A 72,089-nucleotide genomic window follows, 5' to 3' on the forward strand; every position below is an offset into this window, starting at 1 on the left:
TGCCAATCATGGAAATCCAATTACACATACATTTTACATAGGAGCACTTGCACTTTAGCACTAGATAGCAGTGGTAAAGTGTCCATAGCAAAAAAGCAGCAAAAACAAGAGTCCAGCACACATCAACAACCTGGGAAACAGAGGCAAAAAGTTAGGGGAGACTACGCCAAGGATGCCAAGTCTAACAGTTGGGGGCATATTTATACTCTGTTTGCACCAAATTAGCGTCATTTGTTTTTACTGTAATTCGATGCAAAACTAACTCCATATTTATACTTTGGTGCTAGATCCGTCTAGCACCAAATTTATGGAGTTAAAGTCATTTTCTGGAAGTGGAGGCCTACCTTGCGCAGAGTATAAATATGCCCCTTGATGTCTCACAAATACTGATTAATAATGGCTTACATCAGGGATGTGTTTTGGCACCCACTCTGTTTTCTCCATGTATATCAGAGTTACCTCATATTTGGCAGATATGTGCACATTCTCTCCTAATATGGGAGTTTGTCACATCCTCTGCTTGCAATATGCTGATGACTTGGTAATTATGGATGTGGCTGCAATTGGATTATAACAAATCTGGAAGTTTTGGCCGAAAACTGCAAAAAGAAAAGATTGGCAATTAATATAGATAAAACCAAGACGCTGGTGTTCTACCAAAAGGTTATACATCAGTGGTTCATTAATAAAGCTAGGGAAGAGGAAGGCACCTCTTAAAGGTATCTCCGACTCCTTTTCTGTTCTAATTTAGAGTGGAAATCTCATTTGAACGTTGTTAAAAGAAGAGCACTCACTTGCATTCTGGGGTTACAGACGTACGGTTCAAGCAATTAGGATAGAACTGAAGCATGTTTCTTGGTATTATATCTCTATGAAAAAAAAAATTAAGATATTGGAACAGTCTCCTAAAGGACGGTGAGGGCAAAATTTCTCATTTTTGTAAAAAGGAGCTTCTAAATTGTGACTTGTAATGGGCTGCGAGTGTTGGAAAGCTTTAAAAGACGTTTTTTACTTAACTCTCTTCACACTCTCCCACTATAGGATCGCGCTTAAAAAATTATCTGGTGGATGTAATATGAACGTGGAGAATGTATCTAGAGAAGAAGATTATAGGTATTTAGGTTTGAAAATCCACTACCTATACAGTTATCCATTAATTGGAATCATGGTGTAATGAGGATGTGTGGCGGTACACTAGAAGCTTCCCAATATCCAGGCTTGCGAAATACTATATTGAAGTACAGACTGGGTATCGCGCTTTATTATATGGTGTGAAATTACCCAATGTGATTTTTAGAGTTGGTGGATTTTGCAACTGTGGTTTAAATATGCACATGCTATTGGATTGTAGGTTCTATGGTGGAGAAAGTCGTAGATTTTTAAAGCTTATTTTAATGAAATATGACAGTAACACACATCATGTTTAAGGTGTTTATGTGCTATGCATACTTTGAATATTTATATTTTAGTATTGTTTTTAACTTACATTGTTCTTAAACTTGTGCGTTTTTTCGTTTTAATGCTATGACATAGTCCTTTGGTTATTTTGATTTATGGAATAGTTTAATGGACTATGCTCCTAGTGTATTTTTATTTTACTTCTACTAATTCAAGAGTCCTCTGACTTTTGATATAATTGACTGAACAGTAAGGTAAAGTCGTTAATGTTAAAAGGTGGACCCTTAGGCAGGGCTCCTCTTGACTTGTGTCCTTGTATGACAGATGTGCTTTCTAAAGGGTGGGGCTATTGAATATCATTACCACAGTGAAGCCCTTCTTCTAGTGTGGGGAGGTACAGTCTCATTGTATCTGTGTTCGCTGCTATTGCAGTTCCATTGTCTGTATTAGAATCCCCTCCTTGCTGTTCTTCGTCCCCAAACTGCCCATTTAATCACGTTATCCTGGTATGCAGATTCATATCCTCTTCATCTAATATGGTGGGGGTTCAATTAAGGGTCTCCTCCTCATCATCATTCAGTGCATATGGTGGGGATGCTGATGATGCTATTTGACACATTAGGCTTATGGGTCATTTTATAGACACATGACGCCCATGTGTCGTTTTTATTGATGCAGGATGGTAATGTGGTGATTCCATCACGTACAGGTGTCAAAAGCCTGTGGACGGCCAATCGAGTTTCTGGGGCTAGGCGTCATTTTGTTGATAGGACTTGTGTGGTTCATGCGTATGTATGGAAAATAACGACGCATGACGGTTCTGAGTCAATTTCTCACAAAGGTGCATTAATAGGTGTGTGAACGTTGAATTCCCACTAAGGGCCCATGTGTCATTTTCTTTACGTTGGTGGATGTTTTTGAGGCATTTGCATCATATTATTTGCCTTATTTCTTGTATGCATTTTTTTTGCATTGTCCTTGAGTGCACCCTGATTAATCAAACATATGTCGTGGGCTTTGCTGCAATGTGTTATATGGGGTATGGCTACATGTGGAAATCCATGCAGTAATGTGGTAAGGGTTAGATTGGTCTGTTCCACCAATAAGTGTGCTTCGGAGTTGACTGCATGCAATCACTCTGACTTTGTGCATATATGAATGTGTACCCACAGTGTGTCCACATATATTTTGGCACATGTGTGCTCTATGTGAGCATATGTGTGTAGGTATCTGAATATGTGAGTGTACTACATAGTAATCTCTGTGACAACAGTGTTTAGACATCCCAATAACTGATGATATGAGATGGCCTGACTCCAACACATGCTCATGCATGTGTTACCCATTACAATTTGGCTCAGAATATGCAGTGTACTTGGACTGCTTTGACATCATATTTCCCCTGACAAGTTATGTAGCATTGTGTGTTGACTCTGTGGTTTGTAGTTGGATGTTCTGCCTTGGCACTCAGGTACAGGTGTGCAATGTGGTTGCCCATGCATCTAAGTTGCAGGTGATGTCATGTATACATTTGTTAGTGAAATATGTTATATGCAATGTGATTGTAGAAACAAGTCTAAGTGTATTTTAGAAACACATTACGAGATTGGTGTCTGAAGGGGATGTTCAAGGTCACATTACAATCTTCCAGCATGGACAGATTTTGGCGTTTAACTATTGCATATACAGTCACATCACTGGCACCTATATATTTTGTATGTCTGAACACATGTGAAGATAATTTGTAAAGGTCACAGGTTTTTGCTTCCTATGGCATTATTGCACTGCTCGTTGTTTTTTGTCCTGAATCCTGACACGTTACTATGCCAGGGCCATTATGGTGGTAAATGTGTGCTGAGATATGTTGTATATGTGTGCCAGCCTCCAAATGGACACTAAGATTTGTCTAGTTCATGTTTGTTATTACTGTCACATACTCTGCTATACTACAGGGTACCAGTGTTGCAGTGTGGAATAGATTGCAGGCCTACTCTTCATCATCACTGTATGGGTATTTACGGCAACAGAAACACATGTTTGAATGGGAAGCTGCAGGTTTCTGGTGCTCCACTTTGTTGTCCCCCCTGTACAGATACATCAGGCACCTGACTATGTCATATGTTGAAGTAGTCAGGACAGTGGTCTGTGCTTAATAATGCTGGGATCTGGGCCATTATGATTGGAACTCAGAAGCCTATGCAGACTCACCAGTGGTCCTACACATGCACAAATGTGTTCTTACAAACCAGGATGTAATACTTTGCTTGGTGGCACTTGATGTCAGGCCTTCCCCTCTCAGGTACAGTGCTCAGCTGCTTTCACATGTAGGACATGTCTCATTCATAGGACTCTTTATCTGTTTCCATGTGCAGCATGTTTAGTGGTTGTATAACTGTAGTGATTTCAACGATCAACTAATGGCATGGTACAGATTGTGTTGTACGTGACAGGCTCATGTTATGATACCAGATTAAGGCAAAATACCATGTTTTGGCAGTGCCCAAGAGGTCTGGGTCACGTACGTACCTGGCCAGGCTCAAAATACATATGTGAAGGATAGACCTGCAGGCATTGATGTGTTGCACTGTTTGTTTGGAGTATGTCTGTTCATTTCCCTATTTTTTCAGGCATTACTGTTACATTATGTATTGTGTCCTCCATTAATCCCAGATATTTGGCAGCTACTGCTTTGTACATTTCTTCTACAACAAAATTGAGTGGTGATGTTGGGACAAAATCCAAAACATGACTGGGGTAATGTTGGGATATAGCTTCCTCCTACCAATGGCAACTTGTTAGATCCCGTACCATTGGTGGTAATAGTGAGATGTACTGAGTGCCATGCACATGTATCATAACTTATGGCACAACACTTGTGTAGTCTCCAGGTGACATGGCGTGTTCTATTTGGAACTATTAGTGGGTGTTAGATTTGGGGTCTATGGTTGGCAGTCAGGTTACCCCCTGTCCAAGCAAGGACCCTCACTCTAGTCAGGGTAAAGGAGAATCACCCTCAGTTAACCCCGCTCACCACCGTGGTAGCTTGACACAAGAAGGCAGGCTTAACTTCAGAGTCTAGGTGTAAAAACTGTAAACTTTGCACTTGTATAGCGCACTACTCACCCGTTAGGGTCTCAAGGCGCTGTACTCATACCGCTATGGAACCCATCCTGGCTTTTTCCTGTGAGGTGCCCACTCCTGGGCACCCCCTGGGTGAAGCCAGGCATCCAAGCGCTGTTGGGGCCCTTGTGGAGATTAAGAAAGCTATTGCCCAGAGTTGCAGAGTGGGACCCATTAGTTAGATTAGGCACCGAGGCAAGAATTATCTGGTCCAAGGGAATTGAGCCCAAGACCTGCCGAAGCGGGACTTGAACCCTGGTCTTGAGCCAGATCTCTGCTTCAGGGTCTGCCGCTCTAACCATTGTGCCACACTTCTCCACTAGAGAATGTGTTCCCACACACAGTAACTCAGTGAAAACACTATAAAAAGATGCAACACAGGTTTAGAAAAATAGGTAATATTTATTTAACCAAAACAAGACCAAAACGACAAAAATCCACCATACACAAGTCAAGTTATGAATAAAAAAGCAAGAGTCTTAAATCCTTAGAAAACAGTGCTAACGCTGTTAGCGTTAAAAAGTACCTGGGTTGCGTCAAAATAACACCGCACGGGCGAGTGTGAATCAGAAAAGGCCAGCGATGTGTCGATTTCTCACTCGCAAGCAAGACCGTGCGTCATTCCTCCTCCGGTCGGGTCGGCATGAGTAATTTTTCCTCTCCACAGGAGAGCGATGCGTCGATCTGAACAGGTTTTGCGTTGTTTTTCTGTGAAAATCCTGCCACACAGTATCAGAAAAACCATGCTATGTGGGTTGCGACATTATCAAACTCCGTCAGCGGGTGTTGCATGACGTTTCTCCAGCCACGTGCGTCGATCTTCCAGCCGCGATGCAGGTGGAGCATTGATTTCAGCCGCGAGGCCGGCAGCGCGACGTTTCTCAGCCATTTTTCAGAAGGTGCTTCGAAAATTTCCCCGCACGGCGGTCTGTGCATGGATTTTCAGTCTCGGCCCCAGGAACAAGATAGGGCACCACTTGGCAGGGCAGGAGTCTCAGCAGAGAGTCTAGGTGCGGGCAGTGGAAGTCTTTGATGGCCTTGAGACTTCAACAACAGGAGGCAAGCTCAGGACAAGCCCTTGGAGATTTCTTCACAAGCAGGAAAGCACAACAAAGTCCAGTCTTTGTTCGCTTGCACAGGCAGAAGCCGCAACTGCAGGATAGCTCCACAAAGCACAGTCACAGGCAGGGCAGCACTTCTCGTCAGCTCTTCTGCTCTTCTGCAGGCAGAGGTTCCTCTTGATTTTCAGACGTGATCTAATTTTCAGAGGTTTGGATGCCCTTCTTATACCCAGTTCTGCCTTTGAAGCAGGCCTACTTCAAAAAAAAGTCTCAATTGTTTGTGAAATCCTGCCTTTCCCAGGCCAGGCCCAGACACACACCAGGGGGTTGGAGACTGCATTGTGTGAGGGCAGGCACAGCCCTTTCAGGTATAAGTGACCACTCCTCCCCTCCCTCCTAGCACAGATGGCTCATCAGGAGATGCAGGCTACACCCAAGCTCCCTTTGTGTCACTGTCTAGAGAGCAAAACGTCCAAACTAACCCAGACAGGAAATCCACAAACAGGCAGAGTCACAGAATGGTTTAAGCAAGAAAATGCCTACTTTCTAAAACTGGCATTTTTAAACACACAATCTCAAAACCAACTTTAATAAAAGATGTATTTTTAAATTGTGAGTTCAGAGACCCCAAACTCCACATGTCCATCTGCTCCCAAAGGGAATCTACATTTTAATCATATTTAAAGGTAGCCCCCGTGTCAACCTATGAGAGAGCTAGGCCTTGCAACCGTGAAAAACACATTTGGCAGTATTTCACTCTCAGGACATATAAAACACATTAGTATATGTCCTACGCTAAACATACACTGCACACTGCCCATGGTGCTACCTAGGGCCTACCTTAGTGGTGTCTTACATTTAAGAAAAGGGAAGGTTTTGGCCTGTCAAATTGGCAGTTTAAAACTGCACACACAGACACTGCAGTGGCAGGTCTGAGCCATGTTCACAGGGCTACTAGTGTGGGTGGCACAACCAGTGCTGCAGGCCCACTAGAAGCAATTGATTTACAGGCCCTGGGCACCTCTAGTGCACTGTACTAGGGACTTACCAGTCAATCAAATTTGCCAATCATGGAAATCCAATTACACATACATTTTACATAGGAGCACTTGCACTTTAGCACTAGATAGCAGTGGTAAAGTGTCCATAGCAAAAAAGCAGCAAAAACAAGAGTCCAGCACACATCAACAACCTGGGAAACAGAGGCAAAAAGTTAGGGGAGACTACGCCAAGGATGCCAAGTCTAACAGTTGGGGGCATATTTATACTCTGTTTGCACCAAATTAGCGTCATTTGTTTTTACTGTAATTCGATGCAAAACTAACTCCATATTTATACTTTGGTGCTAGATCCGTCTAGCACCAAATTTATGGAGTTAAAGTCATTTTCTGGAAGTGGAGGCCTACCTTGCGCAGAGTATAAATATGCCCCTTGATGTCTCACAAATACTGATTAATAATGGCTTACATCAGGGATGTGTTTTGGCACCCACTCTGTTTTCTCCATGTATATCAGAGTTACCTCATATTTGGCAGATATGTGCACATTCTCTCCTAATATGGGAGTTTGTCACATCCTCTGCTTGCAATATGCTGATGACTTGGTAATTATGGATGTGGCTGCAATTGGATTATAACAAATCTGGAAGTTTTGGCCGAAAACTGCAAAAAGAAAAGATTGGCAATTAATATAGATAAAACCAAGACGCTGGTGTTCTACCAAAAGGTTATACATCAGTGGTTCATTAATAAAGCTAGGGAAGAGGAAGGCACCTCTTAAAGGTATCTCCGACTCCTTTTCTGTTCTAATTTAGAGTGGAAATCTCATTTGAACGTTGTTAAAAGAAGAGCACTCACTTGCATTCTGGGGTTACAGACGTACGGTTCAAGCAATTAGGATAGAACTGAAGCATGTTTCTTGGTATTATATCTCTATGAAAAAAAAAATTAAGATATTGGAACAGTCTCCTAAAGGACGGTGAGGGCAAAATTTCTCATTTTTGTAAAAAGGAGCTTCTAAATTGTGACTTGTAATGGGCTGCGAGTGTTGGAAAGCTTTAAAAGACGTTTTTTACTTAACTCTCTTCACACTCTCCCACTATAGGATCGCGCTTAAAAAATTATCTGGTGGATGTAATATGAACGTGGAGAATGTATCTAGAGAAGAAGATTATAGGTATTTAGGTTTGAAAATCCACTACCTATACAGTTATCCATTAATTGGAATCATGGTGTAATGAGGATGTGTGGCGGTACACTAGAAGCTTCCCAATATCCAGGCTTGCGAAATACTATATTGAAGTACAGACTGGGTATCGCGCTTTATTATATGGTGTGAAATTACCCAATGTGATTTTTAGAGTTGGTGGATTTTGCAACTGTGGTCTAAATATGCACATGCTATTGGATTGTAGGTTCTATGGTGGAGAAAGTCGTAGATTTTTAAAGCTTATTTTAATGAAATATGACAGTAACACACATCATGTTTAAGGTGTTTATGTGCTATGCATACTTTGAATATTTATATTTTAGTATTGTTTTTAACTTACATTGTTCTTAAACTTGTGCGTTTTTTCGTTTTAATGCTATGACATAGTCCTTTGGTTATTTTGATTTATGGAATAGTTTAATGGACTATGCTCCTAGTGTATTTTTATTTTACTTCTACTAATTCAAGAGTCCTCTGACTTTTGATATAATTGACTGAACAGTAAGGTAAAGTCGTTAATGTTAAAAGGTGGACCCTTAGGCAGGGCTCCTCTTGACTTGTGTCCTTGTATGACAGATGTGCTTTCTAAAGGGTGGGGCTATTGAATATCATTACCACAGTGAAGCCCTTCTTCTAGTGTGGGGAGGTACAGTCTCATTGTATCTGTGTTCGCTGCTATTGCAGTTCCATTGTCTGTATTAGAATCCCCTCCTTGCTGTTCTTCGTCCCCAAACTGCCCATTTAATCACGTTATCCTGGTATGCAGATTCATATCCTCTTCATCTAATATGGTGGGGGTTCAATTAAGGGTCTCCTCCTCATCATCATTCAGTGCATATGGTGGGGATGCTGATGATGCTATGGTTTTAAAAGATTTTGGACCATTTGGCGAAATGTACCAATATGCAGGTCATGCCACTGGCACTTTTGGTCTTCGATTTAAGGTTAATCACCAATTGAGTGTTATGAGCATAATTAAATATGTTGATCCAAACTTAATGAATCAATTTGGTTATATATGGTTTATGCTGGTGGGGAGACTGTACAGAGACATTTTTACTAGCTATGGACTGCTGCTGCTATCTTCTCTGTGCTGGCCCACAAACAGGCTGCCAAGTGTCTCAAACACACACTATTGCACCGTACTACAATGATGTGTGTGTGTAATTCCAGCATAGGTTTAGTACTAGGAGGCTACGCTTGTAGTAGAAAATCCTATGCATGGACAAATATTTTTAATGATGTAAGGGTGAATAGAGTAATGTGAATAATAGTATCATGGATGAGGTCATCTGTAATTTCATCATTGATCTCATCAATTATGCCATTTGAGATGTCATCTGTAAAGTCATCCATGATGTCATTTAACATTTCATGAGTAATGTAATAATTGGGGTCCTAAGCAGTGCTTGATAGGGGGCCCCAGTTGCAGTTTACTAAACTATAACTGGTGAATTTCAGTTTTTTTAAAACTGTATTAATGTAAATTCTTATCTCATTTCAAACCCTAACTACAAATTCACTTTAACCTTTGATTTTTTTCAGTTAATCTCCTGTTTTTAATGTATATTAATATCCAATCACCATAGCTTACTATAATGTCTCTGTTTGAACCTTGCCCTTTCTGCAGGATCATCTCAAAACGTTTTGCCTTCTTCCTTCCCCTTTTGCTGAATTTGTTTGTGTTGGCTTTATGACTCTGGGCACTTTACCACTGCTAACCAGTGTTATGTGCATATGTTCTCTGCTTAAACATGGAAACATTGGCTTACTCACAACTGGCATATTTCATTTACTTACAAGTCCCTAGAGAAGTGCACTACAAGTGTCCAGGGACTGTACATTAAGGGCCATATTTATACTCCGTTTGCGCCGAAATCGCGTCGTTTTTTTTGACGCAATTTCGACGCAAAACTAACGCCAACTAACGCCATATTTATACTATGGCGTTAGAGGCGAATAGCGCCAAAGTTCCCGGAATGTGCGTCATTTTTTAGCGTGAACCCCTTCCTTGCGTTAATGATATGCAAGGGAGGCGTTCCCGTCTAAAAAATGACTCCCAGGCCTTTACGTGGTATTTATACTCCCGGGCAAAAGTGACGCCCGGGAGTTGGCGTGGCTAAAAACGGCGCATTTGCGCCACTTTTTAACGCCTGCTCAGGGCAGGCGTTAAGGGGGATGTGGGCTCAAAATGAGCCCACAGGTGCCCTCCCATGCCCCCAGGGACCTCCCCTGCCACCCTTGCCCACCCCAGGAGGACCCCCAAGGATGGAGGGACCCACCCCAGGGACATTCAGGTAAGTTCAGGTAAGTATAAATTTTTATTTTTTATATTTTTTTTTGGTGGCATAGGGGGGCCTTATTTGTGCCCCCCTACATGCCACTATGCCCAATGACCATGCCCAGGGGACAGAAGTCCCCTGGGCATGGCCATTGGGCAAGGGGGCATGACTCCTATCTTTACAATGATAGGAGTCATGTTGATGGGGGATGGGCGTCGAAAATAAATGGCGCAAGTCGGGTTAAGACGATTTTTTCGACGTAACCTGACTTGCCCCATTTTAAGACGCCCATGCGCCATTTTCCCCCTACGCCGGCGCTGTCTGGTCTACGTGGTTTTTTCCCACGCAAACCAGGCAGCGCCGGTCTGATTGCGCCGTCTAACGCCATTCCATAAATACGGCGCCCGCATGGCGCTTCAGAATGGCGTTAGACGGCGCAAAACTTTTTGACGCTAAACTGCGTTAGCGCAGTTTAGCGTCAAAAAGTATAAATATGGGCCTAAATGCTTGTGGTGGGTCTACAGCACTGATTCTGCAACCCACTTCAGTAGCTCTAGAAATGACTTAGGCCTGCCATTTGCAGAGCCTATGTGTGCACTTTTAAACTGCCATGTAGACCAGGAAGGTTAACCCCTTTGCCAGGACTAAACCTTCTTTTTTACTACATATAAGTCACCCCTAAGGTAGGCTGTGGACAAGCCAAAGGGCAGGGTGCAGTGTATTTAAAAAGTAGGACATGTAATTTTTGAGTTTTACATGTCCTAATATTAAACAACTATTTTATTCATTTTTTACTACTGGAATGCCTATTGTTCCTATAGAATAACATTGGGATTCACTTATTACATTTTATAAATGTAATTGCCCACTGGAAAGAAATGGGACCCCCCAAAGTTTGATGTCTCTGGAATCACAATTTAAAATCACAACTTATTGTGAAGTCGGATTTTAAGTTGTAATTCTGAAAATGCCACTTTTAGAAAGTAAACATTTTCTTACTTTAACCATTAAGGGCCAGATGTAGCAAAGACTTTGCGACTCGCAAACGGCAAAAACCGCCATTTGCGAGTCGCAAATGCGTCTCTGCTATGTTGAAATGTCAATGTCAATTTGACTCCTAGAAGACCCAGTGTGTCCAATATTTCTGATTCAACTTCTATTAGTACTCCGGCCACAAGTGATAGCGAGTTAGAGTGCACAGCAAGCACGTCCATTTTAGGACAAAGCACCACAGGGGCTAATAACAAAAGAATTTTACAGGAGCTGATGAGGATGAAACGAGGCAAGTTTGTTCAACCCAAATACACAAGAAAACAAGGAGGGGAAGCAGAGGTTCAAGAGGCAGGTTCAAAAGACCGAGATGGGGTCGTGACGAGGTCCCGAGACAAGAGGTTGTAGGTTCAGATGAATCCTCATCCATTAGTGTCATCAACCTTTCTGAATTGGAGCTAACTTCAGGAGCCAAGAGCCTCCTGTCTAAGGGACTTAATTTTTGCCCTAAATCATTTGGGGATCGGTGTAGATCCAAGATTGATCTATTCAAATTTGTTCGCAAACTTAAGTTAGTTAAGTATTTTCATCTGAATCCAATAGAGAGCCATACACCAGATCTGGCCATATCTCCCTTGAGTATTTTATCTATTGAAGAGGTACATGACACAGCACTGATCTTGTCTTTAGCCGACAAAGATCAGGATCCAGGGACTTTATCAGGTGTACTAAAACATTTGGATATTGAATCCTACCAAAGTACCCCTAGTGGTTTAAAGAAAAAATCCTGCTGGGTACCAAGGTCCTGGAGTTTAAATTGCTTCTATAAGTTTTTTGAGCTGGTCTGTCAGGACTATGACAAATACCTTGCAAAAAACAATCATAGACATTTCATAAACAATTTGAATTCGGAGGAACTGAATGCACTTAAGGCACTCAAAAAAGAAAATGGGATTATCATCAGACAATCAGACAAAGGAGGAAACGTGTTTCTCATGAATAAGAGCGACTATGACACTGAGATTCTATCAAAATTGCAGGATAGAACGTGTTATGAGGTGATCCAAGGCAATCTAATTCCCAACCTTTCATATATGATCAATAACAAGGATGAGTATCTCTATCTAAAAGTGGATCAACCTAGGTATCCTTGCCTTTATACTTTACCCAAGGTACACAAAGGTCTACCCTTTCCACCTGGCAGACCAATCGTATCAGGTATTCTAGGTCCCACTGAGAGACTTTCAGAATTTGTAGATTACTTCCTGCAACCGTTGGTTTACAATCTACCCTCGTTTATAAAGGACACCACACACATTTTGAGTCTATTGAATGATGTTGAGTGGGAAAATAGTATGCTACTAGTGACATTGGATGTGGTTTCCCTGTATACATGTATTAACCATGAGCTAGGACAAGAAGCCGTCAGGTTTTTTCTTAACAAAAGATCAGCCAGTGCTGGGCACATACGGCCATGCTAATTGAAATGATTAACATTATTCTCACCAACAACTACTTCCTGTTTAATAATGCCTGGTTCCTACAAAAGCAAGGTGTGGCCATGGGTTCCAAATTTTCCCCCTCCTATGCAAATCTTTTCACGGGATGGTTTGAGTATAAATGGGTTTGGGGTCCTCTATCTGCTCAATGGCAAACACATATCTTGTTCTGGGGGCGCTATATAGATGACTGTTTTTTAATTTGGACTGGTGGAAAACAAAAACTGGTGGAATTCTGTAGTTTCTTGAACTCGAATAATATGAATGTCAAATTCACATATCAATTCAGTGCAGATAGCATTGAATTTTTGGATGTGGAGATTTTTGTCATGGATGGGAAGATCCAGAGTAGACTTTTTCGTAAGACCACGGCTTGCAATTCCATTTTACATGCAAGTAGCTCACATCCTAGACATCAAATAGCCTCCATTCCCTTTGCAGAACTAGTGAGAGCTAGACGCAATTGTAGCCGGGATGAAGATTTCCGACAACAGGTTGACGATATGGGAAGGAGATTTGTCACACGTGGTTATTCGAATAAGTCGGTGAGGAAAGCACAATCTAGAGCCTTACATCTTAGTAGGAGTGATACTTTAAAAACCAAGGAATGTAAAGAGACTGTGGACGTTTTGAATAAGACTAGATTCGTAACCGATTTCAACAAGGCATCGTTGATTCTTGAGAAATTCATGAAGAAACCCTGGAACATGCTGCTACAGGATGAGTCTTTGAAAGACTTATTACCTGCGAGGATCTCAACGACTTATCGGCGAGGTAGAAACCTAAAGAGTATCTTATGTCCTAGTTTTTCTACCAGCCCTACCACTAAAACTTGGCTTTCTTCAAAATTGATTGGCTTTTTCAAATGTGGGTGTTGTGGGGTCTGCCGTTGGGCGTGTCACAATATTAGCGAATTCTCTGAGGGAGGTAGGCATTTCAATATTAGCACCTTGATCAATTGTAATACCACTTATGTTGTTTACATTATACGTTGCAGATGTCTTAAGATCTATGTAGGAAGCACAATACGTCAACTTAAGGTCAGAATTGGTGAACATGTCTGAGCGTTGAAAAACAATGATGTGAGATATCCCGTAGCAGCACATATGGTGGATTGTACTTCACAAACCACATATAGGAGTTTTGAATTCTTCGGTATAGAACATATCCCTAAAGATCCGAGGGGAGGCAACAGAAAACTAGCATTGCGCAGAAAAGAAGCTCTCTGGATCATGAGATTAAGGGCTGTAGAATCAGGCCTTAATTCTGATAGAGAATTGGAGTTCTTTCTAGGGGACTAACATCTCTAGCTCTTCCTAACCAATACCTTTTTGACAGTGTTGTTGCATTACTTAATACAGTATTTTGATATTTTATATTTCTATTGTGTACCTTCATGAACTTTTTGAACATAATTATGAACTTTGGGGGATGCGACATTTGTACGCTCATTAGTAGCTTTGTGATTGTGTGGTTGTACTGTCTTTTGCTGTACTCTGGTGTTATGCAAATTTAGTTTGCACCAAGTAATGATTGTCATTATATAATTATGAACCAAAATTCTCCAATCGGTTATCATAATACACATAATTTCTATGTGTGGTTTTTGAGTCGCCAAATTGCAACCTGTGTCTATTAAGATATTAGATTTCTCCCACTCCCATTCACAAGGAATTTGGAATTTAGCTTTCTGTTATTGACTGCCTATGTATTAGGACATGTAGTCCTTTTTTTTGTTTTGCATTTAAGGTGCAGTTAAATTTTAAAAAAATATTAGTTGGAGAAAAGGACATTGTGTCTTTCTTTCCGGTACACACTTAGATCTCGCTAAGGGATTTGGGAAGCATATTCTTTTTCCATTAACTTCGAAGCTTGTTTGGAGAGTAGCTTTGTTATAAGAATTAGTCCTTTTTCTATTTCGCCTGAAGAGACTCTGACGGCCATCCCGGAAGTATATTTACTTCTGGACACAACCGCGGGTTACAGAGGAGACGCGTACTCGCGTCGGGTCGGCTTCATGCACAGCTAACGCTGATACGGCATTTCAGGAGTTGGAGGTGAGTTTGGAGCGCTAGATGTGTTCAATGTCTTAGAAGGCTGCACATATATACGAGCCTGAAATAGGACGATATTTGTTGCACATTCGATACTCAGAGCGTACCTTTTTTCTGGAACTTTATTCACAGCTTGATATAGAGGATGGTCATAGCGATCTACAGCTTGATACTCGACGTAAGGTATTACACTTGGGTTTTCACTGAAATTTCTCTTTGGAGATGATGAGATCGGAATTACTTAGCTCACTTGATGAGAAACAAAGTTTATTAGGCCATTTGGTCTTCATCTTTTTCTTTTTTGTCTTTAATTTGTTAGATCACTGATCTAGATACCGTTTCATTAAATGAAGGTTGGCCAATATGAACTTTTTGAGACTGGTTTAAACGAAAGGTATTAATTGAGACCTCCTGTCTGTGTTACTAAAGGGAACACTTGGCATTAATGTTTGGAGTGATTTATATTTTTTTATAATTTAAGGTTTCTTTGTCATCACTATTGGTGCTATTTGTTGTAAGTGAGCATAACACCATCTTTTGTTATTTATTTATGGAATACTGTGGCAGAACTCTAGCAGTATGCTGCATGCCATATGTCAGTTACTGGTGCATTTATTATCATGGTATAGTTTTTAGTAGGTTCTCAGTCACTGGGTGTATCTGGGTTCCCCTTTCACATTTTTGAATCAATTAAGTTGGAGCATTTTGGTTCTTATTCCTTGCTATGTGCTTACATTTGTTGCCCTGAAGAAGTCGTTCGGGAAATCGAAGAAGTTTTCCCTTGACGAAACACGTGTTGGCTGAAATGTTGTCATCAGACTGCACTTATTATACCAAAATTTAATGGTTGAAATGTTGTCATAAGGCTGCAGTGATTACACAAAAATTTAATTGCAGCACTACGGAAGGATTTTCAGTTATTTGTACTTTCAATTGTTTGTTTGATTTGATTTGGTTGTAATTACACAATTAGGCCACATTTGTATCACTACGGTCAAATATCTGTATAACATGACAAATCTAACTTTAATTACATTTTGATTGTGTTCTTTTTGACAGTGGTTTACAAATATTTTTCTGTGATGAGAGAGATGCCACACATTGTTGTCTTCTATCTGCTTGGTTCTTAACCTTAGAGGGGTTGGGTGTTTCCCTTGTGCAGGCACCTTTCATTGCTGAATATTAACTTGCTTGATAGAGGATCCTGAGCACCTACCAAACCCTGAGTTAACACACCACTCTTGAGATATGTTGAAATGCATTTTGCGAGTCGGAACCGACTCGCAAAATGCATTTCCGAGTCGCAAATAGGAAGGGGTGTTCCCTTCCTATTTGCGAGTCGCAATGGGATGCATTTTCATTTGCGACCGCGATTGCGGTCGCAAATGAAAGCGCAGTTACCATCCACTTGAAGTGGATGGTAACCCAGGCGCAAACGGGAAGGGGTCCCCATGGGACCCCTTCCGCTTTATGTCTGGCACAAAAAATAATTTTTCTGGGGAGGCAGTGGTCCAATGGACCACTACCTGCCCTGAAAAATACCGAAACTAAGGGTTTCGTTTTTTTTTTCCAAGTGCAGCTCGTTTTCCTTTAAAAAAACTGCTTTATTTAAAAGCAGTCACGGACATGGTGGTCTGCTGTTCCCAGCAGGCCACCATCCCCGTGAGTGCCCTGAATCGCTATGGGGTCGCAAATTGCGACCCACCTCATTAATATTAATGAGGTGGGTCTTTGCGACCCCATAGCGACTCGCAGAAGGTGTCTGAGACACCTATCTGCATTCCAAATTGCGAGTTGCAATTTGCGAGTCGCTGGGACTCGCAAATTGCAAGTCGCAATTTGGAAGATTGCTACATCTGGCCCTAAGTGCCTTCAGCCTGTCTCCGAATACACGTCTGGGTGGGTGACAGCTGGGCTCTTGCTTATTCCCTCTAAACAGCCACACACAAAGAGAGCTCAGGTTTGACTGATGGGCTATCCACATCATGATGGCTCATCCTAAGCAGGATGGAAGGGAGGGGCTGACACAACTGAATGAGCTGCGGTCTGATCCCGCATAAAATATTGCACTCCTGTGGTGAGTGCTAAAACAAATTTCATTTATTGTCACTTACCTTTCTGGTTACCCCCATAATTCCTATATAATGGTAGGAATCTTAGAACTTTGATGTGAAACTCATGTAGAATGTTGGCACAGAGTCAGTCAGAGCTGACTGTGTGGCAAGAATGGAGATGACCTTACTCTGAATAAACATCAGCTTTTCCCATCAACAATGGTGATGAGGATGGGATAGCTGTGCAGGGGGCAGCCATAAATCTTCACCCCCGTGAAATTCTTCTTGGCTATATTACTGGAAGGTGAATTACAATTGACAGCTATGAATTTGCTAGGTATCTTCATAGTTTTGTAGTGGAGCAGTGTATAAACAGCCTGCTACCTAACTCACACTGGATTCTGTGAGACTGTAGGTTACATTTTGGCTGTTTAATGATCAAACCTTGAAATGAAATGACCTTGAAAATCATATGAATTGATTATCAATTACGTTGCATGAAACAGATATGGTGTAAGGTATGACCATAATGTTGTTCATGCTGACAAAGGAAGCTCTCTGATTTCCACAGCATCGTAAAGTGTGAGAAGGAGAAAGAACTGTGCATGGAAATGGCATTGATGGTGTGACTGTAGTGTTGTTCATGCTAGTGAGGGAAGCGGACTGAGTTTACACAGCATCATAAAGTTTGAGAACAAGATGGGACTGTGTAACCTGCTGAATTGGTTTACTTGATGAAGGCTTATTTCATCTGCACTTAGGGGGTCATTCTGACCCTGGCGGTCACCGACCGCCAGGGCCAACGACCGCGGAAGCACCGCCAACAGGCTGGCGGTGCTTCCTGGGCCATTCTGACCGCGGCAGTAAAGCCGCGGTCAGAAAAGGGGAACCGGCGGTTTCCCGCCGGTTTTCCCCTGGCCCAGGGAATCCCCCATGGCGGCGCTGCTTGCAGCGCCGATATGGGGATTCCGACCCCCTTCCCGCCATCCCGTTCCTGGCGGTTTTTACCGCCAGGAACAGGATGGCGGGAACGGGTGTCGTGGGGCCCCTGGGGGCCCCTGCACTGCCCATGCCACTGGCATGGGCAGTGCAGGGGCCCCCTAACAGGGCCCCATAATGATTTTCAGTGTCTGCTTTGCAGACACTGAAAATCGCGACGGGTGCCACTGCACCCGTCGCACCCCAGCAACTCCGCCGGCTCCATTCGGAGCCGGCTTCATCGTTGCTGGGTCTTTCCCGCTGGGCGGGCGGGAGGCCTTTTGGCGGTCGCCCGCCCGCCCAGCGGGAAAGTCAGAATGACCGCCGCGGTCATTTGACCGCGGTGCGGTCTTTGGCGGTCTCCGCCCAGCGGGCGGGGGGTCGGAATGACCCCCTTAATCATTCTATCAGTGGTCGATGATGCGAACATCAACATAAGAGGCAGCATAAGTGCAAAACACAGTGTTTCCTTGTAAATGGGCAGGGCCACGGTGCTGACGAGTCTGAGGGGGAGTGCTCAGCACTACCCCTCAGAGCACATGTGTGCTTGGCTGGCCATCACTGGCCGGCCAAACACACATGCGCCGTAGGGTCTCTCCAGCCCAGCAACACAGTCGCCGGGCTGGAGAGAGCCTGCTCAGGCTCCCAGACTGTCTGGGAGCGCCCTGACTGGGCGCTCCCAGCAAATCCTGACGCTGGTCTGAGCAGCGTCAGGATTGGCTGCAGGGCAGGCTAGGAGCCTGTGCCTGCAGGATGCTGAGGAGACAGAAGAGCAGCAGCTGAGCACAGCATTCAGGTAAGTATTTTTTTTATTTTTATTTTATTAATATTCCCCCCCACCAGCACGTGTGCTTCCCCGCCCCCTTTAACACCCACGAGCCACGACTGTGACGCACACTTTTCATCAGAAATCAGCGTGTCAATAAATTCTTAATTCTGCATCACATAAAATGGTGACAAGCACACCTTTGTTGAAATTCAACGTGTCTTAAGTTATCTGTGACACGCACGCACAACAGATTGCGTTGACACGCACATCTTGGTTGAAATATAGATTGCCATCACCTAAACCGATGGCCTGCACACCTGTGTTGAAGTTCATTGTGTTTCATTCTTGTCTGCAACACACACTCATTTCAAGGCATTGTGGCACATATACATTTATTCATAAAACTTCTGACAGCTCTTAGTGAAAAGATGTGTAACTTCTGCAACACGCACGCAACTCAGGGAAATAACCATCACTATTGAAATGGCACTTAAAATAGCTCTGTGCTACACAATTAACACGTTTTCAGACCTATACTCAAAACTATTTTAGTATTTTAAAGAAAATAAGCTTTGTTGTACTCGCAGCTTCCAGCTCTTTCAGTCATAATCCTGATTATGCCTGTTTGTAAATGAGCTATGCATTATTTGAAAAGTGAGGTGGCTGGTTAATGCTTGCAGCTGCCATGTTATAGTACCCATGACACTAATTACAACAAATGTTACTTTTCTTGTATAAAGTATGTTATAGACTGATAGTAACCCTTAATAGTAACCCTTAATACCTTTCCAAACTCACCTAAGATATTTAATTAAAATGCAATAAATTAATACAGATAAATTAAAAGTTTCCTAATATGACTTTTTCAGTTTGCCATCAGACATACAAACTGAATATGTGCATACATATATAAGGTAATATGATTAAAATGAAACTATAAAATTGATGTAGTTCTTATTGTTTTCAGAACATTAAACTATTGTTCACATGTACAAGATTGTACCAACAGCATAAACCAATCCTATTTTCTTCTTTAATATTATGTCAGCGTAAATCAGACTTTTCCTTTGAGAGAACTGTTCATACGTATCTGCCTTTACCTTTAACAAGGCTACAGTGATCCTGAACGTTCATCCTAGGCAGGATGGGAAGGAGGAGCTGACCCTTACACCTGAAATGACTGGGTTTGGATCCCACACATGGGTTGCATAACCTCCAGTAGTGAGTCTGGAGCTGGAGCAGAATGCGCAGGGACTCTGTGCACTTCAAAGACCTTTTCTTTGACTGCTTCTCCACTTTAGAGGCACCACTGCGTATTGGAACTGCACCTCAGACATCACCAACTTAGTACACTTCTGGACTTTTGATACCAGGAAGAAGTACTGCTGTGCTGATAAAAGGACTTCTGAAGTTTCAGGGACACAAAAGACTTCCAACACACCTGCTATAGCTCCTTAACCCATCTATGCTGTGAATCTGGATTATCCTGACTAGAATTGTGGTTCCTGCTTGAAGAGGGTGCAGACCTCTGCCAACCAGAAACCCAATTTCTAATAGTCTCCTTAACCTTTCACATTTATTTTGATCATAAACTAAGTTGAGCATATGCCGAACCCCTTCGGTCATCCTGTTGCCTACCCCGAGCTGCCCATGACCTTCAGTCATGTGCAGAGAGGCTTGATTAAAGAGCCTGGCCAGAAGTTCCTGATCTATGGCCAGGACCTTCACTGATTCCTCCACAGGAAATCATCTTCTGCTGTACATGGCTTTAGGCTGTGCGCAGAGGGGTTTGGCCACAGGTCATGGATTCTGTCCAGGCCATGCTCCCAGCCCTTGTGGGCATTCAACCACCTGCTGTGTATGGCCTATGGTCATGTGTGACAGAGGGGAAGGTCCTGGGTAGCGCAACATCTCATGGGTGCTTCCAACCACCCACTGCACATGGTTTTTGGCGCGGCAGTGGTTTGGCTGACGGGGCAAGTCTCCAGCAAGGCCAACTGCCCATCCCCCAGTGAATTGCTTTAAGGAAATGCCACTTTTTCATGTTCCCCTCCACGTTCTTGACTGGTGCTGTTGGTTTATCGACACTGAGACTGCACTGAGGCCTGCCAGTGTCAGTGCCAGTGCCAGTGTTTTAACCCCTTACAAAGTGTATGTCGAATTGACTACTACCCCCAATTGTCAGAAAATGGCTTACTTTATTATTATAGTTCAATACTTTTTTGGGTTCATGAAAACAAACCATAAAATCACATACACATTAAAAACAGTTAAACAGGTGGTTAAAAAGTATAAAAATACAAAAGGCCAAAAATACTGGAAAAAGATTGCTGTAATATCAGGTTTTCTCTGCAACTAGCTAAATAATTAGCAGAATGATCTAAAAGAGAATTAAATCTACAAAAGAGCAAAGTGCAGAATGATTTACAATAACCACACAATGCATGAGCATAAGCATTCTTTCTGACAACAGATCCCCGTGAGGCTACTGCAAATAAAAAAGCTCATTAGTATCCCAACACAACAGTACTTCGGGCTTAGTCCATGAAGATTCACTGTCCACTGTATATTGTTACAGCAACAGTGTTTGCCTATGCCAGAGGACATGTTTAAGAAAAGTAACCACACCTACACATAGCTCAGGAGTAGAAAGCATCTGCAAAAATAAAAGTGCTGGGATATGACTGAAAACAGAAGCAATTTTAAGGAAAGGAATTCAAAACTTCCTAGTGTACCTATAATAAAACCTGCAAAAAAACACAAACTGCTCCAGTGTTTGCAGAAAATGCTCATAACAGGGACAGACCAATATGGATTTGAGCCCAAAACTGGCCCAATGGGAATGAGAGCTCACTCCTGATCTGACCCAACCTGAATCTGATCAGCAAGACCATGCCCCAGGTTTTTTGCACCGTATCTAAACATGTTTCCATCCTTAAGGTGGTTTGGACCAACAGGTACTTCCTGTTGGCAGGCTCCTTCAGCTCAAGAAGATCTCTTTCCTCCATTGCAAAACATGTCTTTTCTTGTTTAGACAGGGAACCCTGGTCCCCTGAGAATCAAATTCAACCCCCAGTTAAGAAAATTCATGAGTTCTGGCGATAGGGGTTCTCTGAAGTACAAGACTTCAGGGCTTCAGAACTTTGGATCTGCAGGCCACAACAAAAGTTTTGGCTAGATTTGCGTACAAGCCTTGGCTGTCCATGTAACTAACCAATGTGTCTAACAAACGTAGGAGACCATTAGTTGTTCTTGACAATAAAACAGTGTCTTCTGCGTGTAAAAGGGTGGGAACAGTTTCCCCATGAACAGTTGGCATGTCCTTTCCCTTGTCAGTTATAATAGGGCCCAATCATTTATCTACAAAAGAAACAGAATCGGCACAAGAACGCATCCGCCAAACACCAAGGCCCAGGCTGAAACTCTTGGTACATTCACAAGTTGTCCAAAATCTAACAGAGACATTGAGATCTGAATGAATGGCCAATCACAAAGACACCAAGCAATTATACAACACCTTAGCTTCCAGCACCTCCCACAGTTTTGATCTGACCATGTTATCAAAAGCACAGGCCAGATCTGTAACAAAGCCTTGTTGGACATCATGGAGATCTTCCACAGTAATCACTCCTTGGATAGACATTCAAACCATCCACAGTGATAACCTGGCGGCAATGCACTGGGCATGCCAGTGTGATGGAAACAGGGCTGTGATCACTATAAGTGCTGGGTATGACCGCCTCATCCACAGTGTGTTTGTGCAGATTCCTAGTACCAAAAATATAATCAATAATGGAAAAATCAGCCCCTCCAATAAAATTGGGGATTTTAAGACACCGTGGTGCTGCCCATTCAAGCGTGTTACGGAGGTCATATTTAAGCAGGTGGGGGAATAACATCGACCCTCTAGTTCCTAGGGCCAACAAGGGCTACAAATGAATAAGGTTTAAGAGTAAGTATTTCTGGACCAGCTAAACTTCTATCTCGATACCAAGGTTTGCATTAAAATCCCCAGCTAACAATATTTAAGCCCTTGTGTAGGTGGGTACAACTAAGTTCCAAGTCTCCAATAAAATCAAAAAGAGAAACAACATTTGTGTTAGTGGAAAAATTATATTTATACAAATTAATGAGAGCAAAACTATGAGTTTTCAGTCACTTTACTAACATTCCTGGATTAGCCTATTGTTTTGGGAATGGGTAAAATAACACAATCAAGAATGGTTTTAAACCAAACTGCTAAACCAGTATGGACACTTCCCGTCACAGAAAACAATTCTGGGAACCCAGGTCTCCTGTGAGCTAACAATATTTTACAATGAGATAAAATCCACCTCGTTCTTTATTCGGACTTAGGCTGCAAGCCCGGCTATATTCCAGTTCACCAGTTTTATCTTATTATCTGGGAAGGATGAGTCAGATGAGGAATGAATAGGACATCTATTAGTATCCTCCATAATCGTGCCAGTGACAAGTGGCACAATGGACACCCTGTTAAAGACATCGACGTCAGTAACAGAGTCATCAAATGACAACAGGACAGGACTTTTAAGTCAGTCAATGTCGAACTACCCAGACAAAACTGAAAAGTAATTATTGGTGAGCACAGAAAAAGAAACACTCCGCAGCAGCATGGAGACACGTCCTTTCCTCAGGACCTCACCCGCAGTCTCGAATCTCTGTGAAAATACCCCAATGGCAATACCCTTACATCGTTTTAGAGACAAGACCTTGGAAAAAGGAGCAAATCGGCTCTCCAGAAACAAATGAATTAACAAAGTTTACAATAACACCGTCTCCGTCGTATTCCTTGTCCATTGTGCCCATCCATGCCCACTCTACGAACAAACAAAATGACAGATGCAGACTAGTTTTACAGTGTACAAGAGAAAGAAGCAAGTGAGTGGCCTTATTCATTAACTGTTTGGTGCTCTCAGTCGCCTGAAATTCAAGTCTTGGGACATTGGTTAAGCTTTTTTTTAGCACTGTCTGGGGCTGGCAGGGGTTGGCAAGCATTCAGGGGAGCCATGAGTTAAAGGGGTGCTGAAGCAAGGTAAGTTAAAGATGCCTCGGATAGGATTGTGCTGGTGAGAGGACAGACGAGGGTGGGGCAAGGCCTTGCTTGTGTCCATCGAACTTGAAGTTTGTGTGACCAAAATGTTCTGAGATGGAATTAGGATTCTCCCTGTTGCTTGCTTCATTCCCCCGACCCCATAAACACAGACAGCTTGCTTTCAATGACATACAGGCGAGCAAGCACAGGTGAAAGACTGGTTGATAAAACTGATTTAAATGAGTGAGACACCCGGGGGATGAGAAGGCATTGAGGTTAGGGTTGGAGTCCGTTGAAAGAGGGTTGAAAGAGCACAACAATGGAAAGTTGGAAAGTTGGAAAGCACAACAATGGAAAGTTGGAAAGTTGGACCACAGTGACCTTTGATCTAGTTTGTTTGCCTCACTTCTTTCGCTTCACAGGGAGAGAGCAGGCTGCCAGTGACAGGATCATCATCAAAGACGGAGAACTGGCTGGGGGGTTTGGCAATTATTTGCCCCAATGCACTTCTTTGAGTCCCCCCAATAAGCACAGATGGATCAGCAGGAATAGTAGATAAGGGAAATCAAGATTGTCAGCAGCAAGTGGCAGCTGTCGCTCTCCAAGTTGGATCTCTTTATCAATGGCTCCCACCGCCTGCTCAGGCAACCCATCTAGAGAAGAGTTTTTTAATTTTTAATTCTGGCAGGGTCAGCTTATGCTTACTCATGTTTCAAAGCCATGAGGGGAGCCCTGTCCCAGCCTCCTCTGGGCTCTGACAAGCACTGATGGGCTCGTTCTTAGGTCCATCCAGTGGAAGACAGGAGTGCTTCTCAGTGCACTGCATTGGAGCCCCTCCTCTGGGCTCGAGAAAAGTCTCTGGGGATCGGAGTACCTCAGAGGCAGCCTTCACTCAGATGTCCAGTGCCGAGGTAGACAGGAGAGCTTTTCAGCTTGTTGCACTGGAGCCCCTCCTTTGGGCTTGAGAAAGGCCTGTGGAGGGTGAAGTCCCTCAGAGGTGGTGTTCAGTCGTGCATCCCTCACTGCGGAGGACAGGTGTGCTTTTCAGTGAATTGCATTGGTTTGCTTATAAATCTTTAAAATAGAGTACCCAGGGCATGTAAGGTAGAGTGTCGACCCAGGGCTGTATCACTGATTGTGCCACCCTGTGTGTGACAAGGTACAAAATGGCTACCAGCCTGGCACTGGTAGCACTGCTAGTTCGACTTTGCCATTCACACCAATGGCACAGCCACCCTCTTACTTAACAATATATGTAAGTCTTCCCTAAGGAAAGTCTATAGAGCTCTATGGCAGGGAGCAGTATTTTGTTAAGTAGATCATACATTTTTAATATGTCTTAATAGAACACTTCCAAACTGTTGTTTCACTACGGATAAGTTAGTAGCCTTGGCCAAGCCTTACTGGGTTATCCCTTGGCATCCCAACCTGGCTAACTTTTGAATGGGACAACCTAACTGGGTCATGTAAGGTATCAAATGAATCATGGCATTAATCCTGACCTGACTCCCAGGTCAAATTTAATACCACAATTCAAGTTTAGCAACTTTTAAAGAGTTTCCACACTGGATTCCAGCTAGTCCAGCAGCCTCACACAGGCACTGGCACACAGAAAGCTTTCTGACCAGCTGGGGAGATGTGTGAATGACTCCCAGGCACAGGAACAAAGGCAGTTGTCACAGAGTGAGATGTTACCTTCTCTCCCAGAATGGCCACTCCAGGTGTTAGCCCAAAAGGCAAACTTCAAAGGGGAAGCTGCCTCTGTAAGGGAAGTAGTGCCAACACCCCATAGCGGGATGCCTTTTGTTCCTGCAGACGAAATGGATACAGGGCCAGGGAGGGAAAATTTGCCCCCAGGATAGAACTGGGCTTGTAGCCTTCTGGAGCTACACCTCTAGGGTGGGCTACCAAGCTCCTCACGACCGAGGAAGGGTTGTGCCATCTTGAAAGGGGCAAGGATGTGGCACTCTGGGATATCCAGATATATCACATCATAGAAACATTGTCACCAGGAAGTAGGGGACTCATTAGCCCATTGGCTAATGAATGTGGAGTCTTCTAAGGGCACTTTCCTGGGATATATATGGCACCCCTGGCACCCTGAGATCAAATGGTGAGAGGACTGAATAAGGATTGCCAAGCTGCCTTTGGATTTGCACAAAGAGAGGCTGCACCATTGGAAGGATTGCACCTGCTGCACTTTGGGCAGAGATTGAACTGTGCCTGTGGCTCCTGGCTCAGGAAAAGTTGATTCCTAGGCCCAGATCAAAGCAGTGAGTCCAAGAATCAGTCAGATGATCTCCTGGAACCAGCTTCAGGGACACAAGAGCTGAAGAAGGCCAAACCGTCAAGCTGGTAGCCACCGCAAACACTTTGCCGCTGCCAGTTGCTGGGCACCCAAGAGGTCAAATCTGAGATACCCAAAAGTTGCACCGGAGTCTGACTGACCTGGGAGTACTACCCAAGTCTGGATTCCTCGCACCCAAGGGACACTAGCCCCCACCTAGAGATTTCACCCTAACCATGATGCAGACTGATCAGTAGCTCAGCATCGGCTGGCCTGATAATACAACGTAGAGGCTTTCAAGGACTCCAGTGTCTGTGGCCAAAGTCGCTCCACTTCACCTGTGGACCAAGGAGCACCCACAAAGAAACCCCTGCCAACTGCACCACAACCAGAATATCCTTTGAGCATCTGTTGCCTGCATCCTCAGCATCAGGACCACTTGGTGGAAGTCTATAGCTGTCATCCTGTAAAGTTTGGAACGTGCTTTAAAACACGCTAGTGGCCAGGTAGCTGTGCAAAGGGTCCACTCTGCCCCACTAGACTTCTATCCAGAGGAAATTGGTTGACCAGCCTGAACCGGAGAATCAAACTAACTGTTTCAAACTTTCCAAAAGTTTCAAAAGTTTGTGTTGACCAATGATTGTTTGCAGTTGCATTTAAAAGTGATAATATCTTCTGAAATCTGCATCTCCGAGACCCTTCAGTGGATTATCTCATCAAGGTCTCTAAAAGTTCATAAAAATGTAATCTATTTTATAAAATTATTTTCTTTTTTCATGTTTTGTGACATTCTTATTTCATTTTTGGTGCTGTTAAATGGCTTACACATAGTTCCTTTGCCAAGCCTTACTGCTCGCATCCACAGTTACCCAGGGTTGAGCATAACGTTAAGTAAATAGGCCTGACTGGACCTAGGACAATTTTTGTAAGTGCACGGCTATATAAGGCTCCACGGCCATATCATTTAGTACACCCCAATTCTCACACTTAGCCACTAGGGAAAATGTTGGTATCCACTGACTTCAGTAGCAAACCATTCCCAAGAACATTTTCACTTCTCTCTGTGTTTTGGGTGGATCCTTTCTCAAAATCATTTAAGTTTTCTATTGTGACACCTATCTTGGTCCTTTTTCGATACCCCAAGATTTGGACTTTTGATTTGACAGTATTGCAGTATACTCTGAGACATTTATGTCCATTCTCAGGTCATTGTTGTGCTGCACCAGAACTGAATCACAAGGCATCTGCAAAGACTCACAATTTTTATTCAAGATATGATTAAAAATGGAAGGACTGCCTCAATACCAAGCTGGGCCAGCTAACCTTCTGCCTCAGTGCCAAGGTTTGCATTAAAATCCCCAGCTAACAATATTCAAGCTGCTGTGTAAGTGGGTACAACTAAGTTCCAAGTCTCCAATAATATCGAAAAGAGAAACAACATTTGTGCTATTTTAGTGGAAAAAATATAATTATCCATTGTGGGACTCAGCCTCATGCCAAAGTCCTCAATGAATTGAGAAAGAGAACAAGAACTGATTGTCTTTATATAATGGGATACAAAAGAAAGCCTGGCAGAGATCCACAATGGTAAAACATTCTACAGTGCACAGAATTTGGAAAAGAATAGTGGCTGGATTTGGTGCACCAGGGCAACATGAAACAACAATGTCATTAATCTTGTATTATTTTATAATTTCAATTGGGTTTCTGTAAGCCCATAATAGATGGGTTACAAGGGATCCCAACAATCTCCCTCAAGGTTCCTTTCCTATTCGGCCACTGTCTCTGAGGGCAAGTTGTATGGCACATACTTTTGCTGAAAGGGTACATTCTGCATTTGATTTCCTCCTTACATTTGATTATTACCACCCATTCTATCTCGATTCAATTTAAATACCCTCTTCCAATGCCCAATCTTGTTACAAAAATGACAAGGAGCTGTTTTCTTCAATGCTGCCACATCTACACCTGAATTTGGATCTACCAGAACTTCCTGACCTCTTCCCTGTGGAACCATCATATGTCTGCAAACAACTTGGAGCCCACCTTGAAAGCCAGCACCTTCGATTTCACCAGAATTCCTTGGAAATTATTGAGTTAGAAAACATTTCTGGCTCAACTTCATTTGAGACAACATTAATTTCTCCTTAAGTTTCATTTACTTCATTTTCCTGTTCATCACCATGGTATTTCACATATCTCAGGATTTCATCCAATGGTTTTGTCTGCCAGCAAAGAACACTCTGTTATTTATGCATACAAATCTCTGGTCTCAACCTGAGATCAAACTGTGGCACCGAGAATCCCATATCATGCTGATCAAGATGTGACTGGTCACTATGTTGCTGAAATGCCTGCAACCAATGTTCATAGTATTCATGCACTGACTCTTTCAGCTCTTGTGATATTCTCTTTATTTCCCTATAACCAAGATATTTTGGAGAAACCTTGCCTGTTAGAAAAGTAATCACCTCATCATATTTGTTCATCAGAATAAGAGATGGTAGATTAGTGTGTGCATCTCTTGCTGGCTCTGTACTTGACCACTGTACAGCAACTTACACTTGGCCCACAAATGATTTGGAACCACGATATTAAAGAACATATTCAAGTCAGTCCACAGCACATTTGAAATCTCAACAAATCTGTTGACTTTTGTGTACCACTACATAGGATTTTCTCTCAACTTTGGAAAAACATTTGTAAATGCTGCAGGACCTCTCCTACTCCATGGCACATGGACATATCCTTCACCAGGTATCTCTCTCATTGGATAAGCTGAAGCCTCTCCTTCATATGGGCATCTATTGTTCATCCCATTGAGCATACGCATAATTACACACTGCTCTTTTAGCCTTATTATGGAATTGTTTTCTTTCTTTAGTATGCGCAACTTTCTCCCAAGCATTTAACCCCTTCGCTGCCAGGCCCTTTACCCTCCTGTGCCAAGCCTTTTTTTTGGCTATTTGGGGCAGTTCGCGCTTAGGCCCTCACAACTTTTTCTCCACATAAGCTACCCATGCCAAATTTGCGTCCTTTTTTTCCCAACATCCTAGGGATTCTAGAGGTACCCATACTTTGTGGGTTCCACTAAAGGAGACCAAGAAATCAGCCAAAATACAGCGAAGATTTTTCTTTTCTTTTTTTTTAAATGGGAGAAAGGGCTGCAGAAGAAGGCTTGTGTTTCTTTCCCTGAAAATGGCATCAACAAAGGGTGTTAAAATCACCATCTTCCCAGCTTTCAGGAACAGGCTGACTTGAATTAGAAAACCCCATTATTCAACACAATTTTGACATTTTACTGGGACATGCCCCATTGTTACTATTTTTGTGCTTTCAGCATCCTTCCAGTTAGTGACAGAAATGGGTGTGAAACCAATGCTGGATCCCAGACAGCTAAACGTTTCTGGAAAGTAGACACAATTCTGAATTCAGCAAGGGGTCATTTGTGTAGATCTTACAAGTGTTTCCTACAGAAAATAACAGCTGAAATAAAAGAATATTGAAATTGAGGTGAAAGAAACAGCCATTTTTCTCCACGTTTTACTCTGTAACTTTTTCCTGCGATGTCAGATTTTTTAAAGCAATATACCGTTATGTTCATCAAGAACCCTAGGTACCCAGAGCCAATAAATGAGCTGCACCTTGCAAAGGGTTTTCATTCTATACTGGTTATACAGCAATTAATTTGCTGAAATATAAAAAATGAAAAATAGGTATCAAGAAAACCTTTGTATTTCTAAAATGGGCACAAGATAAGGTCTTCAGAAGAGTGGTTATTTGTCCATCTCTAAATTCCGGGGTGCCCATAATAGCATGTGAATAACGGCATTTCTCAAATAGACGTCTTTTTTACACACAGTCTTACATTCGGAAGGAAAAAATGTAGAGAAAGACAAGGGGCAATAACACTTGTTTTGCTATTCTGTGTTTCCCCAAGTCTCCCGATAAAAATGGTACCTCACTTGCGTGGGTAGGCCTAATGCTCGCGACAGGAAACACAACATGGACACATCACATTTTTACATTGAATTCTGACATATTCTTTGCAAAGTGCCTAGCTGTGGGTTTTGGCCTCTAGCTCAGCCGGCACCTAGGGAAACCTACCAAACCTGCACATTTCTTAAAACAAGACACCTAGGGGAATCTAAAATGGGTGACTTGTGGGGCTCTGACCAGGTTCTGTTACCCAGAATCCTTTGCAAACGTCAAAATTTGGCCCAAAAAAACACTTTTTCCTCTCATGTCGGTGACAAAAAGTTCTGGAATCCGAGAGAAGCCACAAATTGCCTTCCACCCAGCGTTCCCCCAAGTCTATCGATAAAAATGGTACCTAATCTGTGTGGGTGGGCCTAGCGCCAGCAACAGCAAATGCCCCAAAACACAACGTGGACACATCACATTTTCACCAAGAAAACAGAGCTGTTTTTTGCAAAGTGCCTAGCTGTGGATTTTGGCCTCTAGCTCAGCCGGCACCAAGAGAAACCTAGCAAACCTGTGCATTTTTGAAAACGAGGCACCTAGGGGAATACAGTATGGGGTGACTTGTGGGGCTCTGACCAGGTTCTGTTACCCAGAATCCTTTGCAAACCTCAAAATTTGGCCAACAAAACCCTTTTTCCTCTCATTTCGGTGACAGAAAGTTCTGGAATCTGAGAGGAGCCAGACATTTCCTTCCACCCACACTCCCCCAAGTCACCCGATAAAAATGCTACCTCACTTGTGTGGGTAGGCCTAGCGCTCGCAACAGGAAATGCCACAAAACACAACGTGGACACATCATATTTTCCAAAAGGAAACAGAGTTGTTTTTTGCAAAGTGCCTAGCTGTGGATTTTGGCTTCTAGCTCAGCCGGCACCTAGGGAAACTTAGCTAACCTGTGCATTTTTTAAAACTAGACACCTAGGGGAATCCAAGATGGGGTGACTTGTGGGGCTCCGACCAGGTTCTGTTACCCAGAATCCTTTGCAAACCTCAACATTTGGCCAAAAAAACACTTTTTCCTCTCAGTTCGGTGACAGAAAGTTCTGGAATCTGTGAGGAGACACAAATTTCCTTCCACCTAGCACTCCCCCAAGTCACCCGATAAAAATGGTACCTCACTTGTGTGGGTAGGCCTAGCGCCTGCGACAGGAAATGCCACAAAACACAACATGGACACATCATATTTTCCAAAAGGAAACAGAGCTGTTTTTTTGCAAAGTGCCTAGCTGGGGATTTTGGCCTCTAGCTCAGTCGGCACCTAGGGAACCTAGCAAACCTGCCCATTTTTTAAAACTAGACATCTAGGGGACTAGGGGAATCCAACATGGGGTGACTTGTGGGGCTTTGACCAGGCTCTGTTACCCAGAATCCTTTGCAAACCTCAACATTTGCCCATAAAACACTTTTTCCTCTCATTTCGGTGACAGAAAGTTCTGGAATCTGAGAGGAGCAACAAATTTCCTTCCACCCAGCACTTCCCCAAGTCACCTGATAAAAATTGTACCTCACTTGTGTGGGTAGGCCTAGCGCCCGCGACAGGAAATGCCCGAAAACACAATGTGGACACATCACATTTTCCCAAAGAAAACAGAGCTGCTTTTTGCAAAGTGTCTAGCTGTGGATTTTGGCCTCTAGCTCAGCCGTCACCTAGGGAACCCTAGCAAACCTGCACATTTTTGAAAACTAGACACCTAGGGGAATCCAAGATGGGGTGACTTGTGGGGATCTGACCAAGTTCTGTTTCCCAGAATCCTTTGCAAACCTGATAATTTGGCCAAAAAAACACTTTTCCTCTCATTTCGGTGACAGAAAGTTCTGGAATCTGAGAGGAGCCACAAATTTCCTTCCACCCAGCATTCCCCCTAGTCTCCCGATACAAATGATGCCTCACTTGTGTGCGTGGCCCAGGTGCCTGCAACAGAAAAATGCCAAAAACCTGTAGAGATTGAGGGGATAGCACAGCGAGTTGATAAGCACATATTTTTCTTTTGTACATCTTTTAGGCTGACTCTGCCTAGGGGACCCACACAAGTGAGGTATAATTTTACATGGGAGAGTGAGGGGAACGCTGGATGGTAGGAAATTTGTGCCGCAGCGGTGATCCTACAAAGAAAAGTGAGGAAAATATGCTTTCTTAAGCAAACTTTGAGGTTTGCAGAGGAGTCTGGGTAAGAAAATGTTGGGGGATCCCAGCAAGTCACACCTCCTTGGACTCCTTGGGGTGTCTAGTTTTTAAAACATGTCTGGGTTTGGTAGGTTTCCCTAGATGAAAGCCGCATCCGGGACCAAAAACATAGGTGCCCCCCAAACACAGGTAGTTTTGCAATAGATCATTTTGATGTGTCCACGTACCTACGTGATGCCCCAAACACTAAAATTGTGAAAAGAAATGCACTTAGGTTATGTTAGAAGGACCCTTCACCAACCAACCAAGTTGGTGGCATGCTTCATCATCGGGGTCCCACTCAAGACACCTAGCATGTCACAGGTGTGCTGTGATGCCTGATTACAGCGGAGCAGGTTTTGTCATTTATAACACACATACTGGTTGGATTTGGCACGAAGGTGAGTGATGGTTCAGTGGATCAAATTTTATTAACAAGAGAGTTTACAAAAATGAAATGCACTGTTAATAACTGAAAGGCCAAAAAACTGAACCAATGACTAACAGCTCATGAGCTGTAAAGCCACGACAAGGCACCGACCGCTTTACAGTCCATTCACACACCTTTCATACATGACGTGCACAAGACCATTCACGCCGCCAGCCATGGGCCCAGCACATTACAACACTCACATCGACAGACAGCGCCACTCAAGGGCCCATCACTTACATACGCCCACATGCCTGATACAGCAATCACACCAGCTGATGGGAGTGTGTTGGCTGGCGTTTGGCTGGCAGTGTGTTGCAGCAGCCAACAGCAAGTCAATATTTACACCGCTAGCCACGCACCACTCCACACACAAATGCATCACTTTTTTTTTTTAAACAAAGAAACCACTAACAAAGTACAAATAATTACAAAACTACTAACACAAAAGCTCTAACTAAGTACATGACAGAAATGCCAACCATGAAACTGAATACATGAAAATATAAAACAGGCAGTTTACACTCATGGTAATTCCCAGTAATTCTTCTGGGTGTGGTAATTCCTGAAACAGCCACCCACACACAGCCCAGGCTTTGAAGGACAATCTGGGCAGTACATTCGAGTCTCCCTCCGGATACCTCTTCGAGCACAGACTCTACATTTCTTAGCTGGAAAGTCTTTTTTGGACGTGGGAGGAATGTGCTCAGAAAAGTGGCGATCTTTCAATCTAGCCACATCCTCCACCACTGCTTTTCTAGGAACTCTTGCCTGTTCCACCCCAATAAGGCTCTCTAAGACTGACTCCTGAAACTTCACAAATGTCATCTTTGACTCTGGAGACCTATCTTTGAACACAATAAAAGCATTAAAAGTTGGCAAGTGGAACATGTGAATTGTTAACTTCTTATACCAAACGTAAGACTTACAAATAGCAGTATAAGGTTCCAACCTCTGATTAACTCTATCTACACCTCCCATGTGCTTATTATAATCTAAAATGCACAAAGGTTTGCACACTTCAGCAACCTAGCCCCAAACAGTCACGGGGGAAGTACTCTTATCATGGATGGTACTTAGCATGTAGACATCCCTCCTGTCTGAAAATGTCAAACCGAGCAGCTCATCATTCCACAAGGCACTGCACTGTCCCCTCTCAAGTTTTTTACAGACAAACTCCCTTGAATAGCCTTTCCGGTTACAACAAATTGTGCCACAAGCAACAGTGTCCACTCTAAACAATTCCTTGAACAACTGCACTCCAGTGTAGAAGTTATCTACATACAAATGGTGACCTTTGTTAAACAGTTGTCTACCAAGTTCCCACACAATTTTCTCAGTAACTCCAAAAGTGGGAGGACAACCAGGGGTGTCAATACTGTACTACTTTCAGGCAGCATATACAATTTAATTCCATATCGTGCCCTCTTGCTAGGAATGTACTGCCTAAAAACCAAACGACCCTTGAAGAGGACCAAAGACTCATCCACAGCTATTTTTCTTTGCCTGGAACATAGACCTCTGAAAACCGATCTACAAAATGCCTAATCTTAATAAGACAGGCAGAATCAGGGTGATCTTGTGGCAAGGCTAAAGCATTGTCAACAAAATGCAGCATCCTAAGAAGAAGCTAATACCGATTACGACTCATGGTTGCAGGAAATAAAGCTGTTGCCATCAAGGGACTAGTAGACCAATAAGAAGCCAGTGACGGCTTCTTTATCAACCCTATCAAAAGAGTCAAACCCAAAAACCTTTTCATCTCCTCCAAATTTGTGGGAATCCACTGGGTAGGTCTAGAGTGTGGCCTAAGTCTAGCAGCGTTGTCCCTCAAATACTGCTCTGCATGCAAATTAGTCTGCTCAACAATCTCTTTCAAAAACACATCATCCATAAATAACTCAAAGAAATTGACAGGCAAACATTTCTCTGTATTGACCCTACACCCCAGGAGACCAATAAAGGCAAGCAACTCTGACTGCCCGATGTGTGGGACAACCCAGAGTTCAGGTCTTCCAACTGGAAACCTTTCAGCCCCAGGTTGCTGCACTAATGGCACATCAGTGTCCTCCTCTAAAACAGGCCCTTCATCTGCACTGAGAGTGGCTTCCTTATCAGAAGATTTTTCTCCGACAGAAACGTCACTGCCAGAATCTCTCACTTCCTTCTCTGCCTCAGGTGCAGAGTCAGTCTCATAATCATGATCAGACAATGACTCAAAAAGCATACCACCAACCTGCTGAGCGGTCATCCTGTGGCTAGCCATGATCTTTCCTACGAAAAGTAACTGGACAAATGCACCACCAACAACCAGCACTGTGTAAGATAAGTAATAAACAAAGTGTGGCTTTATACAAAGAGTTATTTACTGAAAAACGAGACCGCTCACCGCTTGCCGGAAAAACCTACTCACCAACAACTACTTTGCACAGACACAGCAATCACCAATGATATCCCACTAAAAAGATAGAAAGAAAAGCAAAATAGAAACAAGACAACACAAATATCATTGTGCACAAATCTAAGGACAATTTCACACACAATCTTGCATTTAGTACACCACCTACAAACATGTCATTCATGCATGGCAACAATACTCCTTTGGAGTAAATTGTTTTTACTTACCTAAAACATGCAACTATGCAAACCGCAGGTCAACCACCCCCAAAACCATAAGGAGCCACACAAAGAAAGCAAAAGCTTTGAACTAGAACAAAAAGGAGAATTTCTTTTTATCACAAATGCAAATACTTCGCCAGTTGACAAACACCCCACCATCAAACATTTAGAAATTGGTGCCTAAGTGGATTCTGCCCCCCATAGGGGCAGATGAGCCTACTACAAAATAGGCCTACCTGCCCTAAGGGGGGCAGAAAATACCTTTAGTAGTGTGTCCCCATGGGGAGCGACCCTAGTCCAAGGGACCACCCCCGAACAAAAAAAAACGCACACACACATTACCCCTGGTGCCTAAGTGACTCTGCCCCCCTTGGGGGCAATGGGCCTAGAAAGAAATAGGCTGATCTGCCCCCAAGGGGGGCAGAAATGGCCAACAGTTCTATGCCCCCCTTGGGGGGGCAACCCATGCCCAAGGGGGCACCCCACCACAGAAATACACAAATAAAAAAAATCCCTCGCATTCCAGTGGTTTCTGCCCCCCTTGAGGCTATATCAGCCTAAAAACAATAGGCCGCTATGCCCCCAAGGGGGGCAGATATGGCCATAAATAATATGCCCCCCTAAGGGGAGCGACTCTTGCCCAAGGGGCTGCTCCCTCATCCAATCAGCACACACACACACACACATAATCTCTGGTGCCTAAGTGACATCTGCCCCCCTTGGGGGCATATGGGCCTAAAAAAATAGGCCTATCTGCCCCCGAGGGGAGCAGAAATGGCCAACAGTTCTATGCCCCCCTTGGGGGGTCGACCCTTGCCCAAGGGGGAACCCCACCACAGAAATAAACAAATAAAAAAAATCCCTGGCATTCCAGTGGTTTGTGCCCCCCTTGGGGACAGATCAGCCTAAAAATAATAGGCGATCTGCCCGCAAGGGGGGCAGAAATGGCCATAAAGCATATGCCCTCCAAAGGTTAGTGACCCATGCCTTAGAGGCGACTCCCCGACACACACACAGCACAGGAAAAGAAAAAAAATTAAATCCCTGGTGTCTATTGGGCATTCCTGCTGCTCGATCGCGATCGGGCAGCAGGAATGCTCAAAGAGACATCGGGGGAAAGGAAATCCCTTTCCTTTCCCCCAATGCCTCCGGTGGAGGAGAAACTTACCTGTTTCCCCGTGATCGCACTGGAAGCAAATGGCTTCCAGCACGACCAGCACCCTCTAATGACGTCAGCATGCGATCGCCCGCTGATGTCATTAGAGGGGGTGAGGGGGTGGAAGGGGAAGGGCTTCCTCTTCCATCCCTGCCTTGGGGGGATGGGAGGGAAGCCCACTGAGGGAGCGCTAGTGCTCCCTCCGAGCTCATGTGCCAGGACGTAATGGTTACGTCCTCGGCACAGGAGCACTGTCCCGGCGGACATAACCATTACGTCCCCGGCACAGAAGGGGTTAATGCTTCATTCTGTTTGGGTCTTGGTGGTGGGTTCATTTCATAAAGCTTTTCTCTCAACATCTCAATAATTCTTAAAATATACCATATCTCATGAAGCTCAAAATACCTTCCTTTTCAGTGATCTTGCACCATTAACAAAGCCGCAAACAGGTATGTAACTTTACACTGGTTGCCATATAATGTGCTGGTGTACCCTCGGCAGGTGCCTCTACACATTCCCGAACTGGAACTGTCACATTACCTCTCACAATACTGTTAAAAGCTTTAAAACTTTTCATGATTTCAGATTGATTCAACAAATAATAAATAACATCATGCAAATCTTCAATGTTTTGATTCAATTCCGTGTACGTCAGTTTCTTAGCAAGCCCATCCTCCAATCTCACTGCGCTCTGCACACACACCATGCGTGACATTTCACACCAATTTACTAATCCCAGCACAGCACAAATGACGCAACATCTCACTCCTTGCAGCAGTTCACCCTTATTTACAATTTCCTCGTACATACACAATGCTGCAATCCTACAACTCTAAGCAAACTCAAAAATAACAATCTTAGTGCCTGATTTAAAGTCTGGCGGGGGGTTACTCTGTCCGAACAGTGACAGATATCCTGTCCTCTGAGATATAAACCCCCTTTATATCTTATGGGATTTAGATTTAGGAAGACAAGATATCCATCACTGTTGTAGCACATTAACCCCTCCGTCCAGCTCTAAATCAGGTTGTTTGTCAGCTGCTCTAAAAAAACAAAAAGGCAGTTCAACAACCTGATTATTAGCTTTTTACACCCACTGATGTTTCGCATTCAAAAAGATTTTTCATACATGCAAATGAAATCTCGACCAGCAGAAAATGACCCTAATCAATGCAGCTTCACCTTTGTGCATTAGGTTCCACTAACATCAATTAATATTAGTAGAATCATAACAAATGGTTACCACCCCTATCTTAATTGTGCAGTGGATGGTACTACATGACCTAGAACACAAAACCTTAGCAGACAAAAATCATAAAACATCTCTTATTTTTCTTTATCTATCCTAGTATCATAGACTACTTCTTAGTCTGATAACGTCTTCAACTTCTTGACAATAAGCACTTTAGTATCACTAATTCATTCAACACACATACACCAATACTTGATCAAAACCTTAATAACCCAAACAATTGCAATGTATGACTTGAATGATACTCATGTAATTTCAAATCTGCAACCGGCTTCGAAACTGCACTCCGTCAGTATTAAAAATTCAGGTTTTGGGCTATGGGCCCTGGGAATCCCTCTAAATTAGATTAATTAATTACAGCTCACCTTTCTCATAACATAAAGCATCCTCTTGCTATTAACTTTGCTGGCATGGGGATCTCAGCTTAAATATCGGTTTGTGAGATAAGGCTTACTAACTCATCATGGGAGAGATCCCCGCTTACTGGGCTGAATGGATCTTTGACATGAGATGACATTAAGCAGGAGCTGTACATCAATCAATTTATAATCAGAATTTCAGTTTCTTTTCAGTCTGTAGCTTTGATGTGAGTTTAAAGCTTTTTTTAAACAAATATTTTAGAGCTCATTTTTATTGAGTTAGTTCTAATATCATCAATAACAATCATTAGTTTTTGTCAACGGTGAAAAATAAGCAATCAAATATTCATAATCAATGCATAAAGCATGTTCCTTAAAGGAAAAAAAAACCCTATTGTAAGAATAAGAATGGTTAGGGGAAAAGAGAAAAGGTGTCAGTCAGAGCTCATAAAGAGCTCCAATTAGGTCAATAAGCATAAAGCTTCTATATAAAATATCAGCTATTAATCAAAGCTGAACTTCCCATAAAGAGAGGTTCAGGAAACTCAGTACAGTCTAATCATGGGCTGTATACATGAGGGCAGAGGAAAATGGCTAGTGCAATGGAATAACCTTCTTTAGGAGCACACATTATTTTGGACAGTGCAATCTAAATATTTACAACATTGTTATAATAACACATTTTATGATTGCACAGTTTGCATCATTGATTATATCACTGTGGTAATAAGTGCAATGTTATTTGCACCATGTGACACCTAAGGAGAGCACAATAAATGATTAACTGCTTAAGTGCGGAGGAAGTGATGTCCACATCATCTGCACTACTTCTCCAGAGCAGTGGACATGATCATCACGTCCTGCACCGATGAGAGGGACTCCATTTATCAATGGAATTCACTTTCTATGTACTCACACCATGAAATAATAGAATAGCTCCCCTTGCAGGCCAAAACTTATTTATTTCAATTTGAATGGCCTGCACTATACGTGTTGAAATATCTGAGACAGAACGTGAATTCAGCAGGAGCCTAAAAGCACAGCTCAGCTACCCTACTCTTGATATGCTTAAGAGGGATACTAATATAAAGCATAGGCTCTCTCCTAACCAGCTGTACCTCCTCATTCAGGACCATTGATTAGGGATCAAGAAAGGTGAGTTGTGCCCAAGTAGGGATCCACCAGCTAGCCACCATGAATGGTTTGAAGGCATGAGCTGCTCCCTCATGTATGGCACATTACCTCCCCAACCAACAATGGGAGATAAAGTTTGTCTTCCCCCAGTGGAGGCTTTTTTTTTTTTTCCTTTATTAGTCCATCCCAAGGGGATGGGAGCAGAAACCCCACTATACATTTTTGATCTAAAAATGGGGTGAGAGCTGGCCCTTATGGCACTGGGCAACATCTCAGAACTCTAAATCCCAAACAGCATTTCTGCCACCCTGGGAGGTTTACCAAATTTGCCATGCTCAGGTGAGTGTAAAGTGCACTGTACACCAGAGATTTTTTGAAAAAAAAGAATCAGGTGGGTGGTGCTCTATTTTGGTATTTGGTGGCATGCCTCAACCCTAAAAGCTAAACAGTAGGGGTCAGAGGAATTTTTAATTCCACCAGCAGAATTGCAGTAATTTAGTAATCCAGTGTTACTCATGTAATAAGGAATTACTAATTAATTTTGCTGTTCCGCCAACAGAATTAAATCAACACTGTTTTTAAACAGGGCTGACAGAGGGAGCAGTCCATCTATGTTAAAAAAACACTGCAGATTCTTTAACCTGCAGGAATTTTTAAACATTTCTCCTACTGCCCCACAAGGAAGCAAGGGTTGGATTCCTAACCCCCTTGTGCAAGACTTAGGGGGTCATTCCAACCCTGGCGGTCGGTGTTAAAGCGGCGGCCAACCCGCCAACAGGCAGGCGGTAAACAAGATGGAATTCTGACCCTGGCGGGAACCGCCAACACAGCCCGCCACTTTAACACTCCGACCGCCACGGCGGGGCAAACAAACAGCGCGGCGGTCACCGCCAACAGACAGGCGGCAGACAATGTACCGCCCACCCTATCACGACCCACCAATCCGCCACCTTTTCCGGGGCGGGAGCCCCGCCGATAAAAACACGGCAGAAACAGACCACGAATGGGAAAACGCTCACCTCTATACACTCCACAAGGAATCTGGACAGCATGGAACCCGAATTAAACATCCTACCAGCGATTGTCTACCTGCTCCTCTACCAGGAGCACGAACGCCGCCGCAGGAGACAACGGTGAGTACTGCACCTACGACACAGGGGAGGGGGGAGGAGAAAAGATTACGGGCACACACATACGCGACCCCCCCCCCCCCCCCCAAATCACCACACACCAATGCAGAGCAACAAGTCAGAGTTACACCCCCCAAAGCCCCCGGAATAATTCAAAGACAAAATAAAATGATCATTAAAATAGAAGTATATTAAAGCATATTTGAACTTAAGTGAAATATGAAATTTATACAATAAATAAATCACAACATGAACAATGTATACATAGTCCAAAAGTCCGGCACATATTGGCTACATGCCATTGTTCGTGGGCCAATGTGCATAAACACATGGGCAAAGCCCACACACGAGACCCGATTCCATTGGAGAGAACACTGCTGGGGCATCAGATAATAAAACGACAGGCACCTTAGGGGGAAGGGAAGGGGGGGCACCTCAGCCACATGAGTCCACGACGCCAGATCCATGAGGGGACTCCATGCCCACTGTACCATCCTGGGGAGTGCAAAGCCACAGTCTCTCAAGTCTCTACAGTGGGTGGATTGCCCACTGTACCATCCTGGGGAGTGCAAAGCCACAGTCCATCAGGTGGATTACAGACTCCACTGGTTATGGAGAAGGCATGGTGCCCAGAGTGCTTCGTGAAGCCCTGCCCGACACAGATCTGGCCCTGCCAATGGGCCAGCGGTGCTTGAGATGAAGGGCCCAGCGGAGCGGTGCTTGACAGGAAGGGCCCAGCGGAGCGGTGCAGAGACGGCGGGGCCCAGCGGAGCGGTGCTCGACAGGAAGGGCCCAGCGGAGCAGTGCTTGACAGGAAGGGCCCAGCGGAGCGGTGCTTGACAGGAAGGGCCCAGCGGAGCGGTGCTTGAGATGAAGGGCCCAGCAGAGCGGTGCTTGACAGGAAGGGCCCACCGGAGCGGTGCTTGACAGGAAGGGCCCAGCGGAGCGGTGCTTGACAGGAAGGGCCCAGCGGAGCGGTGCTTGAGATGAAGGGCCCAGCGGAGCGGTGCTTGACAGGAAGGGCCCAGCGGAGCGGTGCTTGAGATGAAGGGCCCAGCGGAGCGGTGCTTGAGATGAAGGGCCCAGCGGAGCGGTGATTGAGATGAAGGGCCCAGCGGAGCGATGCTTGAGATGAAGGGCTCTGCGGAGCGGTGCTTGACAGGAAGGGCCCAGCAGAGCGGTGCTTGAGATGAAGGGCCCAGCGGAGCGGTGCTTGAGATGAAGGGCCCAGCGGAGCGGTGCTTGAGATGAAGGGCCCAGCGGAGCGGTGCTTGACAGGAAGGGCCCAGCGGAGCGGTGCTTGACAGGAAGGGCCCAGCGGAGTGGTGCAGAGACGGCGGGGCCCTGTTCAGCGGTGCTTCTATTGGCGGGGCCCTGTTCGGCGGGGCCCTGTTCAGCGGTGCTTCTCACGGCGGGGCCCTGTTCAGCGGTGCTTCTCACGGCGGGGCCCTGTTCAGCGGTGCTTGTCTTGGCGGGGCCCTGTTCAGCGGTGCTTCTCACGGCAGGGCCCTGTTCAGCGGTGCTTCTCACGGTGGGGCCCTGTTCAGCGGTGCTTCTCACGGTGGGGCCCTGTTCAGCTGTGCTTCTCACTTCGGGGCCCTGTTCAGCGGTGCTTGTCTTGGCGGGGCCCTGTTCAGCGGTGCTTCTCACGGCGGGGCCCTGTTCAGCAGTGCTTGTCTTGTGTTCCTAGGGAACCAGATCTGGGCAATTATTCCCGCTCAGTCGCCATCCGACCTATCGCTTGCGGGCCCTCCTGTGCTGGACTCCTGGGCCCGTGGGTGTCCTCCATCACACCCCAAATGGGGCTGGTGGGGCCCTCCTGGGCAGCTCGCCTGCTGCCGGACTTGTCCGCCCTGCTGTCCTTGCCCCCCTTGGCCGAATCTCTGGGGCCCTTGCCTCCCTTTGTGGATGGGCCAGGTGACGGTGCAAGGGTGGTGTCCTTGGGGGCAGCCGTCTCAGGCCTGTCGCGCCGGCCCTTCCCTTTCTTGGTTGTTTTCCCAGGGGGTGGGCTGGCTGTCCCCTTGCTGCTGGCCGATGTTCCTGCCCTAGGAGCTAGTGGACTCCAATAGCCCTGAACGATGGTCCTAGTAGGTGCAGGGCTTGTGGTGGCTGAGGTGCTGTTTGGACTCTTACGAGATGGAGGGGGTGGGTCAGGTGATGCAAAGAGGTTAATTTTGGAGAGGAACAACTTTTTAGGAGCAATGGGAAGGGTAGGTGCAGTGGGTATGGGAGTGGAGGAAGAGGATGTGGTTGTAGGAGAGTCAAGTGTGCTGTCTTTGGGTGCAGGTGCTTGTGCTGGAGGCTGTGGTGAGGTGGATGGCTGTTGGGTGGGTGGCTGCCGGCGTTTGTGTGGCTTGGAAGAGGGAGTGACAGACACACTGGGAGAGGACACAGGGGACGTGTAAATGGCAGTGGGGGTGGTGACTGCACGTGTGCGGACTGTTCTGGTGGGTGTGCTGGTGATGGACGTACTGGCTGATGGTGGTGTGCATGAAGGTGTGAGTGGAGACGTCACAGGGAGGGAGGAGGGAGACGAGGAGGAGGGGGACACAGAGGAGGCAGTGGCTGTTGGCATGTCTGCATGTGGATGTTGCTTGAGTGAATGCTTGTGTGATCTGTGGTGCTTATGTCTGGATGAGCTGCCCTTGGGTGTTGAGGTGTGTACAGGCTGGTCTGTAGATGTGTCTGGGATAGGCAGAGGAACAGGGGAGTGGGACTGGGTTGAGGAAGTTGGAGGGGGGAGGCTAGAGACAGGGTCAATTGCTGCCGTCAGTGCTGAGGCCAGAGCGTTGAACGATCGCTGATGGGCAGCCTGACCCGAATGAATGCCCTCCAGGTATGCATTGCTCCGATGCACCTCCCTTTCTACCCCTGGATGGCATTCAAAAGGGTAGACTGCCCAACAATGAGCATCAATGATCTCCGCACTGAGGGCAGCAGAGGTAACTGGGGCAGGACCTGAGGTGCCAGGGGCGAAGGAGATGGCTGGCTTCCTGCCCGAGCGGGCACGGGGCAGAAGCTTAGGGGCTGCTGGGAGGGCGGAGCTGGTGCGCTGGGTGGCGGCTGTACCTGTTGTTGCGGTGGGCACGGATGTTGCCGCCACCACAAGGGAGCTCCCTTCCGAGGACGTGTCGGTGTCACTGACATCTCCACGGGTCCCCGTTGTGGAGCCTCCCTCGCCCTCCGTCTCACTGGTTAACTCCGAGTCGGTTGCGGGGCCCTCCGGGGCCATGTGAGATGCAGCTCCCTCGTGCGCCGATGCCACTTCTCCTCCGCCTGATGATGCTAATGCACACAGGAACAGGAAAACCACAAAAAAGGGGGGGGAGAAAAAAGAAAGTCATGTTGAGTGCATGCATTGGCGGCACCGTTGGCGGAGAGGACAGTCACAGAAGCCCCCTGCACTACGCCGCGCACTCTGGGTACACTACTCAATTATAGTGACTTGGCCTACAAGTCTATGGACGACAAATGCACACATAGGTGAACTCGGGCCATGGATAGCTGTACTTAGCACCGTACAGAGGTGGGGGGCGGGGGCACAGGGCCATGTCTAACGGAGGGGCCTAGCCTACAGAAACCGCCCTGGCCTAGAGATAGCCACAGCCCTCCTCCCCCACCCAGACGCCTCCACTGTGCGCTAATATAGCGGAATGCGCTGATACTCACCCCCTTGTGTCTGCTGTGATGTCCTCACGCACCCATCCAAATCGGGGTAGGCCACCGCCAGGATCCGGGACATCAGGGGGGTCAATTGACAACTGGCACCCCTCCTACGTTGGGAGGCCATCCCCAGCAGAGCCTCGGTGGTCTTTCTGCTCCCGCGGCGGATGTCCTCCCAACTCTTGCGGCAGTGGGTGCCCCGTCTGTTGTGGACCCCCAGGGCCCGGACGTCGTTGGCGATGGCACGCCAAATGTCGATCTTCTGATGGGCGCTAACCTATGTGACATGTACAGGGTTGAAAAATAAATATCATCACTTTTCTGCATGGTCGATGTGCGCGGCCCCCCCTCCCCAACCTTGCCATGTGTCACATGCTCTCATCTGTCGTGCGTTGCACTCCTCATTCGCTCCCCTGCCCACCATCTTACATCCACCCCACTCAACACAGGCATAGCCCATACTACGTGCTCCCAGTGTACTTACCTGTTGGCCTGGAGGACCGTAGAGTAGCGCATACTGGGGGAGGACCCCATCAACAAGTTTATCCAATTCCTCAGATGTGAAGGCAGGGGCCCTTTCCCCAGTCACAGCAGCCATTGTCTCTTCCAGACCGAGTTCACAGCAGCACTTGCAGTATAGGTCCTCTCCTGTGGATGATCAGGTCTCGAGTGATTAAGCAAGTAGAAAATGGCGGTCACGGCCGCGGCGGTGCGTACCGCGGCGGTGCGTACCGCGGCGGTGCGTACCGCGAACGCCGGCGCACATCGTCATTGGCTCCTGAGACCCATAGGGTTCAATGTTAACCAATGCTGCTTTGCGCCGCGGTCTTCGACCGCCTACCGCCACGTGTGCCACGCCAGCGCGTTGACCTCACATCCCATTGTCACACTTCACAGGTCAGGCAGCCGCCATTTCAAGGGCCCACATGGCTTAATTTCTACTGCGTCACACAGGCCTAGGTGTTGCATTGCCACTTATACAAGCCATTCAATGCATAGCGAATCGTGTTCTGTGCAAGCTGTGGCTACGTACCTGTGGGTTGCTTGACTCTGTGCTCCATGTTGTCCTTCCTAGGCACCGTCCGCTGGGACTTGCGAGGAGATGGAGGAATCCTCCCGTGTACAGACCGCTGGTGGACCTGTCGACAATGGAAGAAAGACATGTCATACTTACATACAGACTTGACCGAGCCACTATACAGGAACTGTGTGCCCAGCTGGAGCCAGACCTGATGTCCCCCATTCGCCAACCCACAGGGATTCCCCCTCTAGTGCAGGTTCTGTCAGTCCTCCATTTTTTGGCAAGTGGATCATTCCAAACAACAGTGGCCATATCATCAGGGATGTCTCAGCCTATGTTTTCTAAGGTTTTGTCCAGAGTGTTGTCTGCCCTGATGAAATACATGCGGAGCTACATTGTTTTCCCTGAGGTGGGCGATTTGGCTACAGTGAAGGGTGATTTCTATGCCCTTGGACATATCCCCAACATCATTGGTGCCATTGATGGGACCCATGTGGCCTTGGTTCCCCCCAGTGGAAGTGAGCAGGTGTACAGGAACAGAAAAAGTTATCATTCGATGAATGTCCAGGTGGTCTGTTTGGCTGACCAGTACATCTCCCATGTAAATGCCAAGTTCCCTGGGTCAGTGCATGACGCGTACATCATGCGAAATAGCAGCATCCCTTATGTGATGGAACAGCTACAGAGACACCGTGTGTGGCTAATAGGTGACTCTGGTTACCCCAACCTGTCTTGGCTACTTACCCCAGTGAGGAATCCCAGGACAAGGGCAGAGGAACGCTACAATGAGGCCCATGGGCGAACTAGGAGGATTATAGAAAGAACCTTCGGCCTCCTGAAGGCCAGGTTTAGGTGCCTGCATATGACAGGGGGATCCCTAATGTACTCACCAAAGAAGGTGTGCCATATCATCGTGGCCTGCTGTATGCTTCACAACCTGGCTTTGCGACGCCAGGTGCCTTTCCTGCAGGAGGATGGTCCAGATGGTGGTGTTGTAGCAGCTGTGGAGCCTGTGGAGAGTGAAGAGGAGGAGGACGACGGGGACGACACAGACAACAGGGACACAGTGATACAACAGTATTTTCAGTAGCACACAGGTAAGAATCAACCACGCCATTTAACATTTACTTAAAGTCTCCTGCCTCTCTACTGTCTGAGTTCCCCCCCAGTTCCTGTTAACTGAGTTGTGACTTTCCCTTCCGTTTTCAGAGCTGTGGGCCCCACTGCGTGACCTCTGCTTTGTTTGCCCATGGACTACAGCTGTGTGACAGGGGTATGTTGTCATCACAATGTAACTGAACATTTTGGCACCGTTATGTCTAATACATTTGTTCAAGAATCAAGCAGACTCCAGATTTTTTTAGTGCAAGAAGTGATTTAATTAAAGTGCTAAATTGAAGGAACATGATTGTAAAACGGGGATGGGTGATGGTGGAGTAATGTCCATGGCAGAGTCCAGTTCTCAGTCGCACAGGTGCATTGTCCATATGCCTGTGGAAGGATGGAGCAGGGGCAGTTCAAGGTTGGACAGGGTGACAATGTGGGACAGTGGGATGACATCAGGGGGTATCGTTTGCTGGTGGGGGTCCTGGCATCCTACTCTGTCTTCTTGTGAGATCTCAGGTTCCGCTTGCGGGATGGTTCTTCTTCTGCAGGAGGTGGGGTTCTGGTGGCCTGTCGTTGTGTGGGGGCCTCCTGTCCACTAGCGCCGGCGGAGGTGGTAGGCTGTTCCTGGTCCAGGCTAGTGACAGGGGCCCTTTGTGGTGCCACATGGTCCCGCAATTTGGTGACTATCTGGTTGAGGGCCACTACGATGGTCCCCATTGCGGAACTAATGTTCCTCAGTTCCTCTCTAAACCCATGTACTGTTCCTCCTGCAGTACCTGGATCTCCTGGAACCTGCCCAGTACCGTAGCCATCGTCTCCTGGGAGCGGTGGTATGCTCCCATGATGGAGGAGAGGGCCTCTTGGAGAGTCGGTTCCCTGGGCCTGTCCCTCCCCTGTCGCACAGCAGCCCTCCCAGCTCCCCTGTGTTCCTGGGCCTCTGTCCTCTGGACGGTGTGCCCACTACCACTGCCCCCAGGTCCCTGTTGTTGTTGGGGTGGTGGGTCAACCTGGGTGCCCTGTAGTGGTGGACACACCGCTGATTGACGTGTCCTGGGGACAGAGGCATGGGCCCGCTGGGTGGGAGCTGTGCTGGTGTTCCCAGAGGGGGTTAGGTCTGGTGTAGCCTGTGGCTGTCTGTGGGGAACCGACTGTCCCGAGGTCCCCGATGGGCCGGGCTGGTCATCAGGGTCCAGGGAGACAGAGCTGCTGTCGTCACTGGGGGCCTCTTCTGGGGGTGGGATGGACATCTCTGGACCCTCCGTGGCGGTGTGGTGGCGTTCGGGTCCTGCAGGTGTATAAGAGTGTGGTTATTGCTTCTGTGTGTGGCATTTCGTGCAATGGGTGGGTGGCCGTGTCCCCCAGTGCTGGCATTCCCTTGTGGGGGCTTTTGTGACGGTGGCTTGTGGGGGTGATGGGTGTGTGCAGTGGGCATGCTTTGGGGATGGGTGTCCATGCTTTGGGGACGCACGCAGGGCTAGGTTTTGGGATGGGTGGGATGTGATGGTGAGCCATTTGCAAGGAGTTGGTGTGATGGGGTGGGGGTGAGGGTGGGGGTATGATTTGGCATGCAGGTGGGGTGGGGGGAATGGAGTAGTGAAGATTTGACTTACCAGAGTCCATTCCTCCGCCTACTCCTGCGAGGCCCTCAGGATGCAGGATGTGCAAGACTTCCTCCTCCCATGCTGTGAATTCTGGGGAAGTAGGTGGGGGTCCGCCGCCAGTCTTCTGCACCGCAATGTTGTGCCTTTATACCATGGAACGCACCTTCCCCCGTAGGTCGTTCCACCGCTTCCTGATGTCGTCCCGATTGCGTGGATGCTGTCCCACTGCGTTGACCCTGTCCACTATTCTGCTCCATAGCTCCATCTTCCTGGCAATGGTGGTGTGCTCCACCTGTGCCCCGAAGAGCTGGGGCTCTACACGAACTATTTCCTCCACCATGACCCTGAGTTCTGCGTCAGAGAACCTGGGGTGTCTTTGGGGTGCCATGGGGTGGTGTGGATGAGGTGAGGGGTGGTGTATGTGTTGTAGAGTGTGGTGAGTGTGGTGGTGTATGGTCTTTTGTGCGTGGAAATTGTGTGGGTGATGTTGTGATTTGCCTCTGTGTGATGGTCTACTCTATGCTGTGCTCTCTCTCTGTCCTTCACTCGCAATTGTGGTTGTAAGGGTTTGTGGGTGATGTGGGTGTGTGTTTTATATTTAATTGGGTGTGTGGGAGTGGTGTGTGTATGTGTCTCAGGTGTGTGTATTTTGAATTATCCAATGTGGTTGTGTTTTGTAAAGATGTGTGTATTTTGACCGCGGCGGTGTGTACCGCCAATGGAATACTGCGGTTGAAAGACCGCTGCAGGGATTTGTGGGTCGGAATGGTATGGGCGTATTTCTGTTGGCGTGACGGTGGAGGTTTGGTCATCGCCAGTTTACCGCTGACCTTTGGTGTGGCGGACTTTTGTGGATGTCGGGTTTTTGGCGGTTTGCCAGTTGCGGGTCAGAATGACCGTAGCGGTTTACCGCGGCCGCGCCGGTGTCATGGCGGCCTTCTGGCCGGCGGTAAGTGACTTTTACCGCCGAGGTCAGAATGACCCCCTTAGTTCCTTGCACCAACACGAATTAGAAATCGAGTTGGACTGCAGCCCTTACACAACAACTCTGTGCAGGTGGTGTTTTTTGGTCTTGATCAGTCCTAGTAGATGAGTTTGGGATATAGTGGTACTCCAAACCTTCTTTTGTGAATGAATTGCATGCTCAAAATAGTACTAAGGGACACATGAAAAAGCTTTATATGTTTATTTCTAAAATGCAAGTCTAGCACAGACATAAAATGTGAACAATAATGACACAGAATGAGAAACTAAATGCAGCAATGTGTGACATAGCCAGAGAAGACAAAATGAACATTCCTAACACAGTTAGCAAGTGCTTAGCATCCTAAGTCCCAGTTGCTAATTATAAGTGCAATGCTAAATTGTAGCAGTTGCAGAAAGTAGTATAACTATAAATCAAGCATCTTAAGATGGACCACACAGCATACCTTCTCTCAGAACAAAATGTCTGTTTAGCGATTCTCTATCACAGTTCTTGTCCTGGCATGGTAAACAGTGCCAGACTGGAGTCCACCTCTCTGCTCCGCTCATTGTTACAGCAAACAGCTGTCCCGCCTGGCTTTATATTCCAAATGAAAGACTCTCCAATTCATGGCCAGATACCCCCTTACTTCCTTGCACCAACACGAATTAGAAATCGAGTTGGACTGCAGCCCTTACACAACACACAGAGCAACTCTGTGCAGGTGGTGTTTTTTGGTCTTGATCAGTCCTAGTAGATGAGTTTGGGATATAGTGGTACTCCAAACCTTCTTTTGTGAATGAATTGCATGCTCAAAATAGTACTAAGGGACACATGAAAAAGCTTTATATGTTTATTTCTAAAATGCAAGTCTAGCACAGACATAAAATGTGAACAATAATGACACAGAATGAGAAACTAAATGCAGCAATGTGTGACATAGCCAGAGAAGACAAAATGAACATTCCTAACACAGTTAGCAAGTGCTTAGCATCCTAAGTCCCAGTTGCTAATTATAAGTGCAATGCTAAATTGTAGCAGATGCAGAAAGTAGCATAACTATAAATCAAGCATCTTAAGATGGACCACACAGCATACCTTCTCTCAGAACAAAATGTCTGTTTAGCGATTCTCTATCACAGTTCTTGTCCTGGCATGGTAAACAGTGCCAGACTGGAGTCCACCTCTCTGCTCCGCTCATTGTTACAGCAAACAGCTGTCCCGCCTGGCTTTATATTCCAAAGGAAAGACTCTCCAATTCATGGCCAGATACCATCGTTTTTATAATTTTCGATCCCCTTGTTTACAGAAACACCGAAGTCTCAACACGACAAAATAAGTGTGGCAATAAATGTGTCATCTCAATTTACATGCAGATAATTCACCTGTATAAGTAAAACAATTTAAACATATCAGCGTTTTCTGTAAGCATCCATAGTTGTATGGCAGAGACCATCATATAATCGACAAAAATATACCAGCTTAGATCTGGTGTGGACATGATGCTAATACTTATGTGCATGCCTAAAACTTCACACTTCACGTTTTCTAATAGGAAGAGACATAAAGGAGTCTGCATATTAACACATGAAATAACTTGAGGAGGTGCAAAGGGCCCTGTCACATTGTTCACAACACCCATAATACCAGTTTTTGCAGCATTTCCACCACCAACCTCACATACGACCACTTTGACAGCCCATGCAGGACTTGCCATTACTGCTCAGCTGGAGTGCACAGAAAAATAAAGCAAGCTCAGCACAGTCTGAAGGGGAGCTGCATGTGGCAAACAGGAGCACTCACAGCTAATCAGGTGCTCCTATACACTGCTGACAGCCAAAGAGAGCCTCATAAGCAGTCTTGGTTTGCACTGCTTTCCTGTAAGGAGTCTTGTACGAGCCCTCTGAGTGGCTGAGGGTTTGATGCAGGGCTTATGAATGCATCTGCCCACCATATGCCTGCTTGTGAGTGAGGCCAAGGTGGTCACTTGTGTGAGGATGGCTGCTTTACATCTATTGTCATGCAAGAAAGTCCATGTCAGACAACAGAACCAGTGCTCAAAGTTGGTAAGGAGACTGACCTGATGCACATGTTTTATTTTAGTGTAAAATAAAGGGGCATATTTATACTCCGTTTGCGCCGGAATTGCGTTGTTTTTTTTAACGCAATTTTGACGCAAAACTAACTCCATATTTATACTTTGGCGTTAGACGCATCTAGCGCCAAAGTCCATGGAGTTAGCGTCATTTTTTAGCGTGGACACCTACTTTGCGTTAATTATATGCAAGGTAGGCGTTCCCGTCTAAAAAATCGACTCCGAGGCATGTGCGTCGGATTTATACTCCCGGGTCAAAAAAAATGACGTACGCCCACTTTTGCGCCGTTTTTTAGCGCCTGCAAAAAGGCAGGCGTTAAGGGACCTGTGGGCTCTGAAGGAGCACATAGGTGCCATCCCATGCCCCCAGGGACACCCCCTGTCACCCTTGCCCACCCCAGGAGGACACCCAAGGCTGGAGGGACCCATCCCAGGGACATTAAGGTAAGTTCAGGTAAGTGTTTATTTTTTATTTTTTTTTGTGGCATAGGGGGGACTGATTTGTGGCCCCCTACATGCCACTATGCCCAATGACCATGCCCAGGGGACAGAAGTCCCCTGGGCATGGCCATTGGGCAAGGGGGCATGACTCCTGTCTTTGCTAAGACAGGAGTCATTTCTATGGGGGTTGGGAGTGAAAAAAAATGGCGCAAATCGGGTTGAGGCGAAAAAATTGCCTCAACCTGACTTGCCCCATTTCTTGACGCCCAAGCCCCATATCCCCCTACACCGGCGCTGCCTGGTGTACGTCGTTTTTTTCCACGCACACCAGGCAGCGCCGGCGGCTAACACCGGCTAACGTCATTGATTAAATACGGCGCCCGCATGGCGCTTCAGAATGGCGTTAGCCGACGCAAATTTTTTTGACGCAAAACTGCGTTAGCGCAGTTTTGCGTCAAAAAGTATAAATATGGCCCAAAGTGTAAATAAATAATGCTTGAAAACTCAGAGTGTATGTGGCACGACTGTTGCAGCGAGACACAGGAACATCCAGCTAATCCATGAAATTGTTCCGTAGATCTTGTACTGGCATTTTAGATGGTGTCACCTCGATATTGCACTATCGAGGAAAAAATATTGAAAATAAAATATTAACAGGTATGTAGGCTTAGATTTTCTGTACCTAACTCATCCTATATGTGCCTTCACAATATCCTAGTGGCGGTTAGGACCTAGTTTCTATAGAATCATTGTTTTGTTAATAACTTTGGCACCATTTGATGAAACTTCATGACATTTTCCAAGAAGATATGACACTCACTTCAGGGCTTGTCTAGAACGTTTGTGGGTGATCCGTCAAGTGGGGGCAGAGAAAAAGGTGGGGTCCTAAAAAACACATTTTCCCCATTCATTTTTCTATGGGGATTTTGAACAGTGATATCGCCTCAACCACTGGACGGAATTATACCAAATTTGGCAGAAAGATAGCTCTAGGTCCAGAAAGTGTCCTTTTTAGGTTGAACATGTAAGATTTGTATTCGCTACTGGGCTTGCCTTTTAAAATTCCCCTGATGTCATGTATCAAAGACATGCATATGTCATGCCTTTTCCGGTGTTTAGCCCTCCTCAAGAGCACCCGCCAACTAATATTAACATACGCAGCATCCATGTTTTACGCATGGTTTCTGAACTACTTTTTTTTTAGGTCGAGCTTCACCCTCATTTAGTACTTGCAACACTGCCTGCTTTTTTAAACTGTTTTGTACTGTCTGCAGATTTGTGACTGTTTGATGCTATGACCAATGCTTTAACTTCAGATTCATGAACAGAGTTGTTAGTTACAGTGTGTACGGTGCCCGTGTATCCCTGCCTCCAAAAGGTTCCTTTGTGTGCACTATTGTTTTTAGTTTGCCTATGCTTGTGTGTCACAACAGCATCCACTTCACGCATGCTGTGCTACAAGTTGAACGTTTTTGTTTTTTTGCGCTCATGTCAGTATTTTAATTGTCAATTTTACAAGTGCAAACTTGACACAAAGGTGTTACAGAGCTTTGTATCATTACTGATAACATTACACATACACACCTTTTCATTTTGGTAGCAAGAGGAGATTAAGGCGGTCATTACAACCCTGGCGGTCGGTGTTAAAGCGGCGGTAAGACCACCAACAGGCCGGCGGAAAAAATTGAATTACGACTGTGGCGGAAACCGCCAACAAAGACAGCCACTTTAACACTCCGACCGCCACGGCAGTACAAACAAACAGCATGGCGGTGACCGCCAACAGACAGGCAGGAGACAATGTACCGCCCACAGTATCACAACCTACCAATCCGCCACCTTTTCTGGGGCAGATTCACCGCAAACAAAAAACACGGCGGAAACAGGACTTCGAAGGGAAAACGCTCACCTCTATATCAACCCACGAGGAACCAGGACGCCATGGAACCAGAGCTCCACATTTTACCAGCTTTTATCTTCTTGCTCCTCTACCAGGAGCACGAACACCAGTGGCGAAGACCACAGTGAGTACTGCACCTACGACACAGGGGAGGGGGGAGGGAAAAAGCAGTGACACACACACACGCAAAACACAACACGCAACACTCCCACCCCCACCCCCACCCTCACCCACGACAACACACACACTAATACATATTGACACATTACAGTTACACCCCCAAACCCCCCGGAACAATGCAAAGACAAAAGGAAATTAGGTGAACGATTGTAATATATTAAAATTCAGTAGTCAAATAATATACATACACTACTTACAAACATATACACCAAGAATTTTAGTCCAAGGGATTCCACCCGCAAAGTCCGTGGACCACTGGGCCCACACCGCGTGGGCGAGGCACACACAAGATACCCGAACATGATGGAGAGAACACTGCAGGGGCATCAGATAGAAATAAAACAGGCACCTCAGGTGGAAGGGAAAGGTTGGGCACCTCAGCCGGTTGAGTGCACGACGCCAAATCCACGAGGGGGCCCCATGCCCACTGTTCAATCCTGGGGAGTGCAAAGCCACAGTCTCACAAGTCTCTACAGTGAGAGGTTTGCCCACTGCCATATCCTGGGGAGTGCAAAGCCACAGTCTCTCAAGTCTCTTCAGTGGGTGGTTTGCCCACTGCTATATCCTGGGGAGTGCAAAGCCACAGTCTCTCAAGTGGATAACAGTCTCCACTGGTTCTGGAGGGGGCTTTGTGCCCAGAGTGTTTCATCCTGCCAAGGACAGAGGTAGTGGATGTAAATCTCCACTGGTTCTGGAGGGGGCTTGGTGCCCAGAGTGCTTCATCCTGCCAAGGACAGAGGTAGTGGATGCCTTTCTCCACTGGTTCTGGAGGGGGCTTTGTGCCCAGAGTGCTTCATCCTGCCAAGGACAGAGGTAGTGGATGTAAATCTCCACAGGTTCTGGAGGGGGCTTTGTGCCCAGAGTGCTTCATCCTGCCAAGGAGAGAGGTAGTGGATGTAAATCTCCACTGGTTCTGGAGTGGGATTGGTGCCCAGAGTGCTTCATCCTGCCAAGGACAGAGGTAGTGGATGCCTTTCTCCACTGGTTCTGGAGGGGGCTTTGTACCCAGAGTGCTTCATCCTGCCAAGGACAGGGGTAGTGGATGTAAATCTCCACTGGTTCTGGAGGGGGCTGTGTTCTGGAGGGGGCTTTGTGCCCAGAGTGCTTCATCCTGACAAGGACAGAGGGAGTGGATGTAAATCTCCACTGGTTGTGGACGGGGCTTGGTGTGCAGAGTGCTTCATCCTGCTCGTGGCGGCCACAGTAGCGTCAGTGCTTTTTGCGCTCATGGGCCTGCGGTGCTTGTGGCGGCGGTGTCCATGGCAGCGGTGCTTGTGGCGGCGGTGTCTTTGGCAGCGGTGCTTGTGGCGGCGGTGTCTTTGGCAGCGGTGCCTTTGGCAGCGGTGCTTGTGGCAGCGGTGTCTTTGGCAGCGCTTCAACTGCTGGCGGTCCTGTCTGGGCCAGCGGGGCTGCTGCTGGCGGTACTGTCTGGGCCGGCGGGCCTGCTGGCGGTCGCCTCCTGGGCAGTGGGGCTGATGCTGGCAGTCCTGTCTGGGCCAGAGGGGCTGCTGGCGGTCACCTCCTGGGCAGCGGGGCTGCTGCTAGCTGGCTCCTGGGCAGCGGGGCTGCTAGTGGTCGCCTCCTGGGCAGCGGGGCTGCTGCTGGCGGTCCTGTCTGGGCCAGCGGGGCTTTTGGCGGTTGCCTCCTGGGCATCGGGGCTGATGCTGGAGGTCCTGTCAGGGCCAGCAGGGCTGCTGGCGGTCGCCTCCTGGGCAGCGGGGCTGCTGCTGGCCGGCTCCTGGGCAGCGGGGCTGCTGGCAGTCGCCTCCTGGGCAGCGGGGCTGATGCTGGCGGTCCTGTCTGGGCCAGCGGGGCTGTTGGCGGTCACCTCCTGGGCAGCGGGGCTGATGCTGGTGGTCCTGTCTGGGCCAGCGGGCTGCTGGCGGTCGCCTCCTGGGCAGCGGGGCTGATGCTGGCGGTCCTGTCTGGGCCAGCGGGCTGCTGGCGGTCGCCTCCTGGGCAGCGGGCTGCTGCTGGCCGGCTCCTGGGCAGCGTGGCTGAAGGTGGTCTTCTCCGGCGTGCTGATCTTCCCAGACTTGCCGGGTTTCTTGTGCCCCTTCCCCACCTTGGAAGGTGTCGCAGCTGACTCCACACTCCCACCTGTACCCCTGGGAGCGGCTTTGGTGGCTGTTGTCTTCCCCCTCTCCCGCCGGGCACTGGCCAACGTTTGATGCTTGACAGGTGGGGGACTGTCCGTGCTGTGGCTCCTTGCCACACTGGCTGCCCTGCTGCATGGTGCACTCCAGAATCCGGTGACTACTGGCACCACTGGTCCCGCCGATGTTGTGGCTGATGTGCTAGGTTGGGACCTGGAGAGTCGGGCCGTAGGAGACTGACGGGGTGGGGGAGATGAGGGAAAGAGGTCAAGGGTAGACAGGAAAAGATTCTTGGGAACACTGGGGCGGGTAGCTGGAGGGGGTTTGGGAGTGGAGGAAGAGGTTGTGGTTGTAGGAGGTGTACGTTTGGTGACTTTGGGTGAAGGTGCATGCGCTGGAGGCTGTTGTGAGGTGGATGGCTGTTGGGTGGGTGTGTGCCTGCGTTTGTGTACCTTGGAAGGTGGCGTCACAGACACACTGGGAGAGGACACAGTGGATGTGTGAATGGTAGTGGGGGTGGTGACTGCACGTGAGCGGGGTGTGGTGGTGGGTGTGCTGGTGATGGAAGTAGTGGCTGTAGATGTAGTGATGCAGGTGTGAGTGGAGACGAGACTGGGAGGGAGGAGGGAGACAAGGAGGAGGGGGACACAGTGGAGGCAGTGGATGTTGCTATGTCTGCATGTGTGTGATGCTTGCGTGAGTGCCTGTGGGATGTGTGGTGCTTATGTTTGCCTGAGCTTCCTTTGTGTGTTGAGGTGTGTGCATGCTGGTCTGATTGTGTGCTTGGGGTAGGCTGAGGTACAGGGGATTGGGTCTGGGTGGAGGAAGTTGGAGGGGGGAGGCTAGAGACAGGGACAATGGCTGCCATCAGTGCTGAGGCCAGAGTCTGAAAAGCTCGCTGAAGGGCTGCCTGACCAGAATGAATGCCCTCCAGGAATGCATTGGTTTGTTGCAACTGCCTCTCTACACCCTGGATGGCATTCAAAATGGTAGACTGCCCAACAGTGAGGGACCTGAGGAGGTCAATGGCCTCCTCACTGAGGGCAGCAGGGGTGACTGGGGCAGGGCCTGAGGTGTCTGGGGCGAAGGAGATGCCCACCCTCCTGGGTGAGCGGGCACGGGGCAAAGTCTGAGGGGCTGCTGGGAGGGTGGTGCTGGAGAGGGGGGTGGCGGCTGTACCTGTAGATGCGGGGGCACAGATGGGCCCGCCACCACATGGGAGCTCCCATCAGAGGACAAGTCCGTATCACTGGTGTCAGCTCCTGTCCCCGCCGTGGAGCTCCCCTCGTCCTTCGTCCCACTGGTGAAAACAGACTCCGTAGTGTCGCCCTCCAGGGCCATGTGGGATGCAGCTCCCTCCTTCTCCGGTGCCACTGCTCCTCCGCCTGATGATGCTAATGCACACAAGAACAGGGAGACCACAAAAAGGGGGGGAAGACAGAAGAAAGACATGTTGAGTGCATGCATTACCGCTACCGTTGGCAGACACGACAGACACAGAAGCCCCCTGCACTACGCCGTGCACTTGGGGTCCACTATTCAATCCCTGGGACATGGCCTACAAGGCTATGGCCGATATCTGCACACATGGATGTCACAGGAGCCTGACTAGGTGTAGCTGTCACTGTACCCAGGTGGGGTGGGGTGCCACAGGGTCTGCCTGAAAACGGGGACTTAACTAATACCTCTCCCACCCAGACACCTCCACTGAGCGCTGAATCAGCAGAATGAGAGTGTACTCACCCCCTTGTTGCTGCTGTGATGCCCTCAAGCGCCCATCAACTGCGGGTATGCCACCGCCAGGATCCTGAACATCAGGGGGATCATGGTGCGACGGGCACCCCTCCCACGTTGGGAGGCCATCCCCAGCTGGGCCTCCGCCGTCTTCTTGCTCCAGCGGTGAATGTCCTCCCATCTTTTCCAGCAGCAGGTGCTCCGTCTGCGATGGCACGCCAGATGTCCTTCTTCTGGTGGGCGCTGACCTACATGAATTGTACAGGGGAAAAAGAGAAGTTATTACCAACTGCACAGTCACAGTCATTGGCCCGAATCCCTATCCTTGCCATGTGGCACATGCAGTCACCGTCGTTTCATGCACGCCTCATTCTTCCCCACCTATCTTTCATCCACACAACTCCACATAGGCATTGCCCATACAGCATGCTCCCAGTGTACTTACCTGTTTGTCTGGAGGACCGAAGAGTAGCGTGTACTGGGGGAGGACCCCTTCCACGAGTTTCTCCAACTCCTCCGTGCTGAAGGCAGGGGCCCTTTCCCCAGACGCATGAGCCATTGTCTCTTCCAGACTGAGGTCACAGCAGCACTTGCAGTGTACGTCCTCTCCTTTTGAAGATCAGGTATCGAGTGATTGAACAGATAGAAACTCGCGGTCACGTTCATGGCGGTGCGTACCGTCACCACCGGCATACATCGTCATTGGCTCCTGGGACCCATAGGGTCCAATGCTAACCAATGCAGAATTGCTCTGCTGTCTCCGACTGCCTACCGCGACGGTGTACAACGCCAGCGCAGTTACCTCACATCCCATTGTCCCACTTTACAGGTCAGGCAGCCGCCATTTCAGTGGCCCACATGGCTTTATTTTTAACTGCGTCACACATACCTAGGCCTTGCTTCAACACTCATACAGGAAAAATTCGGGTTATGAATGGTTTTCTGAGGAAGCTGTGTTTGCGTACCTTTGAGTTGGTTGACTCTGTGCTCGCTGTTGTCCTTCATAGGCACCATCCCCTGGGGCATGTAAGGAGATGGCGACATTCTCTGGTGTACAGACCACAGGTGGACCTGTCGACAATGGAGGAAAGACATGTAATCATCACCTACAGGCTGGATCATGCAACAATCCAGGAACTGTGTGCCCAGTTGGAGCCAGACCTGATATCAGCTATCCGCCATCCCACAGGAATCCCCCCTCAACTGCAGGTGCTGTCAGTACTCCATTTCCTAGCAAGTGGGTCTTTTCAAACTACAGTGGCCATAGCATCAGGGATGTCCCAGCCTATGTTTTCCAACGTGTTGTCCAGAGTGTTGTCTGCCCTGCTGAAACACATGCGGAGCTACATCGTTTTCCCTCAGGTGGAGGATTTGACACAGTGAAAGGTGACTTCTATGCCCTGGGACATATCCCCAATATTATAGGTGCCATTGATGGGACACATGTGGCCTTGGTCCCCCCCACAGGAGTGAACAGGTGTACAGAAACCGGAAGAGTTACCATTTCGTGAATGTGCAGATGGTGTGTTTGGCAGACCAGTACATCTCCTGCGGAATAGCAGCATCCCTTATGTGATGGGGCAACTCCAGAGGCACCGTGTGTGGCTATTAGGTGAGGACATGGACCCTATAGAGTGTGGATAGTTGTCAGGGTCTGGGGTTGTCCCTAAGGGTTAGTGTGTGTCTAACAGTTGTCCCTCGACATTTGCAGGTGACCCCAACCTCTCATGGCTACTGACCCCAGTGAGGAATCCCAGGACAAGGGCAGAGGAACACTACAGTGAGGCCCATGAGCGAACTAGGAGGATTATAGAGCGGACCTTCGGTCTCCTGAAGGCCAGGTTCCGGTGCCTCCATATGACAGGTGGTTCCCTATTCTACTCACCAAAGAAGGTGTGCCAGATCATCGTGGCCTGCTGTATGCTTCACAACTTAGCTTTGCGACGACAGGTGCCTTTTCTGCAGAAGGATGGTCCAGATGGAGGTGTTGTGGCAGCTGTGGAGCCTGTGGACAGCGAAGACGAGGACATAGACATGCTTTGGTGATGGGTGTCCACGCTTTGGTGTTGCATGCAGGGCTTGGTATTGGGATGGGTGGTTTGTGACATTGGGACATGTGTGAGGAGTAGAAGTGATGGGGGTGCGGGCGAGGGTGGGGGTATGTGATGGCATGCAGGTAGGGTGGGGGATAAGGTAGTTAAGGTTTGACTTACCAGAGTTCATTCCTCCAGCTACTCCTTCGAGGCCCTCAGGATGCATAATAGCCAAGACTTGCTCCTCCCATGTTGTTAGTTGTGGGGGAGGAGGTGGGGGTCCGCCGCCAGTCTGCTGTACCGCGATGTTGTGCCTGGAGACTGTTGAACGCACCTTCCCCCGTAGGTCGTTCCACCTCTTCCTGATGTCCTCCCTATGTCCTCCCTATTTCTTGGGTGCTGTCCCACGGCGTTCACCCTGTCCACTATTCTGCGCCATAACTCCATCTTCCTGGCTATTGATGTGTGTTGTACCTGTGAGCCAAAGAGCTGTGGCTCTACCCAGAGGATTTCCTCCACCATGACCCTGAGCTCCTCCTCGGAGAAGCGGGGGTGTCTTTGGCGTGCCATGGGGTGGTGTGGGTGATGTGTGGGGTGGTGTATTTGGTGATGAGTGTGGTGAGTGTAGTGGTGTGTGGTGTTTTGTGCGTGGATGTTGTGTGGGTGATGGTGTTGTGTGCCTCTGTGTAGTGGGGTTGTCTATTCTGTGCTCTCCCTCTGTCGCCTTCGTGTCTAATGTTTTGATCGTAGGGGTTTGTGTGTGATGTGGGTGTGTGTTTTATATTGTAATGGGTGTGTGGGAGTGGTGTGTGTATGTGTATCAGGTGTGTGTATTTCGATTTGTCCAATGTGGATGTGTTTTGTAAATGTGTGTGTATTTTGAACGCAGCGGTGTGTACCGCCAATGGAATACCGCGGTTGAAAGACCGCCGCGTGGATTCGTGGGTCATGATAGTGTGGGCGTATTCCTGTTGGCGTGACGGTGGAGGTTTTGTTATCGCCAGTTTATCACTGACCTTTGGTGTGGCGGACTTGTGTGGGTGTCTCAATTTTGGCAGATTCCGAGCTGTGGGTGATAATGACCGTGGCGGAATTCCACGGCCGCGGCGGTGTGTTGGCGGTCTTCTGCACGGCGGTAAGCGGCTTTTACCGCCAATGTTGTAATGACCCCCAAAGTGTGCTAAAATAAGATGCTCCGCCTTTCGTTGTGATAACGCAATGTAATTGTGATTGGGCTACTCAGCACTGAAATTATAACAGGGTTGAGTGTAGTTCTACTAGAACCTTTCTTAAATCGAAAAACAGGATAGAGGTAGACGTGTGAAAGTTAATGTGATGCTAAAAATGAAATTGTTCTCACCTGTGTCTCACTGGAAATATTGCTGTATGACTGACTCCCTGTTGTCGTTGTCTTCTTCATCAGCTTCATCCTCATCACTGTCCACAGCACCCACAGGCTCCAAAGCTGCTACAACACCGTCATCTGGATCATCCTCCTGCAGAAAAGGCACCTGGCGTCGCAATGCCAAATTATGGAGCAAGCGATGATGATGTCGCACACCTTCTTCGGTGAGTAGAATAGGGATCCACCTGTCATATGGCGGCACCGGAACCTGGCCTTCAGGAGGCCGAAGGTGCGTTCGAGCACCCCCCTAGTCCGCCCATTGGCCTCATTGTAGCGTTCCTCTGCCCTGGTCCTGTGATTCCTCACTGGGGTCAATAGCCACGAAAGGTTGGGGTAACCAGAGTCCCCCAAAAGCCATACACGGTGCCTCTGGAGTTGACCCATCATATCAGGGATGCTGCTATTCCACAGGATGTAGGCGTCATGCACTGAGCCAGGGAACATAGCATTTACCTGCGAGATGTACTGGTCTGCCAAACATACCATCTGTACATTCACAGAATGATAACTCTTCCTGTTCCTGTACACCTGTTCACTCCTGTGGGGGGGGACCAGAGCTACATGGGTACCATCAATATCACCTATGACGTTGGGGATATGTCCAAGGGCATAGAAGTCACCTTTCACTGTAGGCAAATCCTCCACCTCAGGGAAAATGATGTATCTCCTTACGTGTTTCAGCAGGGCAGCCAACACTCTGGACAACACGTTGGAAAACATAGGCTGGGACATCCCTGATGCATTGGCCACTGTTGTCTGAAAAGACCCACTTGCAAGGAAATGGAGCACTGACAGCACCTGCACGTCAGGGGGGATTCCAGTCGGATGGCGGATTGGTGACATCAGGTCTGGCTCCAACTGGGTACATAGTTCCTGGATTGTGGCACGGTCAAACCGGTAGGTTACGATGACATGTCGCTCTTCCATTGTCAACAGGTCCACCAGCCATCTTCTCATATGTCCCAGCAGACGGTGCCTACGAAGGACAACAGCGAAGAAACAGTCATAATTCCTCCAGGTATGTACCCACAGTCACACACAAGACTACACCACTCACATAACCCTTCCTGTATGTGTGTTGAGTGTAGGCCTAGCTATGTGTGACTCAGTATGAAAAGAAGCCATGTGGGCCCCTGAAATGGCGGCTGCCTGACCTCTAAACTGGGACAATGGGATTGTGGGGTAACAGCGCTGGCGTTACACACCGTCGCGGTAGGCGGTCGTAGACCGCGGCGCAATGCTGCATTGGTTCACATTGGACCCTATGGGTCCCAGGAGCCAATGAACAGGTGCGCTGGCGTTGATGACACGCACCGCCGCGGACGTCACCGCCATTTTCTATCTGTTCAATCACTAGATACCTGACCTTCGACAGGAGAGGACCTACACTGCAAGTGCTGCTGTGACCTCGGTCTGGAAGCAACGATGGCTGCTGCGTCTGGGGAAAGGGCCCTTGCCTTCACTGCACAGGAGTTGGAGAAACTGGTAGACGGGGTCCTCCCCCCGTACACGCTACTCTACGGTCCTCCAGACCAACAGGTTAGTACACAGGGAGCACGTTGTATGGGCTAGGCCTGGGTGGAGAGGGCTGGTTGGAAGAGGGAAGGGGGCAGAGTGCATAGAACATTAATGCAAGGGAATGAATGGGCCACATGGCCAGAGTAGGGAGGGGGCCACTCACAACGACGGTGCAGTTGTTAATGACTGGTCCTCTTTCCTTGTGCATGTCATGTAGGTCAGCGCCCACCAGAAGAGGGACATTTGGCGTGCCATCACCAAGGAGGTCCGGACCCTGGGGGCCCACCAGAGACGGGGCACCCACTGCCGTAAGAGATGGGAGGACATTCGCCGCTGCAGCAAGAAGACGGCGGAGGCTCAGCTGGGGATGGCCTCCCAACGTGGGAGGGGTGCCCGTCGCACCATGACCCCTCCTGATGTTCCGGATCCTGGCGGTGGCCTACCCGGAGTTGGATGGGCGCTTGAGGGCATCACAGCAGACACAAGGGGGTGAGTACAACCTCATTCTGCTGAGTTTGCGTGCAGTGGAGGTGTCTGGGTGGTGGAGGTGGGCTGTGGGTGTCCCTAGGCCAGGGCGAGTTCGGTAGACAAGGCCCCTCCGTAATGTAGCCCATGTGGCACTCTACCCCACCTTAGCAGAGTGCCAAGTCGAGGTATAGTTGCCCCTGTGGCATCCATGTGCGCCGATGTCCACCATTGCCATATAGATGCCATATCCCAGAAATTGCATGTGCAGAGGGCAGGAGCACGGCGTAATGCAGGGGGCATCTGCGTTTGATTGGCCGCCAACCGTAGCGGTATGCCATGCACTAAAATCCTCTTTCTTCTGTCTCCCCCCCTTTGTCTGCTCTCCCTGTCCTTTTGTACATCAGCATCAACAGGCGGAGGTACAGTGGCGCCGGAGCACGAGGGAGCTGCATCCCACATGACCATGGAGGGCCACAACACAGACTCTGAATGCACCAGTGGGACAGAGGGCGATGGGAGCTTCACGTCGGCCATCGGATCACCAAGCAGCGACACGGACTTGTTCGACGATGGGAGCTCCCTTGTGGTGGCGACACCAACTGTGCCCCCCACCTCTACAGGTACAGCCGCCACCTCCCCTACCAGCACCGTCCTCCCAGCCGCCCCTCAGCGTTCGCCCTGTGCCCGCTCACACAGGAGGGTGGGCATCACCTTCGCCCCAGGCACCTCAGGCCCTGCCCCAGTCACCCATGCTGCCCTCAGTGAGGAGGCCATTGACCTCCTCAGGTCACTCACTGTTGGGCAGTCTACCATTGTGAATGCCATCCAGGGTGTAGAACGAGAGTTGCAACACGGTAATGCATTCCTGGAGGGCATTCATTCTGGTCAGGCTGTCCTTCAGCGAACCCTGCAATCTTTTGCCTCAGCACTGATGGCAGCAATTGTCCCTGTGTTTAGCCTCCCCCCTCCAACTTCCTCCACCCAGACCCAATCTCCTGTACCCCAGCCCATCCCAAACACACCTACAGACCAGCATGCACACAAGTCAACATACACAAGCAGCTCAAGCAGACATAGGCACCACACACACCACAAGCACTCACGCAAGCCTCACCCACATACAGACACAACAACATCCACTGCCTCCACTGTGTCCCCCTCCTCCTCTTCTCCCTCCTCCCTCCCAGTGTCGTCTACACTCTCACCTGCATGCACTACATCTACAGGCACTAGGACTCGCACCAGAACACCCAGCACCACACCCGCTCACCTGCACTCACCACCTCCACTGCCATTTACACGTCCCCTGTGTCCTCTCCCAGTGTGTCTGTGACGCCCCCTCCCAAAGTACCCAAACGCCGGCAATCACTCACCCTACATCCATCCACCTCACGACAGCCTCCAGTACCTGCACCTGCACCCAAAACACCTAAAGTGACACCTCCGACAACCACCTCCTCTTCCTCCACTCCCAGACCCCCTCCAGCTACCCATCCCAATGTTCGTCAGAAACTGTCCCTCTGTCAAGTTGACCTTTTTGCCCCCACCCCATCCCCTCCAATTCATCATTCCCGTCGTAGCGCCTCAGCCAAAAAGGCTCCAATACCAGTGGTGCCTGTTCAAGGTTTTTGGAGTGCACCGGCCACCAGGGCAGGCAGTAGGACCCGGAGCCAAGGCACTGGCAGCCCACCCCCTGTAAAGGCAATAAAATTGGAGAGTGGACGACGGAACCGTGTTAAGACTCCAGGTGGGAAAACAACTGACATGGGCTCCAAGGGGATTGGAGAGTCAGCTGTGACTCCACCAAAGGTGGGGAAGGGCCAGAGGAAGTCTGCCCAGCCTGTTGTGAGTGTCACGGCGGAGAAGTGCGCCAACATTTCCGGCGGTCGAGACACAACCGCCAGCACCGTCGTTACTGGTCCGGAGACCACCGCCAGAGTCACAGCCCAGGAGGGCCAAAGTATCCTCACTGGTCAGGAGACAACCGCCACCGCCGGAGTCAGTGCCCAGGAGGGCCCCGGCTGCCACAGCCCCGCTGGGCAATGATGAAACGTCATGCCACACACCAATGTCCAGTGTATAGAACGTCATGCCACACACCAATGTCCTTATCAGAACCGCCATGGCAAAGCACCGCTGAACAGTCCTGAACCGCCATGTCAAACCATCGCTGAACAGGGCAAAGACCGCCATGGCAAAGCACCGCTGAACAGTCCTGAACCGCCATGGCAAACCATCGCTGAACAGGGCAAAGACCGCCATGGCAAAGCACCGCTGAACAGTCCTGAACCGCCATGTCAAACCATCGCTGAACAGGGCAAAGACCGCCATGGCAAAGCACCGCTGAACAGTCCTGAACCGCCATGGCAAAGCACCGCTGAACAGGGCAAAGACCGCCATGGCTAAGCACCGCTGAACAGTCCTGAACCGCTATGGCAAACCATTGCTGAACAGGGCAAAGACCGCCATGGCAAAGCACCGCTGAACAGGGCAAAGACCGCCATGGCTAAGCACCGCTGAACAGGGCAATGCACCGGGTAGGAATGAATGGGCCGCCACATCAGGCATCCTTATCCCATGTGCAGCTGGGACAGTGACAGGACACGACCTTTCGCGGGGAGACTCATCCAGTCTGGGCCCCAGTCCCCCCCAGTACCAGTAGAGACCTGCATCAACTTGAGAGACTGTGGCTTTGCACTCCCCAGGATGGCACAGTGGGCAACCCACCCACTGTAGAGACTTGAGAGACTGTGGCTTTGCACTCCCCAGGATGGCACAGTGGGCAACCCACCCACTGTAGAGACTTGAGAGACTGTGGCTTTGCACTCCCCAGGAGGGCATAAATGGGCATGGAGCCCGGTCGTGGATCTGGCTTTGCAGTCATCCGGCTGAGGTGCCCCACCTTCCCTTCCCCCTGAGGTGCCTGTAGTATTTCTATCTGATGCCCCGGCAGTGTTCTCTCCGATTGTGGTCAGGTATCGTTTGTGGGCCTCGCCCATGTATTTTTGGACTGATGGTGCACGGACATTGTTATGTACATATCTGCACTACTTCTCGTATTGTATATAATTATGACTGATTTTCAAATATATATCTGTGTATTTTTGTATGACATGTATATTGGCACATTACATTGTTTGACCGATTTTCGCTTTGTGTATTCATTCTTCCGGGGGGATTGTGGGTTGGAACTGTGAGTTTTGTGAATGCATTGGTGTATATGTTGTAATATGCGAGGTTGGGGGTGGGGGTGTTTGGTGTGTGTCCCCCTAACTTTTGCCTCCCCCCTCCCCCATGTTGTAGGTGCAGTACTCACCGTTGTCTGCGGTGCCTACATAGCTGTTGGACGTAGAAGAGCAGAAACACAAGGGCAGGGAGTATTTGGAGTTCCGGCTCCATGGTCTCCTCGTTCCTCGTGGGATATGTTCAGGTGAGCGTTTTCCCATAGCAAAAGCTGTTTCCGCCGTGTTTTTATCCACGGTGAATCCTCCCCGGAAAAGGTGGCGGATTGGCGGGTTGTAATACTGTGGGCGGTACATTGTCTTCCGCCTGTCTGTTGGCGGTGACCGCCGCGCTGCTTGTCTGTACCGCCGTGGCGGGCGAAGTGTTAAAGTGGCTGTCTTTGTTGGCGGTTTCCGCCAGGGTCATTATTCCCTTTTTTTGTCCGCCGGCCTGTTTGCGGAATTTCCGCAGCTTTAACACCGTCCGCCAGGGTTGTAATGAACCCCTTTATCTTATTTACTTACACTCACTATGTGTGAGGGAAGCGTATATGGTACATTCTCTATGATAGAAGCTTGCATTGTACCTTCTGTGTGAGGGAAGCTTGCATTGTACCATCTGTATGATCGAAGCTTGCATTGTACCTTCTGTGTGAGGGAAGCTTGCATTCTACCTTCTCTGTGAGAGAATCTTGCATTGGACATTCTCTGTGTGGGAAGCTTGCATTGTACCATCTGTATGAGGGAAGCTTGCATTGTACCTTCCCTGTGAGGTAAGCTTGCATTGTACCTTCTCTGTGAGGGAAACATGCAATTTGCCTTCATTGTGAGGGAAGCTTGCATTGTACCTTCCCTGTGAGAGAAGCTTGCACCAGTTCCTGAATAAACTTCATAACCCTCTCTAACTTCCTTTCTATCTATTCTATGCAGCTCTCTCTCCTATATATATTCACCATACCACATAATTCCACTACAGAACTACACTCCATACCACACAATTCCACACTGCACAATTCCACAAGTAACAATGAAAACACAAACCACAGATCTCCACTCCACTCCGCACCACATACATCCCTTACACTCCAAACCAAAACACATAAGTAAAAGACATTGGCCATCATTACAACCCTGGGGGTAAATGCCGCTTACCGCAGTGCAGAAGACCGCCAACATAAAGCTGCAGCCGTGGAATTCTGCTACAGCTATTACACCCCACAGCTCGTAATCTGCCAGAATAGACACCCACACAAGTCCGCCACACCAAAGGTCAGTGATAAACTGGCGATACCAAAACCGACACCGTCACGCCAACAGGAATACGCCCACACTATCATGACCCACGAATCAACGCGGCGGTCTTTCAACTGCGGTTATCCATTGGCGGTACACACCGCCGCGCTCAAAATACACACACACTTACAAAACACAACCACATTGGACAATTCGAAATACACACACCTGATACACATACACACACCACACCCACACACCCAATCCAATATAAAGCACACAACCACATCACCCACAAACCCTTACTACCAGAATTGTGAAACTATGCCAGAGAGAGACACCACCATAAACAACACCAGCATCCACAGACACACAACACCATCACTTACACAACATCCACCACCTCAAACAACACACAACACATCCCCTCACACATCACATCACACACCACCTTACACATCACCTGCACCACATCATGGCACCTCAACGACACCCCAGGTTCTCTGAGGAGGAGCTCAGGGTCATGGTGGAGGAAATCGTCCGGGTAGTCCCACAGCTATTCGGATCACAGGTGCTGCACGCCTCCATTGCAAGGAAGATGGAGCTATGGCGCAGAATTGTCGACAGGGTCAACACAGTGGGACAGCATCCAAGAACTAGGGATGACATCAGGAAGAGGTGGAGCGACCTACGAAGGAAGGTGCTTTCCGTGGTCTCCAGACACCAGATTGCTGTACAGAGGACTGGCGGTGGACTCCCACCTCCTCCCCCACAACTAACAACATGGGAGGAGCAGGTCTTGGCAATACTGCATCCTGAGGGCCTCGCAGTAGTAGCAGGAGAACTAGACTCTGGTAAGTCAACTCTTTACTGCCTCATCCCCATACCCTACCTGCATGCCATCACATACTCCCACCCTCCCCCTCACCTCATCACTCCAACACCTCACATATGCCCCACTATCACAACCCACACATCCCAATACCAAGCCCTGCATGCAACACCAAAGCATGGACACCCATCACCAAAGCATGTCCACTAAAGATACCCACACAGACCCCAAGCCAAATATCACACAAGGACCAAGACAAGAATGCAAGCACTAGAGTACAGGGTCACTTACCCATTGCACACGATGGCACACACAGATGCAATAATCATGCCTTTACACCCCTGCAGGACCCCTACCCAACGTCACCTGACAGGAGGTACCAGACATATCCAGTCCCCCCACAGAAGAGACCCACAGTGATGACAGCAGCTCTGCACGACTGGATCAAGATGACCAGCCCGGCCCATAAGGGACCTCGGGACAGTCGGTTCCCCTGACACTGGCACAAGCCACCACAGAGCCTCCCCCCTCACGAAACACCAGCACTGCACCCATCCAGTGGGCCCATCCCTCTGTCACCAGGACACGTCAATCAGCAGTGTGTACACCACTACAGGGAACCCAGGCAAGCCCACCAACCCAAGAAAATCAGGTACCTGGGGGCAGTGGCAGTGGGCACATGGTTCAGGGGACAGAGGCTCAGTAAAACAGGGAAGCTGGGAGGACTGCTGTGCGACAGGGGGAGGACAGGCCCAATGAACCCACTCTCCACGAGGCCCTCTCCAACATCATGGGAGCTTACCATCATTCCCAGGAGACGATGGCAACGGTACTGGCCAAGTTTCAGGAGACCCAGCGGCTGCAGGAGGAACACTATCTGGGGATCAGGGAGGACCTGAAGTCCATAAACAACACCCTGGTCACAATTGCAGGGGTGCTGCAAGACCTTGTTAACACCAGGAGGGACTCTGTGGCACAACAAGGGGCCCCTGACACTAGCCTGGACGATGAACAGCCCTCCACCTCCGCCGGCGCTAGTGGACAGGAGGCACCGCCACAAGAACACGACACCAGCACCCCACCCCCTGCAGATGGAGAACCACCCCGCAAACGGTCCCTGAGATCCAGGAACAAGACAGAGAACATTGGCAAGACCCCCGCCAGGAAATGAGACCCCCCTGAATGTCACCCTTTTGTCCCACTTTGTCACCCTGTCCATTATTCAACTGCCATTGCTCCACTTCCTATGCCCCTTTGGACAATGCACCTGTGAAACAAATAGACTGGACTCTGCCATGGACATTCCCCCACCATCCCCCCTGCCCATTTTACAACCCACTCCACTTATTTGCACAGAAATAAACACACGTCAATCACAAAACAATCTGGAGTCAGTCTGTGCTTTCACAAACGTGTAATTGCAATAACCATTGAATATAGCAATGCCAATTTACTTGTGCACATACCGATGTAACACAGCTGTAGGCCTGGAGGAAATATAGCAGAGGGCACAAAGTGGGACCCACATCTTTGAAATGGAAAGCCAAAGTGACAAGTCAGGGTCCATACACTGAGTGAAAATGACAGACTGATGCTAGCTCCAATAATAGTATGAGATATGGGAGGCAGTGACATCTTCTTACCTGTGTCTCACTGGAAGTATTGCATGATTATGTTGTTTCTGTTGTCGATATCCTCTTCTTCTGCCTCCTCTTCTTCACTGTCCACAGGCTCCACAGCTGCCACAAGACCACCATCTGGCCCATCCTCCTGCAGAAAAGGCACCTGGCATCGCAAAGCCAGGTTGTGCAGCATACGGCAGGCCACGATGATCTGGCACACCTCCTTTGGTGAGTAGTAGAGAGAACCACCTGTCATATGGAGGCACCGGAATCTGGCCTTCAGGAGGCCGAAGGTTCGTTCAATCACCCTCCTAGTTCGCCCATGTGCCTCATTGTAGCGTTCCTCTGCCCTTGTCCTGGGATTTCTCACTGGGGTCAGTAGCCATGACAGGTTGGGGTAACCAGAGTCACCTGCAAATATGGAGGGACAACTGTTAGACACACACTAACCCGTAGGGACAACCCCATACCCAAACACCTATTCACACTGTATAGGGTCCTTGTCCTCACTTATTAGCCACACACGGTGCCTCTGGAGTTGCCCCATCACATAAGGGATGCTGCTATTCCTCAAAATGTAAGCGTCATGCACTGAGCCAGGAAATTTGGCATTCACATGGGAGATGTACTGGTCTGCCAAACACACCATCTGCACATTCATAGAATGGTTGCTCTTCCGGTTTCTGTACACCTGTTCACTCATGCGGGGGGTACCAATGCCACATGTGTCCCATCAATGGCACCAATGTTGTTGGGGATATGTCCCAGGGCACAGAAGTCACCTTTCACTGTGGGCAAATCCTCCACCTGAGGGAACATGATGTAGCTGCGCATGTGTTTCAGTAGGGCAGACAACACTCTGAACAACACGTTAGAGAACATTGGCTGGGACATCCCTGATGCAATGGCCACTGTTGTTTGGAAGGAACCACTTGTCATGAAATGGAGTACTGACAGGTCCTGCACTAGAGGGGGTATCCCTGTGGGATGGCGGATAGCTGACATCAGGTCTGCCTCCAACTGGACACACAGTTCCTGGATTGTTGCACGATCAAGTCTGAATGTGACTAATATGTGTCTCTCTTCCATTGTCGACAGGTCCACCAGTGGTCTGTACACCGGAGGATGCTGCCATCTCATCACCTGCCCCAGCAGACGTGCCCTATGGAGTAGAACAGCGAGCAGAGAGTCAGCCAACACTGAGGTATCACAAAATGTCATTTTCACACATTTATTAATCCGCAATGTGCCTGTAACTGTGTGTATTCAAGGCCTACATTGGTGTGACGCAGTTAATATTAATGCCATGTGGCCCCATGAAATGGCGGCTGCCTGACCTGTAAGGTGGGACAAGGGGATATGAGGTGACTGCGCTGGCATTGTACACCGTCACAGTGGGCGGTCGAAGACCGCCCCGCAATCCAGCATTGGTTAACATTGGACCCCATGGGTCTGAGGAGCCAATGACGATGTACGCTGACGGTACGCACCGCCACGGACGTGACCGCCATTTTCTGTCTGTTCACTCACTTGATACCTGACCTTCAACAGGAGTGGACCTACACTGCAAGTGCTGCTGTGACCTGTGTCTGGAAGTGACAATGGCTACAGTGTCTGGGGAAAGGACCCCTGCCTTCACTTCGGATGAGTTGGAGAAACTGGTGGATGGGGTCCTCCCCCAGTACACACAACTGTACGGTCCTCCAGACAAACAGGTGAGTACACTGTGAGCATGCTGCATGGGCAATGCCTGTTTTGAGTGGTGTGGATGGAAGATACATGGGGGGGCTGAGGCCTGCGTGTGCGGCGGTGAGTGCATGTGCGTCAGGGCAAGGGTGGGAACGGGGGCCAATGAGTATGACGGTCCGGACGGGTAAAGAATTTCCTTTCCCCCTGTACTATTCCTCTAGATCAGCGCCCACCAGAAGAAGGCTGCCATCTGTAGAGTGAATCTATGTAAAGAGCCACAAAAAATTAACGTCGGATTGATATTCCTCAAGTACTGTATCACTATAAATATCGATAACCATAGTTTTGTATGTCATATAAAACAACAACTCTTGCATGCACAGTTTGGGCTAAACATCAAACTAGATAGCAAGCTAAGAATTCTATCAACAATATATAATTTTATTAAGTTCATTTACAAGATACTAAAGACATAAAACCAAATGCAAAAAGGAAAAGAGCATGCACCTAACTCAGTCATCCCACATTCACAACAGACTAAAACATCCTTGATTAGAAATACAAAAACTACAATTCAAAAGCTTTGATAGTCCTAATATAATATAATTTAAACAGTTACAAAAATAGATTAAAAAAAATACATTCTATTATACAGCATAAAAAGATTTTAGTTGATACAGATCCGACAGTGTTAGTAAAACAATCTTACATTCCCATACAAAAGGGATCTATGACCGAGAAGAATGATAATGATACTATAATCTCAAGTGAGACACAGTAGGAACCTATGGCCTACGCGCGTTTCGGTATTCCTCTATTATTGAGGCCACCTTCATCAGGGCAGTTCCCAATGTTATAGTCCGTTACTGATGCAAGCCCAACAGCCGAACATTCTGGTAATTTCTTGTGCCAAATTCTGGATGTATGTCAAAGGTATACGTGATATCTAATGCAAAAAACATATATAAATAAAACTTACACTCCGGGAATTTCTAGTTATAACTTTTTTTTAGCTTTTAATCTTCATGTTTATACATGGAGACCCATGGTCAGTCTCTACTAGTTGAGTACTGACACTCAATGTGATAAAATACACCAATAGTAGACAAACCATGCGTGAATAAAATCAGTCTCAAAAGAGAGTGATACTGAGGGAATAATTACTAGCATGCAATGAAAAGAATATTTAGAAGATAAAAGAGTGTAACCATTAGGCACCTAGGGGTGGGCTAGTTAATAGATGGTAGATGAAGTAAATAATTACTGCATGAAGAAGCCAGACCCC

This window comes from Pleurodeles waltl, chromosome 7 (assembly GCF_031143425.1).
Source record: "Pleurodeles waltl isolate 20211129_DDA chromosome 7, aPleWal1.hap1.20221129, whole genome shotgun sequence".
NCBI classification, from domain to species: Eukaryota; Metazoa; Chordata; class Amphibia; order Caudata; family Salamandridae; genus Pleurodeles; species Pleurodeles waltl.